Source organism: Bos indicus, chromosome 21 (genome assembly GCF_029378745.1).
Source record: "Bos indicus isolate NIAB-ARS_2022 breed Sahiwal x Tharparkar chromosome 21, NIAB-ARS_B.indTharparkar_mat_pri_1.0, whole genome shotgun sequence".
NCBI classification, from domain to species: domain Eukaryota; kingdom Metazoa; phylum Chordata; class Mammalia; order Artiodactyla; family Bovidae; genus Bos; species Bos indicus.
Genome location: NC_091780.1, coordinates 59504892 through 59576980, shown reverse-complemented (window position 1 = coordinate 59576980; position 72089 = coordinate 59504892). Strand labels below are relative to the sequence as shown.

The window sequence follows — 72089 nt, the reverse complement described above, 5'->3', positions numbered from 1 at the left end:
ATCCTAACAACATTGGCTGAAAAATGCATCTTTCCCCCCACTTTAGTGTCACGCTTACCATGGGTTACACTGGGGAGGAGTTTTTAGCCTACATGTGTGCCATATAAAGTTGAATAGTTTTACATTTTCCAAATATATAGCTTTTACAATAAAAAGTTACAAATCAAGGAGCATCTTGGAGGCATATGTAGATTGTACTTTTGCTGAATTAGTGCTGAGAATGGGTTTCACAGGTTAGAAGCAACTGGAATTGGGGAAGAGTGTTGGGACAAGATCATTAAGGAGCTAAAGAAACAAATGGGCTTTTGTTTTTCCTCGGATGGATCTGTAATCACACCAGTACACATTTTTTTAATTAATGTAGATAGATAATACTTTTTAATAACTGGGAGCTTAATGAATGTGTTTCCCTTTTGTTTGAATGAATTCTATCTGCTACTCTAACTTTTTAAAAGAGTCATTTTATGTCTACTACTGTCAAATTATGAAAAGTTCCTGTTGATTTGACTATTATGGCATTAAATCTTTATTTAATTTGGGATAAATTGGCATCTTTTCCCCATCTTGTCTTCTTATTCAGAGACATGTTCTCTTGATTTTCTTAAGTCTTCTTTTATGGCCCTCAGCAAAGCTTCATATTTTTTTTCATGGAGATTCTTCCATTATCTTTTTAGAGTCGTTCTTAGAGATTTTATGTTTTTTATTATTACTGTAGAGGGAGTCTCTTTTTCTCTTTATGTCCCCTCATCTGTTATTGCTGGTATATTAAAAAAGTTATTAACTTTGGCATTTTTATCATAGATTTGGCTATATTATTGAACTCTCACTTCTTTGTAATAGCTTTTCAGATGATTCCCTTGGGTTTTCTTGATATATCAGACGATCTAAAAATAACTTGATTTCATCTCTTCCTCCAGAAATTATATCTCTTTATTTCTACTTCATTCAGAATTGCATTGGGTGGAAATTAAAGAACAATGTGAACTAATAAAAATACCCCTGACCTTCTTTTCTTGTCCCAATTTAATGGCAACATCTGGGATACTTGACCATCAAATGTGAGATGAAGTTAGATGTTCGACTCTTCCTAGTTTTCCCAAATGTTGCAGAAACTGAAATTGAGAATAAATATTAAATTTTATCAACTGCCTTCATAGTATCTGTTAGGACTGCTTGGTTTCATAAATGTGTTACATTAAATTAGTAGTTTATGAATTATTAAACCACTTTGCCTTGCAAGTTTCTCTACAAAGTCACAGAGAACATTGTTACAACTAATTTCAATTTTGGCTTGCTAATGTTCATTTGTTCTTTTATTCACAACTTTTATAATATAAACTGGGCTACCCTCCTGGCTCAGCTGGTAAAGAATCCACCTGCATTGTGGGAGACCTGGGTTCGATCCTTGGGTTGGGAAGATCCCCTGGAGAAGGGAAGGGCAACCCACTCCAGTATTCTGGCCTAGAAAATTCCATGGACTATACCCACAGGATCGCCAAGTCAGACACAACTGAGCGACTATCAGTTCACTTTATATAAATGAGATAAGTGCATGTGTGTCAAGGTCTGTGTGTAAAGGTCTGTCATGACATACACAGAACCTAGAGTGAGACTATAAATAAAGGCCCTGGGATCAGAGTATAACTAGAAGTCCACACAGCATGTGCCTAAGCATTAAAAAGTTGTAAACCAAACTGTAAAGAAGATCGCTCAGTTGTGTCCGTCTCTTTGTGACCCCATAGACTGTAGCCTACCAGGCTCCTCTGTCCATGGGATTTTCCAGGCAATAGTACTGGAATGGATTGCCATTTCCTTCTCCAGGGAACTTCCTGACCCAGGGATCGAATCTGGATCTCCCACATTGTAGACAGACGCTTAACCGTCTGAACCAGCAACCATTAAATCATACATGGGTTAAGAAAAGGCAGAGGAACCAGAGACCAATTTGCCAACATCCGATGGATCACGGAAAAAGCCAGAGAGTTCCAGAAAAACATCTATTTCTGCTTTATTGACTATGCCAAAGCCTTTGATTGTGTGGATCACAATAAACTGTGGAAAATTCTGAAAGAGATGGGAATCCCAGACCACCTGACCTGCCTCTTGAGAAACCTATATGCAGGTCAGGAAGCAACAGTTAGAACTGGACATGGAACAACAGACTGGTTCCAAATCAGGAAAGGAGTACATCAAGGCTGTATATTCTCACCCTGCTTATTTAACTTAGATGCAGAGTACATCATGAGAAATGCTGGGCTGGAAGAAGCACAAGCTGGAATCAAGATTGCTGGGAGAAATATCAATAACCTCAGATATGCAGATGACACCACCCTGATGGCAGAAAGTGAAGAGGAACTAAAAAGCCTCTTGATGAAGGTGAAAGAGGAGAGTGAAAAAGTTGGCTTAAAACTCAACATTCAGAAAATGAAGATCATGGCATCTAACCCCATCACTTCATGGGAAATAGATGGGGAAACAGTGTCAGACTTTATTTTTTTGGGCTCCAAAATCACTGCAGATGGTGACTGCAGCCATGAAATTAAAAGACGCTTACTCCTTGGAAGGAAAGTTATGACCAACCTAGATAGCATATTAAAAAGCAGAGATATTACTTGGCCAACAAAGGTCCGTCTAGTCAAGGCTATGGTTTTCCCTGTGGTCATGTATGGATGTGAGAGTTGGACTGTGAAGAAGGCTGAGAGCCCAAGAATTGATGCTTTTGAACTGTGGTGTTGGAGAAGACTCTTGAGAGTCTCTTGGACTGCAAGGAGATCCAACTAGTCCATTCTGAAGGAGATCAGCCCTGGGATTTCTTTGGAAGGAATGATGCTAAAACTGAAACTCCAGTACTTTGGCCACCTCATGCAAAGAGCTGACTCATTGGAAAAGACTCTGATGCTGGGAGGGATTGGGGGCAAAAGGAGAAGGGGACGACAGAGGATGAGATGGCTGGATGGCATCACTGACTCGATGGACGTGAGTCTGAGTGAACTCTGGGAGTTGGTGATGGACAGGGAGGCCTGGCGTGCTGAGATTCATGGGGTCGCAGAGTCAGACATGACTGAGCGACTGAACTGAACTGAACTGAACTGATATTAAAATTATAACAATACATTATATTATAATATAATAATATATTATACTATATTATATTACATTATATTATATAATTATAATATATTTATTATAATTTTAACTGTATACTATATTATAATATAACATATAATATATATATTATATTATATATTAATATAACATAATATAATATATATAATAAATATATTATTTTATAAATATATATAATATATATCATATGTAAATAATATATATTATAGATATAATGTATAAAATATATATAACACATTATAATATATTATATATAATATTAATAATTATATAATAAAATAATATATAATGTATAATGTATATAATATATGTAATATGTAATATATAAATATATATTATATAATTATGTAATATAATATATTATAATATTATATATAATATATCATATTTAACATCATACATTACATATAATATCTTTATATATTTGTTAATAATATAATTAATTATAATATAATATATTCATAATATAATATATAACATTTGATAATATATATTATATATTATATATTAACATAATATATAATATATAATATATAATTATTAATAATATAATATGATAATATATTTATATATAATATATTCTCTATATTATACATTATATATTATACATTATATATTATAATATAATATATCATATTTAACATCATATATCATACAATATATTTCTCTATAATATAATATGTTAATATAATATTAATATAATATATAATAAAATATTATATATGATATAGATAATGTAGGATATGTTATAATCATATGTACATTATATTCTATATGTCAATATATATAGTATATCATTATATTATAAATATATATGTATATGTATAATTTTATATATATTATATATATAAATTCAGCTTTCTCTTAATTATTTTGCCAACTTTTAATCATAAAATTATAATATATAATATATATTAATATATATTTTATATTATTATAATGTATAATATAAGGTATATATTTATAATATATATAATTTATATATAACTTATTATATCACATGTCAGGATGTTTTGATAATGGACCATCAGTATTTAACTGTTGTAATACAATATATAAACACAAAATCTTTAAATTGCTATATATATATATATATATTTCTTTTTTAAAATCAGTTCATCTAATTCCATTTTATTGAGTCGTTGACAAACAGCCACGTGCCAGACATGGCAGAATCAAAGAAGAATAAGATGTGGACTCAGTTCTTAAGAAACTGTGGTCTCACCTGGTGGAGGAGCAGGTGCAGGTATAAACCAGGCCAAGGAACCCAGCTTCCCGCGGTTGGACATGACTCTGCACACCCCATTCCTGGCAGCAGTAGTAGTGGGAAAATCGCATATTGCCCATTCACCCCAAATTGCTATATATTTATTTTAAAAATAGTTTTATTCCTTCATTTATTCTTTTACTTCAGCAAAATCACTAATTATATTGCTATAACCAGGATTATTACACATTTCTATTGGCCATAATGAGCTAAAGCATTAAACAATAGAAATGTCATGAATTCAAAGTTTACAAACTGTGAACATACTTTCATTAAAGTGTAAATGACAAATGTAGTGCCCAGAAAAATAAAAACCATGTTTTCAAATCATAATTTTGTCTTCTAGCATATTTAAAATTGCCTTTCATTAGGTGGCAAAATACAATTTAAATTAATATAAACTTTAAATAAGAATTTCAAAAATAAAGAATAATTATTTATTTTTAAATCTAGTTATAGCTTATTATGGAGAAGGCAATGGCACCCCAGTCCAGTACTCTTGCCTGGAAAATCCCATGGATGGAGGAGCCTGGTAGGCTGCAGTCCGTGGGGTCGCTAAGAGTCGGACACGACTGAGTGACCGCATTTTCACTTTTCACTTTCATGAATTGGAGAAGGAAAGGGAAACCCACTCCAGTGTTCTTGCCTGGAGAATCCCAGGGTCGGAGGAGCCTGGTGGGCTGTTGTCTATGGGGTCGCACAGAGTCAGACACAACTGAAGCGACTTAGCAGCAGCAGCAGCATAGCTTATTAAATATTTAAATCAATATACAGCCACTTGCGATTTTGGTATAAATAGCAAAGCGAAAAATCCATCTCCTGCTCTGTGTGTGTTTTGTCTAGACTTATATTACAAAAATGTAGAGTATATAATTAATATTGAAAAATGTTCCTCACCTTTCATTAGCAACTATTTGGGAATTCTGTGCCAATTTGTGAGTACCTCCAGAAACACATTTGGTAACATAAATAAGGCAGGAAAATGGAGAGTTGTACTTCTAAAAAAAATGATACATCGCATGCAAGAATATTGCATTTTTGCTATCTGAGTCAGTATATCTGTCTGTCTTCTTCCTTAAGGACTCAAACCCTCCCCACAGGCAGAAACCGGGTCTGTCTCCAAAATCAACAGGGACACAACCCACAAGCCTTCCCAGCATCTGGACACTCTTACCCTTTGTTTTGATGACAGGGGACAAGAGACAGGAAGACACATTTCTGTTTTCCTGGGGCCAGAATGGTGTTAGTCATGAAAGTGGGCGTTGAGGATTGTGCTGAGCACCAGCTCTGAGAGTCAGAGATGCTGCCTGGTATTCTTTAATACATTCATGTGTGTGTGCACGCACTTGCTGCTGCTGCTAAGTCACTTCAGTCGTGTCCAACTCTGTGCGACCCCATAGGCGGCAGCCCACCAGGCTCCCCCGTCCCTGGGATTCTCCATGCAAGAACACTGGAGTGGGTTGCCATTTCCTTCTCCAACGCGTGAAAGTGAAAGTCATGTCTGACTCTTCGGGACCCCATGGGCTGCAGCCCACCAGGCTCCTTCGCCCATGGGATTTTCCAGGCAAGAGTACTGGAGTGGGGTGCCATCACCGCACTTAGGAGTGTGTATAAGCATAGACATGTATGTCTGCGTGTATGTGTGTCAATGTCTGCAACTTACTTTCAAATGGATTGGCAAAAAGTATGTGTCTCATCACTTCATGGGAAATAGATGGGGAAACAGTGGAAACAGTGTCAGACTTTATTTTTCTGGGCTCCAAAATCACTGCAGATGGGGACTGCAGCCATGAAATTAAAAGACGCTTCCTCCTTGGAAGGAAAGTTATGACCAACCTAGATAGCATATTCAAAAGCAGAGACATTACTTTGCCAACAAAGGCTCGTCTAGTCAAGGCTATGGTTTTTCCTGTGGTCATGTATGGATGTGAGAGTTGGACTGTGAAGAAGGCTGAGTGCCCAAGAATTGATGCTTTTGAACTGTGGTGTTGGAGAAGACTCTTGAGAGTCCCTTGGACTGCAAGGAGATCCAACTAGTCCATTCTGAAGGAGATCAGCCCTGGGATTTCTTTGGAAGGAATGATGCTAAAGGTGAAACTCCAGTACTCTGGCCACCTCATGTGAAGAGTTGACTCATTGGAAAAGACTCTGATGCTGGGAGGGATTGGGGGCAGGAGGAGAAGGGGACGACAGAGGATGAGATGGCCGGATGGCATCACTGACTCGATGGATGTGAGTCTGGGTGAACTCCGGGAGTTGGTGATGGACAGGGAGGCCTTGCGTGCTGCGATTCATGGGATCGCAAAGAGTCGGACACGACTGAGTGACTGAACTGAACTGAACTGAACACACACATGGGGGTGTGCAAATGTGGCAAAGTTAAGGACTAATAAAACTAGGAGCAGTGAATCTGGTTCTTTTCTTTTTCTTCCAGTTTTATTGAGATACAATTAACATACAGCACTGGTTAAGTTCAAGATGTATAGCATAATGATTTGAGTTGCATACATTGTAAAATGATGATCACAATGAATTTAATAACATCTATTTGTGGCTCAGTTGGTAAAGAGTCCACCTGCAATGCAGGAGACCTGGGTTCAATCCCTGGGTTGGGAAGATCCCCTGGAGAAGGGAAAGTCTACCCACTCCAGTATTCTGACCTGGAGAATTCCATGGACTGTATAGTCCATTGGGTCACAAAGAGTCAGACACGACTGAGTGACTTTCACTTTCTTTCATTATATCATATATATACAAAAGTAAAGCAACAGAAAAAATACTTTTCCGTTGTGATGAGAACTCTCTTAACTTTCATATATAATGTATATCATAGAATGCTAATTATCTTTCCCATGCTGTACATTATGACCCTAGTACTTGACTGATCTTAAAACTGGAAGTTTATATCTTTTGACCACCTTCCTCCAATTCTGCGCCACACCACCCCGCCCTGGCCCGCCCCATGTAACCACAAATCTGCTCTCTTTTTCTATGAGTGATTGTTTTTGAGTATAATTGACCTACACCATGGTTAATTCCTATTTCCCAACATGGTGATTCGATATTTCTATACATTTCAAAATGAGGGTATATTGTTTTTAATTGTTCTACCTGGAAAATCCCATGGACAGAGAAGCCTGGTAGGCTGCTCCATGGAGTCACAAAGAGTCAGACACGACTGAGCAACTTCACTTTCTTTCTTTCATTCTTTTAACTTTTCTACACCTTTGATCTTTTTCAGAATAAGATGGAAGAAATATTTCATTAGTTTCTTCTCTGTTTTCTTTGTAGAATACTAGAAACTTCTGATTTGATTTCAGTGCTTGTGTGGCAATCTCTCCAGAATGTCTGAGCTGTCTCTCTTGGAGCCTGGCAACAGAACTAAATCTCTTGCTTGTTGATTGGATCTGTGGCACTGGGGATCCTCAGAATCAGCATCTCCTCTGAAAAGTGATGCAGGTATCAGCATATTTGGAGGTTTGCATACTTGAGGGGTGAAGGGGGAAAGAATTAGCGAGAAATGCTAGTGAATAGTTGAAAATGGATACAGACTCTCAGCTGGTTGAAGAGGGAAATGAACACAAGAGAGAGTCTGAAGAAGGGGGGAAATTGGTAGTCAGGGATTGGATAATTTAATAGTCTGAAAAGGTATTGGAATGGAATGCTTAGAGTGAGTGTGCTCTAAACACAGAAGCTAGTGGTCCAGGGCGAGAGGCAGATGTTCTGAGAGCATCATGTGAACTGCAGTCAGTTATTGGTCATGACCAAAGCTAGGGGGCAGCTGTGGGAACAGAACTATTCTCAAAGGGTAGAGGAGGACTTCCCTCGTGGTCCAGTGGTTGAGAATCAGCCAATGCAGGCTCCATGGGTTTGATCCCTGGTCTGGGAAGATTCCACAGGCCCAGGAGGTCCACATGCCACAACTGCTGAGCCCACCCTCTAGAGCCCAAGAACCAAAACTACTGAGGCCCGCCCACCCTAGAGCCCTTACTGCTCAAGAGAAGTCATTGCAACAAGAAGCGCTTGAACCACAGTGAAGAGTAGCCCCACTTGCCACAACTAGAGAAGCCCTTGTGCAGCAACAAAGATCCAGTGCAACCAAATAAATAAATGAAATTGTATTTATGAAAAACAGGGTAGAGGAAAAGATGCCTGGAAATGTAGGCATTCACTGAGAAGCAGAATTCAGCGTATTGTCTAAACCCAACAGAACACATTACCAGCTGCCTGATTTTGGACTAGTTACTTTACCTCCCTGAGACCCAGTTTCCTCATCTGTAAAACAAAGACAATGAGGTAGGACACAGTGGCCCCTGGGCTGGACACCTGGTATTTGTCAAGTGGAGTAAAATTCAAGCTTTGTTCTCACCCAGACACTCCAAGGATAGACAAAGCTAGTGGTAGAGGCTGAGCTCTGCTAAAGCAAAGAGATAAGGTACCCACTCCTGAGGTTAGGGAAGACTTCTCTGTCTGCAAATGTGCAGGAAGGCTTTTGGGGGGTCGAAAAGGGAGGGAGCCCCAAAGGGAGGAGGCCCCACCACATAATAAGTGTGTACATTCACCGACTGACCTCTGTGGTGGGACCCATCTTAGCAAACAGCTGGATATGCATCTTGGGGAGGATCCATGGACCAGTCAGGTGTGAAGAAAGATACAAGATAATTGGCCAAAGATAAACAAAGACCCGGAAGGACTGTCCTTTACAAGTGACTGCACTCTTCCTCACTCAGGACGCCCACATTCTTCTCCAGGTGTGTGCTTCTGCCTAGTTTCTGAGTTCAATTAGAGAAGGAAATGGCAACCCACTCCAGTATTCTTGCCTAGAGAATTCCATGGACAGAGGAGCCTGGCAGGCTACAGTCCATGGGATCACAAAGAGTCAGACACGACTGAGCAACAACACACGCTTCATTCGCATACATTATGCTGTGTCTTTAATAATAAACTTTGCACCTGCTCTTACAGATTTTTGCCTCCTTGAAACATTCTTGCTTTCAAACAGGGGCAAGGGCCAGGGCCACTTTGCTTCTAGCCTCGAGTCCCTGGTGGCCTAGTGACTAGGTCTCTTGGTTTCCATCCAGGTTGCTATTATTATTGTTCAGTTGCCCAGCTATGTCCGACTCTGCGACCCCGTGGACTACAGCATGCCAGGCCTCCCTGGCCCATGCTATCTCCTGGAATTTGCTCAAGTTCACGTTCATTATCTAGCACACAAGAGCTGCCTCTGCAAATGTGTTTCAGTGATTTCCAAGAAAAGACCCCCAGTGTATTACCATCTCCTTCCGCTCCTCTAAAGTAGAGTAAAAAGTGTCAAATGACTTCCAAAAGCAAATGATGTGACATTTTTTATCCTAAAAAGTTATGGAAAACTGCCTTCTTTGTTGAGGTAGTACCTTGGTGTGCACACAAAGTTTAAACCTGGTGTGCCCAGGTTTAGTTCCTGGGCAGTGAACTAAGATCACTGCTCTCCCTCTGAGATCAACAACAGCCCTCACTCACAGGATGTGCACTTGTTAAGCACAGAGGACGATGTGCAGTGTGTGATGCATGCTCAGTGAATATTATCTACAGTTATTGGATTGAACCATTTGAAATTGCTAATATTCAATTGTTTTTATCCACCCAAGATGGCTGTTTCATAGGCTTTAATCTAATCTTATAACATTTTATTCTTTTCAATAAATGTCATGTATTGTATTTCCAACACAATATGGTTTAATACTTACAAGCTATTTTGCAATTTCCTGATTTGAGGGTGGAAAAAACATGGTTTACTCAGGCTTTGGGGATTCTGAACCTGCTTGGAAAAAATGCATGTACCATCCACTAGGGACCCCCCCTCACCTGTGGCCTTGGATCAGCATAGCTTAGGCTCAGGGAATTGATTTGTGTCAATCCATGAATCTCCTTGAAGGAGATCCAACCAGTCAATCCTAAAGGAAATCAGTCCTGAGTATTCACTGGAAGGACTGATGCTGAAGCTGAAACTCCAATACTTTGGCCACCTGATGCAAAGAACAGGCTCATTGGAAAAGTCCGTGATGCTGGGAAAGATTGAAGGCAGGAGGAGAAGGGGACGACAGAGGATGAGATGGTTGGATGGCATGCGATGGACATGAGTCTGAGTAGCCTCCAGAAGTTGGTGATGGACAGGGAGGCCTGGCATGCTGCAGTCCATGGGGTCACAACTGAGTGACTGAACTGAACTGAATCCATAAATGGATTTCTCTGTCTGGATGTTAGCCAGCCTCAGGGATGACCTCTAAAGACCTGGGTGTGGGTGAGGAGCTATATCATGGTGGTGAGGGAACTGGGATTCAAAGGGCAGGACGAGGTCATGGGTCCTGAAGCACAGGAGGAGGTGAGCCATAGTGGATGCCTTGAGAATAGGGCTACCCAGAGAGTCTCCACGATCAAGGCTTCTTGGGCAGACGGTTCTGAGTCCCAGAGGACCTCTGAGTCAGGTTGCTTCCCCACTGGGCTCGAGAATTCCATTAACAATCTGATTACCATCAGCACAGAATGTTTTCTCCTTGGCTCTGCAAGTTTTTATTTATTGTTCCACTTCCTGTGGCGTTTCTCTGCTGGCTGAATGTCAAGACCCAGCAACAAAGAAGAACTTGAAAATAGACTTTGCGTGCACACCAAGGTACTGCCTCAACAAAGTAGGCAGCTTTCCATAACTGTTTAGGATAAAAATGTCACATCATTTGTTTTCAGAAGTCATTCGAAATTTTTACTCTACTTTAGAGGAGCAGAAGGAGATGGTAATAAACTGGGGGTCCTTTCTTGGAAATCACTGAAGTTTATTGGCAGAGGCAACTCTTGTATGCTAGGTCATGAAGAGTGGCATAAACATGAGACAACAATAATAATAATTATAGCTATAGTTTATGGCAGCTATTATGTGCCAGGCAGTATGTGAGACACGGTCATTATGTGGTCTCATTTAGCACTCACTGAAACCCTTTAAGCCATGGTCCAAAAGATGGAAAGAAATTGAGACCATCTGTCCAAACCAGATATGAGTCAAAGAAACCAACAAGCAGACAAAGTCATCTCCAGAGTTTAAAAAGAGGCAAGAAAAAGGTGCCCAGTGTAATGTATGTGTTGAGTGGCATCAACACAATTACAGCATCAACCAGAATTTTAAGACCCATGAGAGAGAGATGGAGCTTCTGGTAACATTCTACTTGAAAGGAATTTGAGAATCTCCAAGTGCAGTTGGTGAGAACTTGGTAATAGGAGATCCCGTTGAGATGGCATCTAAGGGCAAATGGACAAGGATGAGAAATCAAGCCACACAGCAGATGTGCAGTTCAGGGTCCAGAGGAAAGAGAAAAAGGATGCATGTCAGCCATAACGGAGATTGTTCTCCGCCCTCATGGTTAAAAGTTCTCATTGCTTCCTTGATGCTGAGGAGCTAGAAGCACCATGAGAAACCCCAGACAATATCCACAATGCTTATACTTGTCTTAAATTAACTTAGTACACTTCTTATTCCAAGACATGGAATCAATGACTCTCAGTGAACTTTTCTTTTTCTTATATACAAGAGTTCTAGGCTTCCCTGGTGGCTCAGCAGTGAAGAATCCATCTGCAGTGCAAAAGATGCAGGAGACCTCAGTTTGATCCCTGGCTCAGGAAGATCCCCTGGAGGAGGGCTTGCAACCCACTCCAGTATTCTTGCTGGGAAAATCTTGTTGAGTCCTGCACCAGGTCACAGGTTCAAGGCCTGACACCACAGCCACAGAAGCAGAGCTCTGAACCAACATCACCTCCAAAGCTTACTGAGACCCTTTGTAACTGTTGCCAAAAGCCCCTGATCATCACTAACAAGTTTCCTGACCCCAAATTAGGCAAAGATGTCTGCTCCAGTAAACACCGTATAGAGCCCTAACCAATCACTTAACACCAACCTTCCAGCAGGAATTGCTTTTTGTCTTGTGGCTATAAAAATTGGCTCTTAATTCACAACACTTCCTATAAAAGTTGGGAGACCTCCTGGTCTACCATGAGGCCCTTTATCAGTGCCTTCATTGTCTCTGCTCTTTGTTCTTAATCAACTCACTCCTGTCTGAAATGCTCTGTGTCTGGAAATTCTTTTCCAACATTTCGAACTGCCTCAACAAATCCCACGGACAGAGGAGCCTGGAGGGCTACAGTCCATGGGGTCTCCAAGAGTCGGACACAACTGAAGTGACTGAGCATGCGTGCACACAGAATTCCAGTTAAAGAAGCTTTCAAAATGTACAGAACTCACCTAATGTGATTAATTTAGTCGAGATTTGGGTGTTCAGAGTGGGCAAGTTAGATGATTCCTCTGGACAGTCTTGGTCATCTATGGCTGCTAAAACTTCCAGATACCAGCGTGGGTGGGACTAACCTAGATGGGAGCAGAGTGTGGAGCTAAAGGGACAGTGTCTGGGAGCCAATAGGGGACCTGTAACTGAGCACAAGTGTCATTTTGATCCAAAGGATCTGGGCAGAAAACAGAAGGCAGAGTCTGAGCAGAGGAGCTGCAGACAGAGACAGCTGCTCTTGAACAAGTAGGTTCAGGTTGAGGGAGTGAGACAATGCCTGAGAAAGCTCCCCTGCCCGTGGACACATACTTACATGAGCCAACAGGTTGGGACACAAGAAAAGCAGCATCTCCTGCAAAATATTAACTTAATGCATTCAGTCGCACAGCTGTGTCCAGCTCTTGGGACCCTGTGGACTGTAGCTGCCAGGCTCTTCTGTCCATGGGGATTCTCCAGGCAAGAACACTGGAGTGGCTTGCCATGCCCTCCTCCAGGGGATTTTCCCAACTCAGGGATCAAACCCAGGTCTCCCACATTGCAGGTGATTCGTTATCATCTGAGCCACCAGGAAGCCCCCACTAACCTAATAGTGATAACAAAAATAATAGTAGATAATTATCTTATCCCACCAGTTTAGGCATATGAGAAATGTTGTAGCCTTTCTTTAAAAAAAAAAAAAGTAAATTCCTGTAGCTCTGAGTCTCCATCCAATTGATTGGAAATTCATTTCTAATGTGTGTTGCCATTCCCTTCTCCAGGGGATCTTCCCATCCAGGGATTGAACCCAGGTCTCCTCCATTGCAGGCAGATATACCATCTGAGCCAATAGGCAAGCCCTATTAAATTGTAGGCAGCCCTCAGTTCTTCTGCCCTAGTGGTGCTTTGGGGATGCTCATTGTCAGGATCCTTATTGTCATGGTCATGCTGCTTGATTCTCCAATATCCATTCAAATATGAATCAGTTGTTGTCATCTGAGCCTCTTGCCACATTCAGATGGTTTCCTAATGTGAGGGATTCTGTGTAAAACTCTCAATGAAAGTGAAATTCGCTGTGTTGTCCGACTCTTTTCAACTCAGGGACTGTATAGTCCATGGAATTCTCCAGGCCAGAATACTGGAGTGGGTAGCCTATCCCTTCTCCAGCAGATCTTCCTGACCCAGGAATTGAACCGGGGTCTCCTGCACTGCAGGCGGATTCTTCACCATCTGAGCTATGAGGGAAGCCCAATGAAGCATGGATTCAAATCTAGGTCTTTCTGATCTAACACTTCTTCTCAGGCTAACTCTATGTACAATGTCCTTAGAGTGGGCAATGTAGAGTTGGGGTGGAACACTGGGTAGGAGGCCCCATTTTGTCCTCCTATTGAAGCATCAGAGATCTCTGATGTATCCTCACCCCTCTGCCCAGGTAATCCAGGTCGGTATCTCACCTGAAGTTAGTGGTTTGGATGGATAGGAAATACTCTATTTGGGCAAAGGCCTTTCGTGGCCTCTGTTGATAAGGAAGCTGTGAGTACAATCTCCATGGGAGCTTTCTTCTAAGATAAGAAGATAAAAATACATCTGGTACTCTGGAGCAATTTGATGGCTTTAGTTAAGGAAGAAAATCTCTCAGCTGAAGTGGAATTAGAGTCGACCTTTTAAAAAAGATTTGGCTTTAGCTTTTCTGAAGACATGGCTTCCAGTTCTGAAATATAGAAAACCCCGTGCAGTGGGAAATTATGGTCAATTGCCTTGAACCTTCCTGGTGTGAAATTTCAAACCCATCTAGGGTTACATAATTGTTTCCAATACTTGGAAACATATAAACACTTAATTTCATTGTTTGATGGGTCCTAGTTGTGGTCTCATGCTGGCCAATTCCAGTTACACTGTAACTAGTTACACTCAGAGAGCTTTTGTTCTCCACATTATTTAAAGTTGTTTTTTGAAGAGATAATTTTGACATCACTCAAAATTCAAAATGAATTAAAGGAATACAGTTAAATCTGCCTCCAAACCTTCCCCAGACACCAATGTCCCCTTCCCAGAGGCAAGAATGTTTTTAACAAATTGAATGTTTTTTATCCAGAAATGTTTTGCTCATATACAAACGGCAGTGTAGTTTACTGTCATGTACCTTGCTTTTTTAATGTACTTAGCAGTATTTTTCACTTTTTACTTTCATGCATTGGAGAAGGAAATGGCAACCCACTCCAGTGTACTTGCCTGGAGAATCCCAGGGACGGGGGAGCCTGGTGGGCTGCCGTCTATAGGGTCGCACAGAGTCGGACACGACTGAAGCGACATAGCAGCAGCAGCAGTATTTTGGTGATCTTTCCCTATCAGTTCAGAGTCACGACGAGTGTGTTCGTTCTTTTGTCTGCATTAGATTCCATTATATGCACGGAATTCCATGCATTATATGCATGGACTGTTACTTACGCAAACTGTTGCTTATTGATGGTGTTCTTAGGTTGCTTCCTTTTCTTTTTCTTTCCTTTTTGCAATTTCAATGAAGCTGCAACGAAATTCGTTTTATATATTTATCATCATTGTAAGTATGCCTATAGAATAAATTCCGAAAAATGGATTGCTGGGTTAAAAGGTATGTATAAATTCACTCAGTCATGTCTGATTCTCTGTGACCCTGTGAACTGTAGCTCTCCAGGTTCCTGTGTTCGTGGAATTCTCCAGGCAAAAATACTGGAGTGGGTTGTCGTGCCCTCCTCCAGAGGATCTTCCCAGCCCAGGAGTCAAACCTGGGTCTCCCGGATTGCAGGCATATGTACTCAATAATTTTCAGAGTTATCATCAGATATCTATCCAGAGAGGCTGTTTAAATTTAAATTTGCTATAAGAATATATGAGTCCCTATCACTATTTCACAATTTCCTACACTGTCATCAGTACCGCATCAACTATTTTTTCCCTTTCTTGACTGTGCCAGGTCTTAGTTGCAGCATGCGGGATCTTAGTTCCCTGATCGGGGATTGAACCCAGGCCCCCTGCATTGGGAGCCACGCATCTTAGCCACTGGACCACAAGGGAAGTCTCAGCATCCACTTTGGTCTTTGCCCAGTCTAACAGATGAAGCAGAGTTTCTCATTTGTAGTTTTAATTTGCATTTCTCTTAATCTGAAGACTATTTTTATAAGTTTAAGAGTCAAGTTCATTTGTTTTATTATGAACAATTATAATTTTTTTGTCAACTGTTACATTGGGTCATTAGTCTTTTTCATACTGATTTATAAGACCTCTTTAGATAAAAATGAAATTAGTCTTCTTTCCATGATATAAATTGTGTGTGTTTCCCCTAGTTTTTTTCCTTTTTATTTTGACTCTGATTATGGTAGTTTTTGTCATGCAGAGACTTTAAAAATTTTATATGTATCTAAAATTATTAATCTTTTAAAAACAGTTTTGAGGTTTTATTGCTTAGTTACAAAGCCATTCCCTTCTCCAAGGTTTTAAGTTCTTTCATGATTTCTTCTAGTACTTTTTGGGTTTCACTTTTTACATTTAAATCTTTCATTTCTATGAAATTCATCCTGGTATATGCTGTGAATGCAACAGTTAGGATAATCTCGTGTATGCTGCAGTAACAACCAGAAGCCTCATCACTGAAAACAACAAAGGTCAATTTCCTACTCCTATTACATGTTCACTTGGGTTAGCTGGGGTCTCTGGGATCCAGGCTGACAGGGAACATTGTTGGTCTCTGTGCTAGGAACATAGAGGTGTGGTGGCTCATGCCCTGGCTCCTTGGAAGGAACACATTATGCTCACATTTCATTGGTCAAAGCAAATCACATGGTCAGAGAAAGAACTGGAATATTTGTGAACAGATTCAATGATTACGGCCAGAATTATGATCCAACTTGTATTTCCAGATAACAACTTTGTTGTCTCAGTTCTACTGACTAATCCACATTTTTCCTACTGATTTGAAATGCCTTCTTCATTGTGGTCTGAATTCCATTATGGGTTTGGAATTATTCTATTTAGCTCCAATGATCAGTCTATTCTTGCAGGATTTGGTTTTATTTGTGTTTATAATTAATAAATTACAATTTCATAATTTATTAATGAGTTATATAATATGTTTTAATATGTTAGTCCTCTCCCAATATTTTCTTTTTTCTTAATATATTCTATTGTTTCAGAATCTTACTGACTGTTCTTGCTTGCTTATTTCTTTCAAATGAATTATAGAATCAGCTTGTTCAGTTACAATATCCTACTGATGATTGTATTGAATTCCCATTAAATTTCTAATTTAACATGGAAAGAACTGACATTTTTATGATGCTGAGTCTTCCTCCCCAAGATCATGTTGTACCTCTCCTTTTGTTTGGAACTTCTTTTTGTTCTTCAGCAGCATTTAACACTTTGCCTCCATTACCATGACATTTCCTAAGCTTGTTCCTGGCTGTTTTGTCATTGGTATTGCTGTTGTATAAGAAGAGTCTCTCCCTCCTTCCCTTCCTTCTTTCCCTTCTTCCATCTTTCCTTCTATCCTTCTTCTTCTCTTTCTTTCTCATTCTTTGTATGTGTGAAAGTTTCTGATTGCTCCAAACTTTTAAAAAATTACTAGAGGTGAAGGTAGAGTGGATAGGCATGACTCAGTGTTGACTCAGGGTAAGCTAGAGTTGCTCACAAATATTTCAATCCTGCTTTTAACCTGCAGAGATCATTGTACAGTGAACTCGAGCATTATGGTTGTTATTCATAAGGTTTGTTTATTTGAAAAATTGGCAAGAGGGAAGTAGGTTAATATCAAGGGGGAAAAGAACCTTATCTGAAAACTCCCAGCTTAAGCCACTCAGGCATTTCCTAAGCAGTGAAATAAATGAAAGTAAGTGGACCAAAGTCCTGACACAGTGCTTGAAACCTATTAGATGATTTATCAGATATTTCTGGAGTACAGCTGAGTCCAGGGACAGAATTTTAGAGCTTGAAGGGGCTTGAGTATGGCTAGAATAATGACTTCTCAACTCTGGTTGAGTGTGAGAATCACTGAGAAAAAAAGCACTGATATCTGATCCCACTCCAGACCAGTGACATCAGAAACTATAGGAGTGAGGCTGGGGGAGGATGGGGAAGAAGAACTTTTATAACTTCCCAGCTGATTTTATTTTACTGCCAAAGTGGAGAACCAGGGCTTTAGACCAGTGTTCTTGCTGAGCAGGTGAGGAGAGAGTGGGGAAGTCGGAGGAGGTGTCTGTGGTTGAATTGAGACCAGAACTAGGTCTCAGGGTGCCCAGCCCAGGTGAGAGCAGCTGTGCTCCCCGAGATTGCCCCTGGCAAGCTCCTGAGGGCAGTGGGGTAAGCAACTCATTTCCCCACTGCAATGACCCCATGAAGGAGGGACTACATGGTCCCCATTTTACCAGGGAGGGATATGAAGCCAGTTCTGCAACTCACCCATGGTGACACAGCTAAAAATAATCAGAATTCGGCAGAGCACCCAGGGCTGCCTGATTCAGAGGTCCCTGTGCCCCAGGCTGGCCGCTTGTCTGCTCCAGCCAGAGGCTTAGAGATGTTACCAACCACTTTCCCTTCCCTGGGGTAGCAATCTGTTATATCTTACAGTGTCATCAGGAATTGCTTAGCCTTTAATAGTTTAAGCAGTGTGACCTCTTTCTCAGTTGAGATTTTACTTCAAGAACAAGGAGCATGGGACTTCCCTGGAGGCCCAGTGGTTAGGATTCCCAGCTGTCACTGCTGTGACCTGGGTTCAATCCCTGCTTGGGGAACCGAGATTCTGCAAGCTGCATGAGCCACCAAAAAATAAAAAGGAAAAAACAGGGGAAGGAATGGCCAAGCTTGGAGCAGAGAAGGGCCACCGAGTGTCCCTTCTCTGCTCCATCGTCCTGTCATCCTCACCTCGGAGGAACAGTGTTTGAAAAGCACAGGGGTTTATGCTTGTGGGATCTTTTTCTGCTCTGATATCAGAGGGTGAAGGCTGAAGACAGAAAGAAGGAAAGAATGAGAGGAATTTGTTATCCGTTCAGCCGACAATGGACATTGAAGGTGGCCTCCACTTCTGTTCGTTGTCAGTACGGCTGTGGTCAGTGTGGGGTTGCAGATATCTCTTGCAGATCTTGATTTCAATTCTTTGGGGGTAAATATCCAGAAGTAGGATTACCGGATCATGTGGAAATTCCTTTTGAAATTTGTGGCGTATCCTCCATAGCAACTGTACCATTTACATTCCCACCAACAGTGCGCAAGTGTTCAGGTTTCTCAATGTCATCGCCAACATTTTAACTTTCTGATAACAGCCAGTCTAAAAAGTGTGGTGATTTTTTGTGGCTTTGATTTGCATTTCCCTGATGATTAGTGACCTTGAACATCTCCTCTCCCTGTTGACCATTTGTATGTCTTCTTTGGAGAAATGTCTATTCAAACCCTATGTCCATTTTTTAGTAGGCTTATTTCCTTTTTTTTTTGCTACTGAGTCATAAAAGTTCCTTATATATTTTGGATACTAACCTCTGATGAGATAATAGGGTTTACAAATATTCTCTCCCATTTCATAGGTTTTCTTCACTGTATACCTATGGTGAGATATTATTCAACCTTAAAAATGAAGGGGATTGTGTAATAGGCGACAACACGGATGAAACTGGAGGACGTTGTGCTGAGTGAAATAGGCAGTCAGAGAAGCACAAGCCCGTAAGAGTCCACTAACGTGAGGTCTCCAAAACAGCCACACTCATTTAAGAGCCAAGAGTAGGATGGTGGTTACCAGGGGCTGTGGGAAGGTGAGGTGGGAAATTGTTGTCCAATGGATAAAACGTTGAAGTTATGCCAGATGAAAATGTTCTAGAGATCTGCTGTGCCTGTCGTTAACCATGCTGAGTTGCACACTCAAACATTTGTTAAAAGGGAGGTCTCATGTGACGTGTTCTCACTACAACAAAAGGCGGGGAAAAAAGGGAGGAATTCGGCTGACCCCCTTCACTTCACACTGCATTTCCTCTCCAGCCGCACCTGAGATTTCTGTGCTTCACTTTTGCCAACCCCAGATCCTGCAGACCGAGCCCCCTGCTTATCGAGGGCCTGGTTTTAAGGGCCACACCTTCGGGGCTCTCAGGTTACGCACCCACCTCTCCTAATGAGCAGACGGGCATCTGGGAGGCGTGTGGGGACCAGCCAGATTGGACCACTTTTCTCTGCCACTCCTCCCCGCCGGCTCAGGGCAATCAGAGGCCCGGATGCCAAGCCTGGTTTGGGGAGATTTTCTCCAGCAGGCTCCCTCCACCCCTGCCCGCCCCCCTACCTCCTCCTGGCCCTGGCAGCTGCAAGGGGACCTTTAGACCCGCTAAGTGACAGGGCTACAGGGGCCAGAGCGGGCAGCTTCAAGCTACTTCTGGAAACAATTTCTTCTGCTCTGCTTTGGGAGTCTGCAATTTTCTCTCCTGTCTCCCTGCTGCCTTTTGCTGGAGCTATCCCTGGGGTTCTGCTTTCCCTGTTGCCCTATCCTGGGCCATGTGTATGTATGTGTATGCATGTGTAAGACAGAGGATGGCTCTGTGTTAACACATCTCCCCTCACTCCTAGATTCCATCTCTCTTTCTCCTCTGCTCCTCACGTGGGAACAGCCCAAATCTGCTGGAATTCCAGCCAGCCAGGGTCCCCTGATTGCCCACTCTGGCCTAGGCATGCTTTGCAGCCCTGAAAGATCCAGATGTGGCCCAGACATGGTCCAGTTTGTGGTCCACATCAGAGGTGGACATAGGCAAAATGCCCAGGGTGTGACTCAAGGCTCGGGAGAGATGTAGAGGGCTCCGAGGGACCGGGGGTAACATCGCTTCCATTTGGGGGGCTCAGAAGTGGGGCTTACTCAAGCTTTTCCATCCCTAGGCTTCCACTACTGTCAAATGCAAGGGACTCATCTCTCATGGGATTGGGGTGAGGGTGGATGAGAGGTGTCAAGTATCGCTGTGGCCGTCATGTTACATACAGATGGACTTGCTCCTGGTCACACAACCACTGGCTGGTGTCAAGCTGTCACCTGGGACCCCCGGTTCCCGAGGTCTGTCTGAAAGGCCATCCTGCCTCGCTTGTCAAGTTAAATGCATCCTCAGTTTACCCTCTGTTGTAACTGTGGCTGACATCCTGCCAGCTCCATTGGGAACTCCTGGAAGGCAGGGCTGGGCTCCCCTGTGTATGGAAGGATGATCTTTGCCAATGTTACCTATACTGCCCATTTGCTTGCCTGTTCCAGAAGGCTCACCAGTGTTTGAGCTTCGCTGTCACAGGATTTTTGGGTCCTGGGACTGAGAATCAGATAGGAGAGGGTCCCCTCGCCTGTGGTATCATGGATGCCTGAACTCATGCACAGACTTGGACCAGATTGTCCTTCAGGGTGTGGATGGGGGGTGGGCAGATCAGAGGGATGAACAGGAAGGAGGCCTTTAAACCCAGAAGAGAGGAGACAGGGCACATGAACAGGGACTCCAGCACTTCCATCCCTAGCAAAGGCCTGGGGGGTGACCAGACCTTGTACAGGGCCCCTCGGGATGGGTGAGAATGGTCAGAAAGTGGACATATGAATGCTGATGCTGCTAAGTCACTTCAGTCGTGTCTGACCCTTTGTGACACTATGGACCGTAGCCCATCAGGCTTCTCTGTCCATGGGATTTGCCAGGCAAGAATACTGGAGGGGGTTACCATGCCCTCCTCCAGGGGATTGTCCCGACCCAGGGATCGAACCTGCATCTCTTACATCTCCTGCATTGACAGGTGGGCTCTTCACCACTAGCACCACCCGGATGCTGGCTGGCTTCACAGCCCCTGCAGGCCTGGACAAGGAGTGACTCAGCAGGGCCTCTGAGAGTGGAGTAGCATGCGACAGGACCAGGAATCTCCCAGCCAAAGAAGGGCCTGGAAATGAGCCTCAAATGGCCAGAAGAGACTCTCTGCCAGCTCCCAGGATGGAACCCAGAATAGATCTGACTCTTCCGGGAAACTCAAGGGACACGGCATTGTTGACCCAGAGGTGGGGATTAAAGCCACACCCGCCACAAGTACAGCCCCACCTGGTATTCATTCAGCAAGCGTGCTCCCCACTACAGCACCACTGCAGACCGTAAGCTGGTGCCAGCCAGTCTCGATGGGCACCATGTTGATGCTTCTAGGGCTGCTGAAACCAGTGACCTCAAACTGGGTGACTTAAAACAAAAATCCAGTATCATATGGTATCGCTTATATGTAGAATCTAAAAAAACACTAAGGTACAAATGAACTTATCTACAAAACAGAAATGAGTTAAATGAGTTACAGATGTAGAAAATAAACTGATGGTTGCCAGGGTGTAAGAAGGGGAGGAAAAAATTGAGGGATTGGGATGGACATACACAGACTGCTATATATATATAGAATGGGCTTGCCGTTGGCTCAGACGGTAAAGAATCTACTGAAATGCAGGAGACCCGGGTTTGATCCCTGGCTTGGGAAGATCTCCTGGAGAAGGAAATGGCTACCCACTCCAATATTCTTGCCTGGAGAATCCCCCTGGATAAAGGAGCCTGGCAGGCTACAGTTCAGGGGTCACAAAGAGATGGACACACTGAGCAGCTAACACTTCACTTTCATATATATGAAATAGAAAATCAACCAGGTCCTACTGTCAAGCACAGAGAACTCTACTCAATACTCTGTGATGACCTATATGAGAAAGAATAAAAACAAAAATGAAGAGTGGACATCTGTGTGTGTTAACTGAATCATTTGCTGTGCATCTGAAACTAACACAACATTGTAAATCGACTGTACTCCAATAAAACCTTTAACAAAAAAGCATAGTCTCTCAAAGTTCTGGAGTCTGGAAGATCCAAGTCAAAGTGTCAGCAGGGCTGTGCTCCCTCAGGAAACTCTAGGGAAGGGCCTTAACTTTTCCAGCTTCCATGGCTATCAGCCTTCCTTGTGGCTCCATCACTCCATCAGTCTCTCTGCTTGTGTCTTCTCCTCTCCTGTCTCTTATAAAGACATTTGTCATTGGATTTAATCCAGGATGATCATCTCCATATCCTTAACTTGATGACATCTGGAAAGACAAATACTCACGGGGCTTAGGACATAGGCATGCCTTCCAGGGGCCTGCACTCAGTTCACTCCAGAAATGATGATATAGGGATACCTTCTAGGGGCCAGCACTCAGCTCATTCCAGGGATGATGACATAGACATGCCTTCTGGGGGCCACCATTCAGCTCATTCCAGGGATGATGACATAGACATGCCTTCTGGGGGCCAGCACTCAGCGTACTCCAGGGATGATGACATAGACATGCCTTCTAGGGGCCACCATTCAGCTCACTCCAGGGATGATGACTTAGGCAAGCCTTCCAGGGGCCAGCACTCAGCTCACTCCACGAATTATGACATAGACACGCCTTCCAGGGGCCACCATTCAGCTCACTCCAGAGATGATGACTTAGGCAAGCCTTTTAAGGGCCCACCACTCAGCTCATTCTGGGAATGACAGCAGACACTTCCTTGGCAACTTCCTGGCCTGGTGACTCTGCCATGCATGTCCCATAGATTAACTCATTTCACCTTCACAACCCTGTGTGGTAGGACTATCAAAACCACATTTGCAGGTGAGAGAACTTCCAGCTTATAAAAGCAAGCCAAGGGACAAACACTGCTTGCCACAAAGTACAAGTTTTAATCAGGCAGTATGTGAATCCAGCTCCTAACCACTGGGATACCCTACCCTGGGGCTCAAGTGGGCCACTGGGAGGACATCCAGATAGCCCCTCATTGTAGGCTCCCAGTGCCCCTGTCTCTTTAGGGACTACTGGGTCGAGCCCAACTGAGTCCACACGGCAGAGGGACTCAGGTGGGGCTGTTGAGTAGAGGCTGTTTTCTTCCTGGTTACTCTTCTCTGGAAAGCTGGGCTGTCCAGTGGGTTGAGATCAATGTTGTAGCCCCAGGCTTTGGTCATCCCTCCCAACATCCCATGTTGGTAATTCCCTTCCTCCTGAAACAGAAAAGCAGCCCCATCCCACAACATTCCTCATTGTAAGCCCAGAATCTCTGCCCCAGGAACTCTGGCCACCCTCAAAGGCCATCCAAGCAGGGAGTGCTGATTCTGGGGGCCCTTCCCACTAATACGTCTGTTGTTAAGGACCCTGTCTTCCCCATGGGGTGTCCTGCAGGAAGGGTTCTCGCTCCCTCCGCACACCAACCATGTCCATGTGAGTCATGCCCAGTGTTCGGTATGCAGTGGGTGCTCAACAGATGCTTGCAGAGTGAATGATGGATGAACCATTCAGCTGGGCAGGCCCATCCCTGCTCCGTGACCTCTCCCTCCTCCAGGCCTCCCCCTCTGTCTGGCCTCAGGAGTCCCGGCTTTGCCCTTCCCCCTTCCTGCTGTCACACCTCCAGCGCTGTACCCTCCCAGAGGGCACCAACAGGAGATTCCAGCCATCTCCTGGGCAGGCCCTCCAAGGGCAAAGTACAAAAGAAAGCCAATTCCCATGAATCTAGAGATGGACAAGCTGTCAATCAAGCTAAAACAAACTACTGAATAAAATCCATCCCTTGAAAACTTAAACCTTCGAAACCATAGAATTGAAAATTCTGCATCCAGCTACCATTTTACAAGACTTGGAAAATCAGCAAAATATCCACAATGACTGAACTAAATACTTACTGTATATATCTTGGGTGTCTTTTGATGGGCTCATAAGGTTTGGATGAGAAATAAAGTTATAGATAATTCACAAATCTTCATATCATTTTCATAACATTTATTATTTTTGCCTTCATTTCAGCAAAATCACCAGTCATGGTGTTACAATAATAATCTCCATATAAACTAGCTACACTGACAGAAATAGTCTAAAAATGAATGTGGATCGTCTTTTGTAAAATGTGGTCAAATATTTCTGAATCGTTGTCCTGTGATTTAAGCTGCTTTATAGTTGCCGCCTTCTCTCTCTGGAGAAAGTCTCACGTTTGCCTGGGAAATTCAAGGCGGGTCACACCCCAGGACTGGGTTCTAACTGAGCTCCTGACACCAGTGCCTTGTAGTCCAGCCTTCGGCATCCTGCCGACTGCCTTTCAGCCTGTGTAGCTCCCTTCCAGACCCACTCTGTGCTTCAGTCGCCTGACACACTGTTGGGTGGCTCAGAAGTCTTTAAATTGAATTAGTGGTTAGCACCAAAAATGGAAACGTTCTCATAGAAAAACCTGGCTTTTTAGTTTCTCTTAAAATATTGAAAAACCAGCAACCCTGAGACAGCTTTCTGCAAGGTAATATACAACTGAGGCTGACAAGAACTTAGACAGAGGCTGTGTATATGTGGATGAAAGTGTTAGTCGCTCTGTCATGTCTGATTCTTTGCAACCCCCATGGACTGTAGCTCACCAGGCTCCACTGTCCATGGAATGCTCCATGCAAGAATACTGGAGTGGGTAGCCATTCCCTTCTCTAGTGGATCTTCCCTACCCAGGGAATGAACCTGTGTCTCCTGCACTGCAGGCAGATTCTTTACTGTCTGAGCCACCAGGGAAGCACCATATGTATGTGTAAGTTTCCAGCAGTTCCCAGTTTCTCTTCTAAAATGAGACCCCTCAGTCTGTGGCTAGACACATGGTCACCCAAGACAGAAATGATACATCTCTGCCTCTATTGCAACTAGATACACCATGTGACTAAGTTCCGGCCAATTGGAGATGAGCTAATGATACACGTGTAACTCATGGGTTGTAACTTTTCCCTTGTTCCTTTCCAGTGGGCTGAAGATGGAGGCACTAGTCTGTGGTCTTTAAGCTTGCAGGTGAGGACAACACCCTAGGCACGGCAGACCCACAATTTATAAGAAGCCTGGATCAAGCAGAACTACATGCCAGCTCACTTTTATGTAAGATCAAAACTGAAACTTGTCTTATCTAAGTCACTATCATAGGTAGGCCAACTTTGAATGTCCCCTTTAGATGAGATGCAGTTTACCACAGTCCCCACTCAATCTTATGCATTCCCAACGTCACCTCAGTTGACATCCAGTAATGAACTTGTGCTTTTATTTTTTCCCCCCTAATCCCCCCTTGGCCCATCTAGCCCCATAGCCATTTGAGATTGTCGTCCCCGCTGTCAACCCTCAAAAAACAAGAGACACTCTTTCCCCCATACTTTTTACGCCTCTGTTTTGACTCCAGGGCGCCCCCTTCTGGTAGGCTAACAATATTGATTCATTGGTGCTTGCTGAGCACGTTCTCACTGGAGATAAGAAAAAAATCAGTAAGTTTTTTTTTTTTTTTAAGCATTTGACAATCTCTTCTTGATTGCAAGGAACAAAGGCCAAAGGCTAAATTCTCTAATAAATTGCAAAAATACTTGGGGAAGTAACAATGTCACGAATTACCCATATAGTGGTTCAGACAGTAAAGAATCTGCCTGCAATGCAAGAGACCTGGGTTCTATTCCTGGATCAGGAGGATCCCTTGGAGAAGGGAATGGAAACCCACTCCAGTATTCTTGCCTGGAAAATCCCATGGACAGAGGAGCCTGGCAGGCTACAGTCCATGGGGTCACAAAGAGTCAGACATGACTATAACTTTCACCACACCTCACAGGAAATCAACTAGGTGACTGAAATGCATTTCTGGAACTAGAACAAGTAGTAGGGGGGAAAAATCACAGTCCTTCCCACAAGGATTTTTTATTTCACATTTTTATAATGGAACAATTCAGGCATAAACTAAGCCTAAACAAGAATCAACAAAGTTACCTTGTGCTCCTCTCAGCTATTATTGCCTACACTGTGGCCATGATGTGTTTTAAGAAAATAAAAACCAATTCATCTCTGACAGTAAATGTAAAATGTTAAGTGAGAGTGAGATGGGATCGCATGTCACAGCCCCTTGACCAGCACTCAGCCTGGTCTTAGGGTTGTCTGACGGCCGCATCACTGCTCCAGGAGGGCATCTGGTGAGGCAAGGGCAGGATTCGATCCCAGCTGTGTCTGTTCCCAGATCCTGTGTGGCACCCTTGTGTGCAGTTAGAGAACAGGGATTTGAGCCAGCTGGCAGCCCAAGTCGCTGTTGCTGTAACTGACATGAAACAGAGCCCACAGCCAGTGACAAGCACCCACCATAGCTTAGAATGGGGAAAAAGCCTTTATTTAAAACACAATTTTCCCGCAAAACTCGCGTTACTACAACAATCTTTGTCTGCAGGCTTCAATGGAGAAGGCAATGGCAACCCACTCCAGTTTTCTTGCCTGGAGAATCCTGTGGACAGAGGAGCCTAGTGGGCAGCTTGCTGTCCATGGGGTTGCACAGAGTTGGACATGACCGAAGCGACTTAGCATGTGTACATGTATTGGAGAAGGAAATGGCAACCTACTCCAGTATTCTTGCCTGGAGAATCCCAGGGACAGAGGAGCCTGGTGGGCTGCCTGTCTACGGGTTCGCACAGGGTTGGACATGACTGAAGCGACTGAGCAGCAGCTCCAGCAGGCTTCAAAAAGGTATTGCTATGATTTTGTTCAGCCTCACACAAGCACTGAAGGGTCAGTGCCACACTAGGGCCCTGGTGACCACACCCACGTGACCCCTCCTGCGCTCACAGGGGCGGGAGCTTTTAGCACCAGCTACTTGGAGCAGGGTCACCTGGCCAGAAGCCTGGGCGTCCTTGACCTCATGAGGAATGCCCGACCTCAGTCCCCAGCTCACACTTACTGAATCAAAATCAGCTTTTTAACAAGATCCTCAGAAAGGCTGTGCACACAAACAAGTTTGAAAATCACTGATCTAGAAAATGAGTGAGAGAGGAAAGTCTAGCTTTGAAATAAAACACACCTGAATCCCTTCTCAGCTATTTTCTAGCTGAGTGAGCTGGGGCATGCATGTGTCTTTCAAGCTCTGAACCTCAGTTCAGAGAAGAGAGAAATAGTGGAACTGTATGAAATTGCCTTTTCTGCAGGTTAAAAAAAAAGGCCAAATACAATCAGTTTCATATGGTTCAACTTAATAGTTGTTCAGATGTTGTGGAAATTAATTTTAACTAATTAATTATTTTTTGGCTGTGCTGGTTCTTTGTTGCTGCTCATGGGCTTTCTCTAGCTGTGGTGAATGGCAGCTATTCTTTATTTGTGGTGCACGGTCTTCTCATTGCAGTGGTTTCTCTTGTTGGGGAGATGGGCTTCAGGCCTGAGGGCTTCAGTGGTTGCAACATGCAGGCTTAGTTACCCTGGGGCATGTGGAACTTTCCGGACCAGGGATCGAATCTGTGTCCCCTGCACTGGCAGGCAGAGTTCCATCCACTGTGCCACCAGGGAAGTCCTGGGAATTAATTTTAAAACAAGATGAAGTGTATAACGCACCTGGCTCACAGGTGTGTTCTTAGCGGCACAGCCTTGACCTCCCTTGTTACCCTCACCCCACAGGTTCCCATAGAAACCAGGCAAGGGAGCCGGGGTTCATGGGATATCTCATTAAACCCAATTCTGCAACAGAATCTCCCAGCATGTGGGCCAGTGATCATTTTCATGGTTGCATCAAGCTTGTACAAGATTACCTGCCTTCATCCCTGCTTCAGAATATTTCCCATTTCACATCTAGATGAAGAGGTGGAATCCCAGATGCCAGGTGATGTATCCACGGCCACATGGAGACTTGGAAGCTGACTGGGTCCCCAGAGTGGTCTCTTACTGCCTTCCTTCAGAGTCATCCAGTGCACCCACAGGGGGCATGATCCCAGTGGGTTGACAATCTTCCTCCCTAAAATCAGGGAAAATTTCTGTGTGCAAAGTCATCGCCAGGAAAGGTCGACTGAACTCAGCACCTGGGTGGGGGGTCTGGGGTCAACATGGGGGTGAGGTCTGAGAGTGAGCTAGGGGCAGCAGCAGCCTCTGAGCTCTGCTTATCCAGAGTCATCACAGTCTGGTGAGTGGCCAGTAAGAAAAATTCTGGAATCATCACTTGACCCCACAGGAGGAATTCACCAGGGTTTATTTCTAGGGAGTCCCTGAAAGGCATCTTGAGGAAGCGAGGACTGAAAGATGGAGCAGCAGAGAGCCAGGAAAGGGATTTTCAGGCAAGAGAAGAGTGTGATCGAGGTCACGAGGGAGGGCAAGCCAGCACCACACAGGCTGTGCCCACATGTGTGGCTCTTGGGGCATGTGGGGTCATGGAACACGTGTGTGTCATGTGAGGAGGTGGCCGGCTCACCAAGTTGGCTGGGGCCGGGACTCCAGCCCCACCTGCGGCCCCACACTCACCTGAAATAGAAATGTTCGCCTGAACCTTAGAGAAGCTGGGGACAGACAGAAGGTCTGCAGGTACTTTGACACAGAAGCTTGTCCCTGCGGGGGAATAGTGAGAGGCTGGCCTCCTGGAATAAGGCTCCCTTGGCACATTACCCACCTTTCAGCATCACCAACAGTGAGGAGAACAACCCTGAGTGCAGGATATGTGGGAATCCGTGCGTGGAGGAGACAGAGCAGTGAGCATGGGAGGTGCTGGGACCTGAGCTGAGTCTCAGGTGTTTGCAGCCTGACCCCCTGAATTTCAGTTTCTTCCTTTGCACCCCCCTGACCGCTTAGGGTTGCCATAGAGATGAAACCAGAGATGCAGATGGCCATTCTTTATCCCTGGTGGCTCAGATGGTGAAGGATCTGCCTGCAGTGCTGGGGACCTGGGTATGATCCCTGGGAAGGGAAGATCCCCTGGAGGAGGAAATGGCAACCCACTCCAGTATTCTTGCCTGGGAAATTCAATGGACAGAAGAGTCTGGCGGGCTACAGTCCATGGGGTCGCCAAGAGTCAGACACGTCTGAGCAACTAACACTTAAACGAGGGAAGGCAGAGCTCATGGAGCCATGCTCCAGCGTCTCCTGGGACATTTTCTCCTGCACCTCCTGCTGTGATGCTGTGCCCATCACCAGAGTGCAGGCCGGTTTGTCAACCTTGCCTCCTAGGAGCCTCTTTTATGACTCTTTCAAATGTCAAGGTGGCTCATTCATTTGGCTGGAGTGGTTTTTAAATGGTAAATATGAATCAATAGGACTTTCTACTTTAATGCAGCATTAACAGAAAAGTTAATATGTACTCAGCAGAAAGAGTATTTGCAAAACTTTTGCAACTCAAAAGCTTTGTCCTTCCTGAACTGGCTTGGCAGCAGGGGTAGCACACGGGTGGCCTCCAGCCTGAGTGCTGAAGCAGGGTGAACATGGGTTAGTGGGTGCCAGCCAGACTTCATTATCCTCCACATTTATTTATTATGACTGTATTTTTTAATCTGCTCATCCACTGTCTGGACATAAACACGCACAGGCTCACTTTTTTCCTTGACTTCTTGAGACTGTCAATTCTTTCTCTTGATGTTTACTAAAGGGAGGCACAGCAGGTGGTTATTCATGGATTCATTCATTCATTCTGTTTATTTTATTTTTTAACTTTACAGTATTGTATTGGTTTTGCCATATATCAACATGAATCCGCCACAGGTATACGCCTACTTCACACTGACGATGCATTAAGTACTGGGGAATAAAGCGCCATCCTGATTTCAAGGACTTTTTTTTTGTTTGTTTCATATTATTATTATGGAAGAATTCAAACATAGACAAAAATAGAGAGGATGACTTTATGAACCCCACATAGATACAATCTACTGCAGTCACTATCAACACGGGACCAATGTAATTCTCTCCTACCTCCAATCCCTTTACTCCTTGGGTTGTTCGAAGGAAAACCTACACAGAATTTTATTTTTTATTTTATTTTATTTTGGCTGCATTGGGTCTTTGATATGGTGGGTGGACTTTCCTAGTTGTGGTATGTAGGCTCTAGAGAGCAAGGGTTCAGTAGTGGTGTGTGGTCTTGGCTGCCCCGTGGCGTGTGGGATCTTAGCTTCCTGACCAGGGATGGAACCCACGTCCCCTGCATTAGAGTGTGGATTCTTAACCACTGGACCATCAGGAATGTCCCTTTGACAGTGTCTTTGGACTTGAAAAGCTCTAATTTGGATGAAGTCCAATTTGCTTCCTTTCATTGTCGTTGCTCATGCTTTTTGTGTCAAATCTAAGAATCCATTGTCAAACCTAAGGTTGTAAAGATTTACTCCTTTGTTCTAGGAGTTTTTATATGTTACAGTTAGCTCTTCGATCCATTTTGAGTTAATTTTTATACATGGTATGAGGTAGGAGTTCAACCTGACCCACTCTTATCAAAGAATATATCACAATATATTTTCACTGAAGGTACTTATCTAAAGCTCCTTAAGAGCTGGGACTCTGACACTTCTGTACACCATTGTATTCCAATAAGACTGTAGTGATTAACAGATACTAGGTACTCAATAAATATTCAGTAAATAAATGAATGAATGAGTGAATACATTGCTATAGCTTTTGCTACAGAATGTGAACACTGATATGTTTAGGGCAGACTTCTAACTTTCTGTTTGTTTTCTTTTTGATTCCTCTATATTTTTTACTTTTTCTCTTGCCATATTTTTGGATTATTTGAAGAGTTTTTATGTTTTTGTTTTACTCAACTGTTGGCTTATCAGCTATATTTCTTTGTCTTACATTTTTTCAGTAGATTAGAAATTGACAATAAATCTTTAACTTATCAGTGTGTACCTTCAAATAACATTATACTTCTTTGAGTAAAATGTAAGTAACTTACATCAATATTTTTTATTTTTTTCTTTTGTACTTGGTGCTATTGTTGTCTTTAATTTATATACATTATAAACTCCACAACATATTGCAATTTGTTGTTGCTATGAACAATTGACATCCATCAAAGAGTTCCAAAATGAGAAAAAAAGTCTACTTTTCCTATTTTTGGTATTCTTCATTCCTGGGTTTAAGTACCAGTTTCTGTCTGTGTATTTTCCTTCTGTCCCAAGAACTTTCTTTTCCATTTCATGTAATGCAGGTCTGCTGGCAATAAGTTGTCCAGTCTCTTGTTTGTCTAAAAAAAAAAAAATCCGTACTTTGCCTTCAATTTTGAAGAATATTATTTTTGTGTATAGAATGTTGGTAATAAGACAACAACCATTTTCTGTTACTAATTCTTGCATTTCTGGCATTCAAGTCTGACTAGGCAGTTAGACTCACTCTGGGTGTCTCCTGTGGTTACTCGTGGACAATGGCCGGCTGAAACCATCAAAGGCTTCCTCACCCACATGTCTGGTGGTTGATGCTGGCTGTGAGCAAAGACCTCGGCCAAGCTGTGGTCAGGACACCTACATGAGTTCCTTGCATGTGGCGTGGCCCTCCTCACAGCGCTGTGCGAGACCACAGGTCCCACAGTCACTTGCACACCACCCACCATATTGGTCAAGGTCATTATAAACTACCACCCAGGGAGTGCCAAGGTCACACTGTGGGACAGAAAGTATGGTTTTGGTGCTCTCTGGAAAATTTATTCCTCCATGTGTTGTGGCTGTTCAGTCACTCAGTCGTGTCTGACTCTTTGCGATCCCATGAACTGCAGCACACCAGGCTTCCCTGTCCTTCACTATCTCCCAGAGTTTGCTCAGACTTATGTCCATTGAGTCAGTGATGCCATCCAACCATCTCATCCTCTGTTGCCCCCTTCTCCTCCTGCCCTCAATCTTTCCCAGCATCAGGGTCTTTTCCAGTGAGTCAGCTCTTCACATCAGGTGGCCAAAGTATTGGAGCTTTAGCATCAGTCCTTCTGATGAGTATTCAGGATTGATTTCCTTTAGGATGGACTGGTTTGATCTCCTTGCAGTCTATGGGACTCTCAAGAGTCTTCTCCAGCACCAGAGATTGAAATCACAATTTAGACTTATGATATACTGCTTTCTTGTTAGTCCTTTTTCTTTTCTATATATTTCCTACTTTGACTAAAATTCTATTCTTTTATCTTTTTTTTTTTTACCAATGACCATTTGGAGAATAAAATATACTTATATATATTTTTAATATTTATGTTCTTTTTCTCAATGGTCATAATTGGATGTATGTCTCAATTATCTGGAAATTGCCGGGAGCCAGCACGGGAGATCCCACCCATGACAAGGTCATGTGGAAGAGCCATGACGAGCAAGGCAGATCATGACTCGAGGGACCCCCTGGATCTGCTTGAGCCTCTACCCCAAAACCAGAATCTGTCTGTCTTACTATTTTGTGCCTTTCACCAACTCTTCTGACATTAACAGGGGGCTATTCCCAACCACCTTTCTCTGGAAAAAGTCAACTTAGGGCTTTAGTTAATAAGTCTCCTGGACATGATAGGAATGTTTCAATGCAAACCCCTCTGATGGCTTTCTGGCTTGCCTGACGGGTATATCCAGACTCTTGCAGCTAAGCATGTGATTGTTCACAGCCTCCCAACCATGAGAGACATGGGAAGCCTAAAACAGTCTAAAAATATAGAGCCTTTTGAAGAGAGTTAAAAACGATTAAAGCAGTGCTAGTGTAAGATTTCATTGTTGAGCTAATGCTTGCTGCCAAGGGCCCATATCCCTTATCCATTGTGAACCTGGGAGTGCATTGGTTAACATAGTTGGAATGTAAGAAAAACAAGCAGTAGCCTTGGAATTAACCACATCAGACCTTTGAGCTAATTGGCTCTTTCTTTGTTGTAACTCACTGCACCTTTGCTCCGTGAGAATGTAACTCTGTTTAGCACTTTCTGAGGCTAACATAGATTAGAAATATAAAGAAAAAACACTTCAAGGGAAAATAAGTCTTCTGGTTGAGCAGCCTTTATCAAAAAAGGGTCATAAAATGTCCACAGGCCTCCAAGGCCAGAAGATAATGTACACAACATTGTTTATGGGAAAGGTATGCAGAAAAAATCCTGGTTTCGATAAAGACAAAACAGATGTAATGTTTGGGCTGACTCTGCATGACTTTGCATCTTTCATTTCCCTCTATGTACAAGTCAAGGTATAAAAGTTCCTTTTGAAAATAAAGTTATGAGCCTCGCTCACCGAAGCTTGGTCTCCCCGTGTCATTCTTTCCTTTCTTTTCTTTCTTTCTCTCTCTGTTCTTCTTTCAGGATGACTCGTTGGGGCACAGGAACTCTCTGAGTTCCCTTTTTTGCCTGGGCTTCTAAGACCCGATTGGGAAGGTGCCCTGCGTCTTCACCGGGGAGAGGGCGTCCTGCATCCTCACCCCACCGAGAGGGCACCTGTGGCCTCCGTGAACAGAGTAAGTTCTGTGTCAGGAGTTTTATTGGCTTTCTGTGTAAACCAAGGAAGATCAAGCCTCTCTCTCTCCCCTTTTACTTTCCTTATTGCCAACACCGTCATCCTGAGGGATTCCCTGGATCCTGCCGGGGCTGGACCCTGGCAGGAAATTAGATACCAACTCTTTATTCCAATCAAAATATACTGTTTTTTTCCCCACCAATTTATATTAACCTCCACCTGTCCCAAATCCCATGGCTTTTTCTCACCCTAATAAGATGAGACCATCAACAATACTTAACCCTATTTTTCTTTCTCAGTCTCTCTCTCTTTCTGTGTCTCTCTCATTCTTCTTGCTCCTGCCTTTATGAAACATTTGAGAGTTCCTTATTTCAATTGTTTTTCTTTGCTGTCCCTTGTGGTAGACTGAAAACTGGCTCACCAAAATATATCCAGATTTGAATCCTTTGAAATTTGTGAATGTTACCTCTAGGGCAGAAGAAAATAAAAGATGTAAGGGTGGCAGGATTATGGCAGATTTGATTAACTGAAGGATCTTGAGATGGAAGATAGGGAGTTTATACTGGATTTTCCATGTGAAACTTCAGAGTCATCACAAGAGTCCTTGTAAGAGATTGGTTCAAAAGAGAATCAACCCAGAGAGAAGGAAAATCGGTGTGACTATGGAGGAAGAGATGGGAGGGCTGTACCCACAAGTCAAGGGGTGTTGGCAGCCAGCAGCATGTGCAAGAAGCAAGGAGTGGAGGCTGCCCTAGAGGCTGTGTTTCAAGTCACCCAGTATGTGGCAGTTTGTATAAGCAGCCATAGGAGCTTACACACCACTCAGGCCCTGGGTTTTCTTAGGTATAAAGATGAAAGGAACAGCATTCTCTCTCGCTACACTGTTGTGTTGAGTGCCACCTCTTGGAGATTTCTGGGAAGTTCTTTGTTCTCTGGCTTCCATGTTCTTGCTCAGCCCCAGGGACAACAGACTTAGCCTAACTATGTGTGTTCATTTTCTCAGTTGGGTCCAGCTCTTTCCGATCCCGTGGACTGCAGGACTCCAGGCTTCCCTGTCCTTTACCATCTCCCAGAGTTGGCTCACATTCATGTCCACTGAGTCAGTGATACTATCCAGCCATCTTGTCCTCTGCCTAGCTGCTGCTGCTTCTACTGCTAAGTCGCTTCAGTTGTGTCCGACTCTGTGCGACCCCATAGATGGCAGCCCACCAGGCTCCCCCGTCCCTGGGATTCTCCAGGCAAGAACACTGGAGTGGGTTGCCATTTCCTTCTCCAACGCATGAAAGTGAAAAGTGAAAGTGAAGTTGCTCAGTCGTGTCTGACTCTTCACGATCCCACAGACTGCAGCCCACCAGGCTCCTCCATCCATGGGATTTTCCAGGCAAGAGTACTGGAGTGGGGTGCCATGCCCTCCTCCAGAGATCTTCCAGACCCTGGAAACCGACATCTCCTGCATTTCCTGCATTGGCAGGTAGACTCTTTACCATGGCACCACCTGGGAAAGATTGAAATTTTTCCTTCCTCTCAAGTCCCTTCCCTGGAGATTGACACAGACAAGATGTAATAATCAAAATCATCAACATAAATAAGAATCATACCTAAACAAAGAGGCAGTCATTTGTGGCCCACGGGGGGTTATCTAGTAGATTTTCTGCCTGTGGAATAAGCAGCAGCCACCTGGCCCCACCCAGGGAATCCCATCTGAGGCCTTGTGGGACTGAACAGATGATTGGCAATCTGACTACCTGCTCAGGAGCTAGGAGAAGGGGGCTGGGGAAAAAGAAGGAAGCAGAGGATTTTTCAGGACCAAGAGGCCATAGAAGAAGAGCAAGAAGGAGGCAAGAAGGCAGAGAATGAGAAGATTCCACTGGGGAAGGGTTCCCTGCAGTTGCAACGAGGGTGGAATGGAATGGGGAACTGGGAGAGGGGCAAAGAAATACACCAAAACCCCATACCACGCATGGCTGAAAGCCTTGATGTGAGCCTGAACTACCGCAGGGAAAAGCTTCTTCACATCCAGAGTCCAGAGTTTGTGGACTCTGGGGCTCTGACCACCTCCCAGTAAAACCAGGTCCCTGGCCAAACCTCCCCACAGATTGTTTCTGTGTATCTCACAAGCTAAGAATTATATTTTACTAGAAATCAGCGAACTGAAATGGACTGGAATGGGTGAATTTAACTCAGATGACCATTATATCTACTACTGTGGGCAGGAATCCCTCAGAAGAAATGGAGTAGCCATCATGGTCAACAAAAGAGTCTGAAATGCAGTACTTGGATGCAATCTCAAAAACGACAGAATGATCTCTGTTTGTTTCCAAGGCAAACCATTCAATATCACAGTAATCCAAGTCTATGCCCCAACCAGTAACGCTGAAGAAGCTGAAGTTGAACGGTTCTATGAAGACCTACAAGACCTTTTAGAACTAACACCCAAAAAAGATGTCCTTTTCATTATAGGGGACTGGAATGCAGAAGTAGGAAGTCAAGAAACACCTGGAGTAACAGGCAAATTTGGCCTTGGAATACAGAATGAAGCAGGGCAAAGACTAATAGAGTTTTGCCAAGAAAATGCACTGGTCATAACAAACACCCTCTTCCAACAACACAAGAGAAGACTCTACACATGGACATCACCAGATGGTCAACACTGAAATCAGATTGATTGTATTCTTTGCAGCCAAAGATAGAGAAGCTCTATACAGTCAGCAAAAACAAGACCAGGAGCTGACTGTGGCTCAGACCATGAACTCCTTATTGCCAAATTCAGACTTAAATTGAAGAAAGTAGGGAAAACCACTAGACCATTCAGGTATGACCTAAATCAAATCCCTTATGATTATACAGTGGAAGTGAGAAATAGATTTAAGGGCCTAGATCTGATAGATAGAATGCCTGATGAACTATGGAATGAGGTTTATGACATTGTACAGGAGACAGGGATCAAGACCATCCTCATGGAAAAGAAATGCAAAAAAGCAAAATGGCTGTCTGGGGAGGCCTTACAAATAGCTGTGAAAAGAAGAGAAGAGAAAAGCAAAGGATAAAAGGAAAGATATAAACATCTGAATGCAGAGTTCCAAAGAATAGCAAGAAGAGATAAGAAAGCCTTCCTTAGCGATCAATGCAAAGAAGTAGAGGAAAACAACAGAATGGAAAAGACTAGAGATCTCTTCAAGAAAATCAGAGATACCAAAGGAACATTTCATGCAAAGATGGTCTCGATAAAGGACAGAAATGGTATGGACCTAACAGAAGCAGAAGATATTAAGAAGAGATGGCAAGAATACACAGAGGAACTGTACAAAGAAGACCTTCACAACCCAGATAATCACGATGGTGTGATCACTGACCTAGAGCCAGACATCCTGGAATGTGAAGTCAAGTGGGCCTTAGAAAGCATCACTATGAACAAAGCTAGTGGAGGTGATAGAATTCCAATTGAGTTATTCCAAATCCTGAAAGATGATGCTGTGAAAGTGCTGCACTCAATATGCCAGCAAATTTGGAAAACTCAGCAGTGGCCACAGGACTGGAAAAGGGCAGTTTTCATTCCAATCCCAAAGAAAGTCAATGCCAAAGAATGCTCAAACTACCGCACAATTGCACTCATCTCACATGCTAGTGAAGTAATGCTCAAAATTCTCCAAGCCAGGCTTCAGCAATATGTGAACTGTGAAATTCCTGAAGTTCAAGCTGGTTTTAGAAAAGGCAGAGGAACCAGAGATCAAATTGCCAACATCCGCTGGATCATCGAAAAAGCAAGAGAGTTCCAGAAAAACATCTATTTCTGCTTTATTGACTATGCCAAAGCCTTTGACTGTGTGGATCACAATAAACTGTGGAAAATTCTGAAAGAGATGGGAATACCAGACCACCTGATCTGCCTCTTGAGAAATTTGTATGCAGGTCAGGAAGCAACAGTTAGAACTGGACATGGAACAACAGACTGGTTCCAAATAGGACAAGGAGTTCGTCAAGGCTGTATATTGTCACCCTGTTTATTTAACTTATATGCAGAGTACATCATGAGAAACGCTGGACTGGAAGAAACACAAGCTGGAATCAAGATTGCTGGGAGAAATATCAATAACCTCAGATATGCAGATGACCCCACCCTTATGGCAGAAAGTGAAGAGGAACTCAAAAGCCTCTTGATGAAAGTGAAAGTGGGGAGTGAAAAAGTTGGCTTATAGCTCAACATTCAGAAAACAAAGATCATGGCATCTGGTCCCATCACTTCATGGGAAATAGATGGCAAAACAGTGGAAACAGTGTCTGACTTTATTTTGGGGGACTCCAAAATCACTGCAGATGGTGACTGCAGCCATGAAATTAAAAGACACTTACTCCTTGGAAGGAAAATTATGACCAACTTAGATAGCATATTCAAAAGCAGAGACATTACTTTGCCAACAAAGGTCCATCTAGTCAAGGCTATGGTTTTTCCTGTGGTCATGTATGGATGTGAGAGCTGGACTGTGAAGAAGGCTGAGCGCTGAAGAACTGGTGCTTTTGAACTGTGGTGTTGGAGAAGACTCTTGAGAGTCCCTTGGACCGCAAGGAGATCCAACCAGTCCATTCTGAAGGAGATCAGCCCTGGGATTTCTTTGGAAGGAATGATGCTAAAGTTGAAACTCCAGTACTTTGGCCACCTCATGCGAAGAGTTGACTCATTGGAAAAGACTCTGATGCTGGGAGGGATTGGTGGCAGGAGGAGAAGGGGACGACAGAGGATGAGATGGCTGGATGGCATCACTGACTCGATGGACGTGAGTCTGAGTGAACTCCAGGAGTTGGTGATGGACAGGGAGGCCTGGCATGCTGCGATTCATGGGGTCGCAAAGAGTCTGACACGACTGAGTGACTGATCTGATCTGATCTGATATTATAAATTATATTATGAAAATATTTTAAAGTTACATTTAACTTTGATTTGAAAAGTTTGCTAAAACAAAAAGGAGAAGGAAGAGGAAGCGGGGGAAGAGAGAAGGTGACTGAATGTGGCCTTAAAACGTAAAATAGTTGCTATCTGGCTTTTTACAGAACACATCTGGATTATGGACCCCAACTCCATTAAGGGTGACATTCCAGAACTAGAGAGACGACTCACCTTGAGCCCTGTTTTGTTCCCTCCTGGATGCCCAGTTTCTAGGTGAAAGCCTGGCTCATGAAACCACCTTTTGTAAATATTTGTCAGATAAAAGAAGTGGGGTAGGAGATGATGGGTCCTGGGCTACATAGCTGGGGTTTGTCAAGTTGAGTAAAATTCAAGCTTTGTTCTCTCCCAGACACTCCAAGGACAAAGCTACCAGCAGAAGCTGAGCTCTGCTGAAGTAAAGAGATGAGGCGTCCACTCAGAGGTCCAGGAAGACTTCCCTGTCTGCATATGCACAGAAAGGCTTCTTGGGGGTCAAAAAGGAGGGACCCCTACCCCACAATAAGTGTGGACATGCACCCAGAGGCCTTTTCAGTGGAATCCGTCTTAGCAAAACGTTGAGCACGCATCTTGGGGAGGGACCAAGGACCCAGTCCGGTGTGAAAAAAGAAACAACATAACTGGCTAAGTGTAAACAAAGACCCAGAAGGACTGTCCTGTATAAGTGATTTAAATCACCTTTTCACTTCGCTTCTCATTCAGGATGCTGCCGCTCCTTTCCGGGTGTGTATTTCTGTCCTGCTTCTGACTTAAAGAAACGGCTTCTCTGTGCTTCCCCATACACTGCACTATCTCTTTAGTAACAAACTTTGTACCTGTTTGGCACGTTTTGCCTCATTGAAACAGTTTTGCTTTCAAACAGGGTACAAAATCAGAGAACTTTGCTTCTAGCCTCTAACCCTTGATGGATTGGCAGTTAGGTTCAATGCCTGGACAGGGAAATAAGATCTGTCCCTCCCAGAATAGATGGAATAAAGGAATGAGCAATATTACAAATGTGCTTGTAACCTATACCGTCCATGGGTAACAAGGACAAAAATGAATATTAAAAATAAAAATCTGTGGAGCCTTCTTTCTATGGAGCAGAAGTTGGTCTCTGTCTTGGACAAGACCCTCCATGCATTCTGGGAGAAATGCTTCCATTCACTTCACACAGAGGAAGAACCAATCTCAAATCTCTTCTGTATCATAATTTCCTTATATTCTCATCAGTACCTAGAAAACAGGGTTCCATGACCATCCTTGCAAAAACAGTGCATGTGGAATTGAAGAAAAAGTCAGTATCAAAAACCCTGCAAGTTGCAACTAAGACCCTCTGCAGCAAAGTAAATAAATATATATTTTTAAATAAAAAAAAATTTTTTTTAAACAAAGCAGACCAGTAAGCTGGAGTCAAGATTGCTGGGAGAAACATCAACAACCTCAGATACGCAGATGACACCACCCTTAAGGCAGAAAGCAAAGAAGAACTAAAGAGCCTCTTGGTGAAAATGAATGAGGAGAGTGAAAATGTTGGCTTAAAATTCAACAGTCAGAAAACGAAGGTCATGATATACAGTCCCATCACTTCATGGCAAATAGATGGGGTAACTGTGACAGACTTTAATTTTTTGGCTCCAAAATCACTGCAAATGGTGACTGCAGCCATTAAATTAAAAGACACTTGCTCCTTGCAAGAAAAGCTATGACAAACCTAGACAGAATATTAAAAAGCAGACACATTACTTTGCCAACAAAGGTCCATCTAGTCAACGCTATGGTTTTTCCAGTAGTCATGTATGGATGTGAGAATTGGTCTATAAAGAAAGCAGAGTTCCAAAGAGTTGATGCTTTTGAACTGTGGTGTTGGAGAAGACTCTTGAGAGTCCCTTGGACTTCCAATCGATCCTCAAGGAAATCAGTCCTGACTATTCTTTGGAAGGACTGATGTTGAAGTTGAAACTCCAATACTTTGGCCACCTGATGTGAAGAACTGCTGCTGCTAAGTCACTTCAGTCGTGTCCGACTCTGTGCAACCCCATAGACGGCAGCCCACCAGGCTCCCCCGTCCCTGGGATTCTCCAGGCAAGAACATTGGAGTGGGTTGCCATTTCCTTCTCCAATGCGTGAAAGTGAAAAGTGAAAGTGAAGTCGCTCAGTCGTGTCCGACCTTCGAGACCCCATGGACAGCAGCCTACTAGGCTCCTCTGCCTATGGGATTCTCCAGGCAAGAGTACTGGAGTGGGATGCCATTGCCTTCTCCAGTGAAGAACCGACTCATTGGAAAAGACCCTGACGCTGGGAAAGATTGAAGGCAGGAGGAGAAAGGGATGACAGAGGATGAGATGGTTGGATGCCATCACTGATGGATATGAGTCTGAGTAAGCTCCAGGAGTTGGTGATGGACAGGGAAGCCTGGCATGCTGCAGTCCATGGGGTTGCAAAGAGTAGCACACAACTGAGCGACTGAACTGAGCTGAGACTAATGAGGACTATAGGAGCTCAGGGAGAGGCTGAGAGATGGCCCTGGAGCATTAGTGTGGAACTCCAGGGGACAGAGGACATCCAGGACAAATCAGCCCCCCACAGACATTCTCAGCGGCACTCAGAAAAACAGAAAATTCTTTAGCTTTACATCAACTGGAGTTCAGACTAAGTCAGTTCAGTCTTAAGGAAATGGGAACACTTGGGGAAAATATTGGGGCAACAATTAGCACTGATGTGTAATGTCCATTCTCATGATGTGCTCAGCATATAGATTAAACAAACAGAGCAGACAGCTCTGTCCTACTCCTTCATGAGACGTGCTGGGCTGGATGAGTTACAAGCTGGAATCAAGACAGATAGGAGAAACATCAACAACCTCAGATATGTGGATGATACCACCCTAACGGCAGACAGCAAAGAGGAACTACAGAGCCTCTTGATGAGGGTGAAGGAGGAGGGTGAAAGAGCTGGTTTAAAACTAAATATTAAAAAAAACTAAGATCATGGCATCTGGCCCCATTACTTCATGGCAAATAGAGGGGGAAAAAGTGAAAGTAGTGTCAGATTTCCTCTTCTTGGGCTAGAAAATCACTGCGGACCGTGACTGCAGCCATGAAATCAGAAGCTGTTTGCTTCTTGGCAGGAAAGCTATGCCAAACCAGACAGTATGTTGAAAAGCAGAGACATACTCTGCCGCCAAAGGTTCGCACAGTCAAAGCAGTGGTCTTCCCAGTGGTCATGTACGGTTGTGAGAGCTGGATAGTTAAGAAAGCAGAACACTGAAGAATTGATGCCTTCAAACTGTGGTGCTGGAGGAGACTTCTGAGAGTCCCTTGAACAGCAAGGAGATCAAACCAGTCAATCTTAAGGGAAATCAAGCCTGAATACTCATTGGAAGGACTGATGCTGAAGCTGAAACTCCAGTATTTTGGTCATCTGATGCGAACAGCTGACTCACTGGAAAAGTCCCTGATGCTGGGAAAAACTGAGGGCAGAAGGAGAAGAGGGCATCAGAGGATGAGATGCCTGGATGGCATCATCAATGCAATGGGCATGAACTTGGGTAAACTTCAGGAGATGGCGAGGGACAGGGAGGCCTGGTGTGCTGCAGTCCATGGGCTTACAGAGTCAGACAGGTCTGGCCAACTGAAAAACAACAACAAAAATGTCCGTTCTCATTTTCTCTCAAAGTAATGCATGTTTATTTGGGACATGGCTACACAGTTTAGAATGTTGGCTGCACTGAACAGCCTCCCCTGCAGCTAGGTCTGGCCCGGTGACCAAGCAATGGCCGATGGAACAGAAGTGGAAATAACATAGGCAACATTTAGGACATTTCTTTCAAAGGGAAGGTTGTGCTTTTCCCTTCCTCACTTCCCATTAACTGGAAGGTTGACACAGCAATGAGCCTCCTGGCAAACAAACCTTAGCAATGGAGAGCAACAAGCTGGAAGGAACCTGGGTCCCTGCCAAAGTGAAATCCCCATGTCTGCCTGCAGACGCTGCCTGCATCTGGACCTACATGAGAGGGAAGTAAACTGCAACCTTGTTTCAGCCACTGTTTCTTAGGGATTGTGTGTAACTTAATATATATTATCAATTCTGCCATATATGGAGCCTGAAAGGACGCATCATTTCAGAAAGATGCGATCAAACTCTCCTTGGTCACCTCAGTGTCTTACAGTCAAATGAATGTTTATTGCGTCCTCTAAGGATGCAGCACAGCACAAAACAAGTCAAAAATCCTGTCTTAACAGAGTTTACATTTAGAATTATTTCACTTAACCTTTTAAGACACCCCTCCTTTCCCAGGGAAATGCATCTGCCTTTAGAGATGAGAAGATGAAGGTGGAAGGGTTTCCATAAAGGTTTTGAGGTCACACAGCTGGTGAGTAGACTTTCAGGATTCAGGTTTATCTTCTGCCAAAGCCACATTCTCACCACTAACACAGTGATCTCCAAACAGAGTTTGGTGGAGTCCCTAAGGGTAACAGAGGTTTGTCGTGGTCTTTCATGGATGGATGGTTGTGAGTGTAAGAGATGAAGGGGTAGGTGTTCCCCCACAAGCACAAGAAAGGCCTGAGATTAGTTCAGAGAGTGTCCTAGGAGACCCCAGGGGCAAGAATGAGGGACAGCCGGCTCTTGAAGTGAACCAATAGTGAACGGCAACAGGACAAACCAAAGCACAGCAGGCCCCCAAAGACAGATGGCACCAGATATCAGAGGTCTCAGACACTTGTGCTTTTGACACTCTCAGGGACCCTCGGGCGGAACAGCCCTGTCTGGGAATGGGAGCGCATCTCAACATACAAATCGAGTCATATTCACATAAAGGGTCCTGCATTTCAATTTTGTCTGAGTTTGTGTTTGGGGATCCTGATCACACACCCACACTTGCACACACACATCAAGACAAGTGAGTCATAGAAGAAACGCAGCGTTAGCCAAAGGTGTCCTGGAGTGACACAGCTCTGGGGAATATTTTCAAATATTCTTTCCATTTTCTGGGTTTTTACATGGTCTTTAATGAGGATATGACAAACGGGGAGGAAAAAACTAAGAAGAGTCAATATATATATTTTTTAAAAGAAAAAGAGTCAGAGGTATTTTTCAATGTCCCTTTTTATATATTCTGAGCTTTCACACACCCCTCAATGGATTTTCTTAAATGGGAGAAATCACTCTCAAGGGAAATTTCTGTTTATTTTTAGTTTAGGTTTTCTGGTGGGGAGGGACAAAAAGTGAGTGGTTCCTGTAACTAGATTGTTCAAATAGATCTAATAAACTCTGTTACTGGAAATGGGAGGCTGTGAATTTCCAGTCAGAGGACATACATTTCACAAGCCTGGGAGGAGGGCTTTGCAGGATAAATAGGCAGCAGCACCCAGGAAACTCCAGCATCCGGGCAAGCGGCGGCTCTGGATCCACTGCCCACACCCCGCTCTCGCAGGCAGGTAATCCGTGATGCTCCTACACTGGGAGCCAAGGGACCCCTTTCCCAGGGTGGTTCTGGCCTTGATCAGGGGTCAGTAGAGCCTGAGGCAGGAGGGAGGCGGGAGGACGTGCGTCTGATGCTGGGAGGACCAGTCCTCTCTCTGGGTCTCTGTTTTCATCCTGCAAAGGGAGGGATGTGCCACCATGGCTTCTGGGGGCATTTTTGCTTTTGAGTCTTTGGGTTTGTGATTCGAGCCAGCTGTGCCCCATCCAGCTGTGCATCCAGCGTCAGGTCAGAGGTCCTCCGAGAGCCCTGAGGTGCGTCTCCTTGCCTGGCACAGGGCGCTGCTCTCAGAGAGTCCTGGGGACAGAATTAGTGCACCAGGTCCCTCTGGGCAGAGGCTGCGGGGTCTCCAGGGGGGTTTTCTGGGTTCCATTGTCTCTCCAGGGACCCTGGCAAGCAGACAGGACCTGAATCTGCCTAGCACTGAAAAGACAGACGGCTCAGAAACAAAGCCAGCCCTCCAACCTGGCCAAATGCTTCTTTGGTTGCTTAGTTGCCAAGTCGTGACCGACACTTTTGGAACCCCATGGACTCTAGCGTACCAGGCTCCTCTGTCCATGGGATTCTCCAGGCAAGAATACTGGAATGGCTTGTCGTTTCTTCCTCCAGGGGATCTTCTTGACCCAGGGATCAAACCCATGTTCCCCATGTCTCCTGCATCGGCAGGCAGGCTCTTTACCATCTGACCCACCAGGAGAGCATCTGGCTAGCTATTTTTCCAGGAAGAATTTTGGGGGAAAACGTTTAATTCTTTGTGAAAGAAACCGTTGCATCAGCTCTGCATAAACAAACTTTTGGGAAGATTGATCGCCCCTGTCCTCAGGCTTGCCCCTAGGCTTTTCCCCTGGGCTTGAGTCTCAGCTCAGGCTCCTCCCTCCCACCTCCTCCTTGCCTTCCCTCCCTGCTCAACACCCCTGCAGTGCTCTCTCCTCTGAACCCTGAGATGAGGGGCAGAGACCGAAGGGAAACAGTCCTGTTTGCTGAGGTCACAGCTTTGACCTCAGTCTCCCCTGAGGCATCTGGGCAGTAGCTCGGTCCTCTGTTGCCAGGGATCACAGTCTGGCTTGTAGAGTCCTAGAGAGGGTGGCCAGTGGAGGGGGTGACACGTCTGGAACTCCTCTTAGGAGCCCAGCACCTTCATCCTGTATGTCACCTGAGCCGTTCCACATGTTGGATGGAGGTGGGAACTTAGGATCAGAGAGGTTCAGTCACTGCTCGTCAACACACAGCACTCACAAGTAGCCAAAATGAAATCCTCGACAAGGTCCCTGAGACTCTGAGCTCACCCTGCTTCTCCCCACTAGGAGGCCTTTCCAGGTTCTTGTTGGAAACACCCTTCACATGTCCACGTGGCAGGGGCTGAGCAGAATGCTCTGCCCTCCTTGTTCTTTACACCAACCCTCCTCAGGGCAGCCAGGCTCCAGCACGGCTCCCGCTGCCTGTGACAGCCTCTCTCCTGAACCCTCACTGGGACCAGGCACCTCGACGGAAGAGCCTCCCTGAGGTCACACCCTTATCCTCAGAGGCGGGGAGAGGTGCTGTGTCCTCTGATCAGTGCAGGGCTCCTTCCTGGGGGGACAGAGAGGGGACATCGTGGGAAAGGAGCGCTGCTTCCTAGGCCCCTCTGACAGTGTCAGCTCCCAGGAAGAGGGAGATGGGTTCTTGCTGGACAGCACCTCACACCCATCACCAGCTTCCCCACCCTGGAGCCAGGCACCCCAGGCTCCTCACCCTTAGTACTCCACTGCTTGCTGTGTGACCTTGGAAAAGCCCCTTCCCCTCTCTGTGCCCAGTCTCTCCACTGGGGAAATTGCTAACGATCACAGCACTTGATCAAAGGGTGAGAGAGAGCCCAGAGCCTCCTTGTGTGTTGGGAGCCCAGCAGGGTGCCTACCCCTGAGAGGTCCCAGAGCAGCAGGGCAAGAGAACAGAGACCACGGGGGATAGAGGGTAGGGGTTGGGACATCATCTGACATGTGGACTGAAAGGAGCTTTGCTTTTCAGACATGAGGGCAGAGAGAATGTCCCCCCTCCTGGCTCTGGGGCTCCTGGTGGCTGGACTGTGCTCCAGGGTCCACTGCCTCCCGGAGAATGTGACCCCAGAAGAACAGCACAAAGGGACATCTGTGGATGGCCACTCATTAGCCTCAAGCAACACTGACTTCGCCTTCAGCCTCTACAAGCAGTTGGCTTTGGAAAACCTCACTTCTCCCCTCTGAGTGTCTCCATAGCTTTGGGCTTCCTGTCCTTGGGGGCCCGTGGCTCCACCCTGACGGAGATAATGGAGGGTCTCAAGTCCAACCTCACAGAGACCCCCAAGACAGAAATCCACCAGGGCTTCCAGCATCTCCTGCAGACGCTCAATCGACCCAGCAATGAGCTGCAGCTGAGTGTGGGCAACGCCATGTTTGTGCAGGAGCAGCTGATGCTTCTGGACAGGGAAGTTCAGGGAAGACGCCTGGGTGCTGTACTCCTCCGAGGCCTTCCCCACTGAGTTCAACGATTCCAATGCTGCCATGAAGCTCATCAACGACTATGTGAAGAATAAAACCCAGGGGAAAATTGAAGACTTGTTCAAGAACCTTGACTCCCTCACGAAGATCATCCTGCTGAATTACATCTACTTTAAAGGTGACTACCTGGATTGGGGTTGAGGGAGACGCACCTATAGTTCTCAGGCTTCAGAATCATTTCTAACCCAGCTCAGCCAACTATGTTACCAGCAACCCACTATCGAGAAATCTCCTCGTGGTTTGGGGGACTTAAACACCAAGGCCCACTCTGACTATAGTCTTTGTCTATTTTAGCTTTTTCCAAATTGCTTTTCTCATTGTAGGGCAGTGATTCCCTTAAGTGAGGCAGAGGGATGCTTTTTTTTTTTTAATTTATTTGTTTGACTGCATTGGTTCTTAGTCACAGCACGTGGGATCTCTCGTGGCAGCAGGCAGATTCTACAGTTGTGGCAGGCACGCTCAGCAGTTGTGGCAGGCTGGCTTTGCCTGGAGGCGTGAGTTATCTTATTTCCCGACCAGAGGTTGAGCCCGTGTCCTTTGCATTGCAACAGGGATTCTTATCCACTGGACCACCAGGGAAGTCCCAGAGGGAGACTTTATTCTGAGTTAAACTTGCCTGCCTGCCAAAAGAAGGAGAGCTTTCCTTTCAGATCTATCCCGTGGGGGATGGCAACTCCAGCTTCCTCCCTGATGAGAACTTTAGGACACGCTCAGGAAGGCCTTGGCTCTGCACACTGCGGGCTTTGTCAGACATGGGGTCCCTCTAAACAGACCTTGTCTCTGGGGGTTGAGGTGGGGCTGGTGGCCATCTTCCCAGTGCGACAGCCTCTGAGCAGCCTGGCCATCTCAAGATTCTTCAGTGGTGGGCTTCTGCTATCCTGAGGCAAGACCACATCTGGGGAAAGTCTTGGGGTTGGACAATATCTGGGCCACAATATCTTCTTTTTTTTAATTCATTTATTTTTTAATTGAAGGATAATTGCTTTACAGAATTGGGTTGGTTTCTGCCAAACATCAATATGAATCAGCCATGGGTATACACATGTTCCCTCCCTCTTGAAACTCCCTCCAGGACACAATATCTCTCCAGATTCTAGCTGGTCCCGTGCCCAGTCCCATGGATAGCAAGTTGCTATGACAAACCTCAGCCAGGAGACTCATAAGAGGCAGAGTGAAGGCAGAAAGATTTCACCCGGGGAGCCAGCAGTGCAAAAGGGACTCAAAATAGATAAGGCACAAAAGATTATCATTGAATCATGAAATGGTCAGGTGTCTAAGAGACCCTAGCTGTGGGGGACAAGTTAGCCCTGAGTTAGGGGCTCCTGGATGAGTCCAGGGATGCCCTTCCTTCATCTGTGTTTTCATCTGTAAATAAAGGGACGGGATGGCATTTCCTTGGAAAAGGAATCCAGGCATGATGTGCCGTGTTTGTTACCCGTATCTCGCATGCTTTCTTCTCCTAACAACCCACCCCATCTTGAGAATTTCTCCTCTAAAATCTCCTCCCCAGGGGCACCCTCTCTGTCTGCTCCTGCCTCTCCCCATGGGGACACAGGCAGGGATGGAATCAAAGAAGGAGGTGGGGATGGATACACACCCCAGAGCCCTAATCTCCCATAGAAGTCCCTGCCTCAGCAAGAGACTCATTCTCCTGGGTGGAGACGTCTATTGACCCCACCCTGCCCTCTGGGTCACCGTGTGGCTCCTGCTCCAGTTGGGCTCACAAGGACATGGGGACGTGTGTCCTCCCTACAAGGCCAACAACTAACCCCTGGTCACTTGTTCCCTTGAAGGACCAGGAGGTCCCATATCTCCCCAGGCCCAGCCTCATCCCCATCTCTCCCTTGCCCTCCACATTCCTGTTGACTTTGCATGTAGCACAACTAACCAGCTTTGTTTCATGCCCCCCTTCTCAATCCTGACCTGCGGGGACCCCATCCCCAAGGGCTTACCCATTTTCCCAGGTGTACATGCATAGCTGGCAGGCCCACCCCCAGAGGCACGTGGTGTGGGGCGCTGCTGGCGCAGGCAGGGCCGAGGAGGGAGAGACTTGCACTCACAGACTCCTCACCTGTCCGCCCGCCTCCAGCCAGGTGGAAGATCCCCTTTGACCCCAAGCGCACTGAGCAGGCAGAGTTCCACGTGAGCGAGAACAAGACGGTGGAGGCGCCCATGATGACCCTTGACCTGGAAACCCCTTACTTCCGGGGCGAGGAGCTGGGCTGCACGCTGGTGGAGCTCACGTACACCAGCAACGACAGCGCCCTCTTCATCCTCCCCAATGAGGGCAAAATGCACTGTCCCCAGGACCCGGAGCTGTGGGTTCACCTGCCTTCTCAGTCCTTCCCCCTCTTCCTGGACTCCTGACCCCCAGCAACAGGGCCTCAGGAATGTGTGGGACTGGGGGCAGACGTGGGAGAGCCTGTACTGAGATATCCTTGCCCTTTGCTGCCTGGGTGGCTCTGAGCCTGATTCTTTCCTTCTGGAAGATGATGGCGTCAGAGGGGACAGGGCCTTCCTCTCACACTAACACGTGCTGTGTCGTGAGGATCCTCAACAAAGCCCCCAACATGCGTGCTGTTGTCTCATGTCCCCACCTCTTGGGTGGGGGAGCAGATGGAATTGTATCAGCTGAGGGCTGATTGATTGATTGAAAAGCTATTGTGTGCCAGGGACTAATTATGCTCTGAGGGTAGGTCAGCAGATAGAACAGTAAATTCTCTGCCCTCGTGAGCTTACTCTGTGATTGAGATAAACCTACAGGAAATAAATGTAATGAATAATTTGGTGTGTTGAATGGTTAGAAAGGGAGAGACAGGGATAGTAAAGCAAAAATAAATAAATAAATAAATAAATAAAATTGGACCCAGAGGTATTTTGTGATTGTAACTAGGGGCGCCCTTAGGTGGTGTTTGAGGTGAGGGACTGAGCCATGCAGATGTGCTGGGAAAAGCCCTGTTGGCCGAGAGAACAGCCAGTGCAAAGCCTCTGAGGCAGGAGCGAGCCTGGTGTGGTTGAGGATTAGTGAGGCCAGAGCAGGAGAGCAGAGGGAGTGAGGGGGGAAGCTGGGAGAGGTCGGGGTCCTCAGGGAGGACTAAGGTCACCTAAGGCCTTGCAGACACTTTGACTCCCCCACTGTCTAAGGGAAATGGAAACTCATCACAAGGTTTTGGGTCAAAGAGTGAAAGATCTGAGCGATGCTTTAAAAGGATCACCGAGGGTGCCGAGTGGAGAGCAGATGGCGGAGGACATGCATGGAGGCAGGGAGGCCACCAGGAGCCCAGGGGGGTCACCCAGGGGAGGGCGCTGGGGGCTGGACCAGGAGGAGAAGGAAGCATGGGGAGGGGTCGAGTTCTGGGTAAATGGAGGGTAGACACACAGGCCAGGAGGTGGGATTCAGGAGACCTATCTCAGGGGGACAAGGGGAGAGGCAGTGCTGGGCCAGGGTCTGCAGGGGCGGGTAGGGAGGGGGTGAGGGCAGCATGAGGGGGGCGGGGGTACCCCAGACCCAGAGTCCCACTCCCAAGCTCACACTCCCCCGGGCACTCCCTATGCTTCTCTGGGGCTCAGCTCCCTGCTGTGAGGGGAGGGGTGTCCTTGACCCTCTGTTCTGAGTGCGGGATCTGCAGACCCAGTGGGGATGGATGTGGGAGGCACTTCATAAAGCACGGGGGACTGGAGACCTGCCTGCATGTGAAGTAGAGGCTGTAGCCCCTTCTCGACTCCTGTCCGGGGGACCTGAGGCTTTGGGGCTCCTGACTCCCAGCCTCCCCTTCCTGCAGATTCCAGGAGACTCAGGACAGGGGACCCCCTCGCCCTGCCTGTGCTCCTTTCCCAGCCCTTCCTTCTCCAACCCCAAGAGCTACCACAGGGCAGCGGCCCAGTCAGTAGCTGTAAATGGAGAAAATATGCATCAGACATCTTGATTTACAATCACTGAGGAGACATGTATCTATACATTCCTGGCCCATAAAGGATGCTCAGTAGGAATTTATTGACTCGTGTATAAAGGGGGGAGGAAGAATGAATGTAAGGAAGAAAGAAAGTAGGTCAATGAGGAGGAACAACTACCTCCCTGTTACAAGGGACCCAAGGTTTAAGAGAAGCCTCAGTCTCCTCGCATTTAGCATCTGTCAGACCAGTCACCATGGTAAGAGTCTTAAGGGAAGTACAGACAGAGAGATGGGGAGGGAACCTGGGGGTGGGAGACAGCATCTCTTACCCCAAGAAACTGCTGGCGGCTCTGCTCAGATGCAGCAGCCCTGCCCGCAAGGAGCTCACTGGGAAGGCAAGACAGAGACTCTGAATTGGATGATTCAGGCCCCCCAAACCCTTGAATGCAGCCCCAAGCCCTTCATGTCCCACTGTTGTCCCTGCCAAGCCCCTCACCACCTTGCAGCAGCCCCTCTTTCCTGCAAGTGCCTCCACCTGCCTCATGGCCTCCTCTTCAACCAGCCCACTCCTTCCCCTCCCCAGGGACTCAAACTGGATGCCACCTCCTGCAAGAAGCCTTCCTGGTGACCCTGGTACATCCCTCCTGGTGCTCCCTCCTCCCCCTCCCCCCAGCACGGTCTCCCAGCAGCTGTGGAATCCGTGTTGGAGAAGGGTGATTCCTGAGCCCTGCAGGCTTGCAGGGGAGAAGCAGGGCCAGGCGGGGGCAAGCCCACAGCCCCTGCCTTGGCACACTGCCCTGAAGGTGAGAAAGCTGCACACAGGAATGTATAATGAAGGAATTAAAGAGAGTTAGCCTGAGGAATCTGGAAACTGAGGAAAGGAGTGCTTATTCCAGGGAGAATGGGGTGGATGGAGACGAAACCCAGGAAGACCTAGCTGAGATGTGGGAGAACGGTGAGCACCAAGTTGAGTAAACCATCAAGTTTATTTTTCTCACCTCCTAGATTGATAGATACCATCTACCTGCCAAAGTTTTCCATCTCCAGTGACTATAATCTGCAACACTTCCTTTCTGAGCTGGGCATCCAGAAAGTCTTCACCTCTGAGGCTGACCTGTCAGGAATCACAGATGTCATGGACTTAGAAGTTTCCCAGGTGAGTTTTTAAACTTTGAACATTTCATCTTCCACACGGGAGCTTGAAAGGTGACAGCAAGGCAGACCTTTGGGTAATCTTGAATTTGCAGAACAACTACATTGCTTATTACTCAGATCAGTTCAGTTCAGTTTAGTCACTCAGTCGTGTCCATCTCTTTGAGACCCCCATGGACTGCAGCATGCCAGGCCTCCCTGTCCATCACCAACTCCCAGAGTTTACTCAAACTCATGTCCATTGAGTCGGTAATGTCATCCAACCATCTCATCCTCTGTCGTCCCCTTATCCTCCCACCTTCAATCTTTCCCAGCATCAGGGTCTTTTCCAATGAGTCAGTTCTTCGCATCAGGTGGCCAAAATATAAGAGCTTCAGCTTCAGCATCAGTCCTTCCAATGAATATTCAGGACTGATTACCTTTAGGATTGATGAGTTTGATCTCCTTGCAATCCAGGGGACTCTCAAGAGTCTTCTCTAATACCACAGTTCAAAAGCATAAATTCTTCAGCACTCAGCCTTCTTTATGGTTCAACGACACCTGTACATGACTACTGGAAAAATCATAGCTTTGGCTACACAGACCTTTGTCGGTAAAATGATGTCTTTGCTTTTTAATATGCTGGGCATTACTCAGTTACCCTGCCTGCAACCCTCAAGCCCAGGGGAGCTGGGTTATAACCATCTTGGGGGCTAGTTCTACCTTCTTTGTAATGAATTTTGGGATAGACATCAGTCTTGGGAATGTGCCTGAGGTGGAATCAGCTGTAAACCCTCATCCCTTGCAGCACCTTTTACTGCCTATGGGATAAATTATTAAAGCCCTTAGTCCTGAATCTTGTCATTTTTAAAAGACATGATAGTTCTTCGCTCCTGTGCAGTGCTCAGCAGAGCAGGTAAGAGGTAATAGGTACTAACAGTGGCTCAGGGCCATCATGATCAGTATACACTAAGAGCAGGAGAGAAGAACACCAGAGGTCCTGGTACTGCGATCCGAGAAGCAGAGGAATCAGAGTGAATGAGGGGGGCGGGTGCTGGACAGCCCTGCAGTCTCCCCTGCACCCACCTGCCAGGGGACCTGATAAAGCAGACACAGATGCTATGGGGCTTTGTGGTCCAGGGATGGGAAGCCAATCCTAGGCAAGGTGGCTGAGGGACATGTCAGCTGGGGCAGGAGAGAAGCAGAAAGCAGTGCTTGCCCATCTGCTGCTTTGACATAGAGGGATTGTGGACAGTTCCCGGAAAGAAAAATGCCTCTATCTGCCCCTCCCCTTACACTAGGGAGTGTTTGGGGACAGCAGAGTCTCTGGACTCAGACGGAGGGGATTCAGATCAGGGAGCCCCTGCTCTTTGCTTCTCTGACCCTGGGCGCAGGACTTACAGCCTTCGACTGCACTCTGCACAGCCGTGGGTCGTGTATATGTGAACCAGCTGACAGGTTTGTTGGGAAAAACAAAGTTGAAAAGGTAGACAGCATAGTGACAGGCCAGTGGCAGAAGGTGGATGAATAGCAGTCCCCTTAGAGGCGCTCAGGCGACTGCTCACCTCCGCCCACCCCGTCTCCAATCCGTAATACTCTGCTGTCCCCACAGATGGTCCACAGCGCTGTGCTGGACGTGGACGAGGTGGGCATGGAAGAGCTGCTGCCACGGGAGTAGAACTTTCCTTCAAGTCTGCATTTAGAACTACTGTGCATTTCAACAGGCCCTTCCTGATTGCCGTAGTTCTCAAAGACACACAGAGCATCACCTTCTTGGGGAAAGTCACCAACCCCAATCAAGCCTAGAGCTCCGCTCTGAGCTGTGGGTGCCCTCCCTAAGGAGCAGGATGCCCAGGTCCCTGGGTGCAGCCTGGTCCCTGGGCACTGAGGATCCACCCTGCCTGTCCCCACCTGCTCACCTCTGGGAAGGTGACAGTGATGATGCTGGGGCTCTACATGCACAGGGAGTCTGCGTCCTAGTCACGAGGAGGCTCCTTCGACAGCAGTAAACCACCTTCCTTGGACTGCACTTCTTCCTGTGTGTCTCTGCCCTGATCCATCTGACTCCATGCCCTGCTGCTGCCTGGGCCCCGAGGTCAAGCGCCCAGACCTCCCCACCCCTGGGCCCCTCTGCTTTAGACTCGTCAAAAGGCCCAGGAGCGGGCTCTGTGCCTGTGACCGAGCCCACTGGACCTCAGGCCCAGGACAGGGAGGGGCCCCTGCTGCCCACTTCCAGGGGTTCTGGTTCCAGGTCAAGGTCCACTTCTTCCTCCCCAGGGCCTGGGATGTGTCCTTGCGCTCACCTGCAGGGGCTCCAGCCCTGACGTCTTCTGGCACAGCCCCTGGACCCTGCCATCCTGCAGCTGAGCTGGGCCTTTCTCCCTCCAGGATCACCCCTCCGCCCCCCAGCACCCCAACCTGGGAGACTAGCTACTTGCAGGTTTCCAGCTGGGCTCCTCCACCACCTGATGTGTTCTACATCCTCCCCTGACGGAGGCAGGGCTGGCCCAGGCTTAGGGGTCCTGGTGACTAGAGTGGATGAGATCAACGTGCCTTGGTTAATCAGGGTCAGACTGTGAGCCACAGCCACGAGCACAGTGGCCAGCAGCCATTCCCGAGGGGCCTCCATCCTCTGGGGTCCTTGGTATGGAAGCTGGGGCAGGAAAGGATGGTGACAATGACTGCAGTCACCGTGATCAGTGAGCCACGGAGCATGTGCTCTGTGCCAATCCCTGTGCAAATGCCTCAAGATCCCGCCCCCCTTTCAGCACCACGCAGTCCCACCTGGGGGGAGGGGCAGTTTACAGGTTCCCACTCGACCGAGATGGAAACAGAGGCTCAGGAAGCTCAGGGAGCTGCCCGAGGCCCAGCAGCTGGTAGTGCTGGAGTCAGTACTGAGCCCAGAGTCTTGCGGGGGGAGGCGAGTCCTGACCAGATGAGAGGATCATGGAGCAGACGGCTGTCTGACAGAGGCCAGGTACCTTGTGCACCTGCTGGAGTGCCCTGACCTCCCCGTGCGTGCATGTTCTCTTTCCCCAACCCGGCGTGGGGATCCGGCTTCCTGCACACCAGTCCCTGGAATCCAGAGACGTCACAGGTCTCAAGGCATCTGGGTCTTCTTTAGCTTGTCCCCTCTGCCGTCTCTAGGTGGCACTCAAGCCCCCATCCTCCTCTTCCCTGCCGCTCCTCCCTGCCCCCGCCCCTCCGCTGCCTCCTAGGCTCACACACAGAGCTTCAGTCTCATCAGACACCCTCAGAGCCCTTCCTCCTCAGATACCCTTATCCCAGAGCCTGACTTAGCCCATCTGAGCCCCGTTTCTCATCCCTGGTCTTGAACTTGCAGGGAGTTCCCAACGGGGAGCAGGTGCAGGAAGAACCTCCTGTGCAGGGGGGTCCTGGAGACCTGGGCTCAGCTTCAGGCTCCACTGCTGCATTGGGGCCCCGCCACCTTCCTCAGGTCACCCAACCTCTCTGGGCCGCTCCCTCCTCTCTGTGGGGTTGTGTGAGAATCCCTCGTCCCAGAGCGTGTGTGCTAAGTCGCTTCAGTCATGTCCAGCTCTGCAAGGCTTCTCTCTCCTTGGGATTCTCCAGGCAAGAATATTGGAGTGGATTGCTATGCCCTTCTGCAGGGGATCTTCTTGACCCAGGGATAGAACCCGTGTCTCTAACGTCTCCTGCATTGGCAGGTGGGTTCTTTAACACATCCCAGGGTTGTAGGAAATCACAGTGATCATGAGACTGCCCAAGACCTGGCTCAGGGCAGACCCCCGGAAGGCAGCTGGTTTTATCCCCCTGGTGGACCTGAGGCTGTATCCTGCCTAGTGATTCTGACTTGGCAGGGCTTGGGGGACACAGAATCTGTGTTAGTAAGCTGACCCTTGGATCCACTGAGTCAGCCACTGTCACCCTTTTAAAGGGAAACTCAGGTTCTTTCACTTCCTACTGGAGACCCCTGATGGCCCCCAGCTCTTGGAGAAAAATATTCATCAGTGCCCCATATGATCTGTTCTTGCCAACTTTCTGACCTCTCCTATGACCATCCTTGCCCACCCTCTGCTGCAACAACTCTGGTTTTCCTGCTGTTCTAGATTTTAGAAAGCTATTTTCTGCCTCAGGACATTTGCACTTGCAGTCAGCTGCTTGAATGGGCTTTTTGCAGCCCCTTCGCTGGCACACTCCCTCACTTCACTCATTCTCTGCTCTAAGGTCACCACCTTAGAGAGGCCCCACCTCTGTCCTCACCACCTCAGTCTCACCACTCTCTACCCTGCCCATCTGAAAGGATATAATACATTGGCTTGGTGTCCTCTCTAGAGCGTAAGCTCTGGTTTTCCAGATGACCGTGGGCAGTCCTGGACTTTTCTATACTTGAGGTCTCTGGTCTATGAATGGGAGAATCAACTGAAATTCAGCCTCCAAGAAATCTTCATCTGTAATGTTTGATCCTTATCAATCACAGGCAGAGAACAGACAGCTCTCTATCTGTCCATTTGCTTAGTAATTTGCTTTTTGAACATCTCAACTTGGTTAAAATATTTATCAATTTCTAACTTTTTAACATTCATTCATTTGTTCATTCACTCATACACCAAGACATCAACCAAAAATCTACCATCTCTTGGCACTTGAGCTACCTGCTGGGGATGCAAGAAAGAGGATACACAGCTGTTTCCTGGGGGATCTTGGGGCCAGTGGGGACTGACACAGAGAATTCACACAAAACAGTATGTCCTGGACAGCCAGGGCCCTACAACCACAGACTTCTGAGTTGACAGGACATTGAAGACTTGAGAGTCCCTTGGACTGCAAGGAGATCAGACCAGTCCATCCTAAAGGAAATCAGTCCTGAATATTCATTGGAAGGACTGATGATGAAGCTGAAGCTCCAATACCTTGGCCACTTGATGCGAAGATCCGACTCACTGGAAAAGGACCTGATGCTGGGAAAGAGTGAGGGCAGGAGGAGAAGCAGGCAACAGAGGATGAGATGGCTGGATGGCATTAATCACTCAATGGACATGAATGTGAGCAAAATCTGGGAGATAGTGAAGGACAGGGAGGTCTGGTGTGTTGCAGTCCATGGGGTCACAAACAGTCAACGTGACTGAGTGATTGAACAACATGATGCAATATGAAGGTTGTTCAGTTCAGTTCAGTTCAGTTCAGTCACTCAGTTGTGTCTGACTCTTTGCAACCCCATGAATTGCAGCATGCCAGGCCTCCCTGTCCATCACCAACTCCCGGAGTTCACCCAGACTCACATCCATCGAGTCAGTGATGCCATCCAGCCATCTCATCCTCTGTTGTCCCCTTCTCCTCCTGCCCCCAATCCCTCCCAGCATCAGAGTCTTTTCCAATGAGTCAACTCTTCACATGAGGTGGCCAAAGTACTGGAGTTTCACCTTTAGCATCATTCCTTCCAAAGAATCCCAGGGCTAATCTTCAGAATGGACTGGTTGGATCTCCTTGCAGTCCAAGGGACTCTCAAGAGTCTTCTCCAACACCACAGTTCAAAAGCATCAATTCTTCGGCGCTCAGCCTTCTTCACAGTCCAACTCTCACATCCATACATGACCACAGGAAAAACCATAGCCTTGACTAGATGGACCTTTGTTGGCAAAGTAATGTCTCTGCTTTTGAATATGCTATCTAGGTTGGTCATAACTTTCCTTCCAACAAGTAAGAGTCTTTTAATTTCATGGCTGCAGTCCCCATCTGCAGTGATTTTGGAGCCCAGAAAAATAAAGTCTGACACTGTTTCCACTGTTTCGCCATCTATTTCCCATGAAGTGATGGGACTGGATGCCATGATCTTTGTTTTCTGAATGTTGAGCTTTAAGCCAACTTTTTCACTCTCCTCTTTCACTTTCATCAAGAGGCTTTTTAGTTCCTCTTCACTTTCTGCCATAAGGGTGGTGTCATCTGCATATCTGAGGTTATTGATATTTCTCCTGGCAATCTTGATTCCAGCTTGTGTTTCGTCCAGTCCAGTGTTTCTCATGATGTACTCTACATATAAGTTAAATAAGCAGGGGGATAATATACAGCCTTGACGTACTCCTTTTCCTATTTGGAACCAGTCTGTTGTTTCATGTCCAGTTCTAACTGTTGCTTCCTGACCTGCATACAGGTTTCTCAAGAGGCAGGTCAGGTGTTCTGGTATTCCCATCTCTTTCAGAATTTTCCACAGTTTCTTGTGATCCACACAGTCAAAGGCTTTGGCATAGTCAATAAAGCAGAAATAGATGTTTTTCTGGAACTCTCTTGCTTTTTCGATGATCCAGCAGATGTTGGCGATTTGATCTCTGGTTCCTCTGCCTTTTCTAAAACCAGCTTGAACATCAGGAAGTTCAGAAAGGAAAAATCAGCCCCGGAGATAAGCTCCTTTATTCTCTATAGACTTCATCTTTGAACAAATATTCAGTCAACACCATATGAAGGACGGGCAGCCTGGGCCCCATTTGGGAGGAAGTGGCCCCATTTTTCGAGAGATGGAAATGCAGAGCCCTGATTACAGCCATGAGCAATGGCAGCAAGATGAGGCCTAGACAGGGGAGACTGAAAGAGGCATGGAGGGCAGTTAGTTCTTGGAAGGCTTCCTGGAAGAGGTGGCCCCTGAGCTGAGATGGGATGATGGATCAGGAGAGAGCCAAAAAGGGATTTCAGCAGAGAGAGGAACATGATCAAGCTCATGGAGGTAGGGTGAGCTGGTGAAAGGTTGTTGTTGAATCACGCGAATACACCAGGATTCTTGGCCCCCGGAGGAGAAGAATTCAATCCGGGGCCAGAGACGAGGCTTGATCGCTCAGAGCTTTTGTGTAATAAAGTTTTATTGAAGTATAAAGGAGATAGAGAAAGCTTCTGACATAGGCATCAGAAGGGGGCAGAAAGAGTACCCCCCTGCTAGTCTTTAGCTGGATGTTATATAGTCACTAGCAGTCTGTTAATGAAAGAAAGGAATGTCTTAAAATTCAGAATGGCACCAGGCCCCTCACCCATAAGATGCATTTTGGGATAATCTTGGCACCAAATGGTTTATCCTGGGCCATAAAATGATTAACTTGAATCTTGAAGAAGGGCAGACCACCATACAAATAGTTTCATTTACATAGATTAGGGGAACAATATCCATACTGCTTTGTCAAGTAGGTTCTGGGCCAAGAGGCTGAACCGACTTGGAGACAGAGTTTGGGGTAAAAGCATAGTACATTAGCATAGCTTAAGACAAACATTTCCATCAGAAAAAGGCATTGGTTATTTCTAGACTCGAGAATAGCTAACTTCAGGCGAAGCCCGGGTGTCATTATGGCAACACAATATTTTAAGAGAAACCTCCCTTTAAATTTGTATAGAGAAGGAAAAAATATTGCTAGTTTGTTTCCTCCTGCCGCTTAAGAGAGATAAAAATGTCTGACACTTGCAGGCTATTTCCTCTATTTGGAGACCCCTGGCCTTCCTGCCTGTTACCCTCTCACTGGTATCCCACAGCTTGTTGCCCACAGGTGTAGCTCTTGGACCCTGAGGGGCAGAAGTGTGTTTTGGGAGGAGGTGACCCTGTGGCCGGCTCACCAAGCTGGCTGGTGGCCGAGAGTCCAGCCCCACCCCTGGCCCCACTCTCAACTGAAATTGAAATCTTCACCTGAACCTTAGAGGAGCTGGGGACAGACAGCAGGTCTGCATTGCCCTTGACACAGAAGCTCATCCCTGCAGGGGGATTGTGACAGTCTGGTCTCCTGGGATGACCAGGACTGTTCTGAGGCTCCCTTGGCCCATCACCCACCCTCAGCACCACCAACAGTGAGAACAACCAGCACCTCAATGTAGGGTGTGTGGGAATCCATAGGTGGAGGATAAAGAGCTGTGAGACTGGGAGGTGCTGGGCTTGAGGCTGAGGTCCTGCGCTGAGGCTCAGGGATTTGCAGTCCTACTCCTTGAGTCTCAGTTTCCTCCTTTGCCCCCCTGACCACTCAGGGTGGCCATGGAGCTGAAACCAGAGATGCAGATGGACCTTCTTTACACCAGGGAAGGCTGAGCTCATGGGAGCCACACTCCAGCCTCTCCTGGGTCATTCTCTCCTCTGGGACACCTCCTGCTGTGATACTGTGCCTGTCACAGGAGTGTAGCCCAGGTCATTGAACTTGCCTCCTAGGAGCTTCTCTTATGACTTTTTCAAATGTCATGATGGCCTGATTACTTTCCTGGAGTGGTTTTTAAAATAGCAAGTACAAGTCAACAGAACTTTCCACTTTTATGCAGCATGAACAGAAAAGTTAATATGTAGTCAACAGAAAGAGTGTTTGCAAAACTTTTGCAATTCAAAAACCTTGTCCTTCTTGAGCTGGCTTGGTGGCAGGCATGGCACAGAGTGACCTGCAGACTGAGAGCAGAGACAGGATGCACAGGGGTTAATAGGTCGATGCCAGACTTCATTATCTCTGAATTTAATGTCTGGGCATTTTATGTAAATGGAGCCATACAACATGAGATCTTGTGTGTCTGCCTTCTTTCACTTAGCATGATGTCTTCAAGGTTCATCCACGTTGTGTACATGTCAGTGGATGTGTATATGTGTCACTTCATTCCTTTATACGGCTGGATAATGGTCCATTGAGTATACCATACTCTGCTTATTCATTCGTTAGCTGATGGACAGTTGCCTGTTTCATTTTGGGGGGTATTATGAATATGCTACTCTAGCCATTCTTGTTCAGGTATTTTTGCGGACATATGTTTTCATTTTGCTGGGGTGTACACCTAGGGATGGAATTGCTGGGTCATATGGTAACTCTACCTTTAGCTCTTTGAGGAAACAACAAGCTGATTTCCACAGCAGCTGCGCCATTTTACATTTCATCAGCAATTTATAAGGGTTCAAATATCTCCATATTCTTGACAACACTGGTTATTTCTATTATTGCTAGTTATTTTTACCATTATGGTAGATGCAAGGTGGTATCTCATTGTGGTTTTGATTTACATTTCCCTGAGGATGAATGATGGTTCAGTGCTTCTTGGACTTTTGTGTATCTTCCTTGGAAAAATGTCTATTTGAGTCCTTTGTCCAGTTTTTCATTGGATTGTTTATCTTTTTATTATTGAGTTGTAAGTAACCTTTAAATATTCTAGATATACTTCCCTCATCAGATATGTGATTTGCAAATATTTTCTCTCATTCTGTAGGTTGTCTTTTTGCTCTCTTGATAGTGTCTTTTGATTCACGAAAGGTTCTAACTTGGGTGACTTCTAGCTTCTCTCTCTTTGTTGACAGTCATCATGCTTCTGGTGTTGGATCTAAGAATCCATTGCCAAATCCAATGGCATGAATATTTTCTTCTACATTTTCTCCTATGAATTTTATAGGTTTAGCTGTTATACTTAGGTTTTTGATCCATTTGGAGATCATTTTTGTACATGGTTTGAAGGAAAGGTCCAAAATGACCCACTCTATTTTCAAAGAATATATTATGATGTATTTTAATTGAAATTGAATTGAATATTTTTGCTACACTCAAAGTTTCTTGAGAGTTGGGATTCTGACTCTTTTTATTGTGTTCTCAATAAGACTATAGCAATTAACAGGTAATAGGTACTCAATAAATATTTGGTGAATAAATGAATGAATAACTTACTGTAGTTTGTTACTGAATATGATCATTGACATAGTTAGGGTAAACCTTCTAACTTTCTATTTGTTTTCTATTTGATTCAGCTGTGTTTTGTGTTTTTTCCTCTTGCTCTATTTTTGGATTCTTTGAGGAATTTTTTTTTTTTTTGAGGAATTTTTATGTGCTTTTGTTTTACTCAACTGTTGGCTTATAAGCTATACTTCTTTGTTGTAAATTTATTTTTCAGTTGATTGAGAATTTATAATAAATCTCCTGGGGCAGACCTTAGTTCTCTAACTTTCCTGCTCTTGCTCTGGCCTGTTAGCCACTCAGTCATGTCTGACTCTTTGCGACCCCATGGACTATAGCCCCCCAGGCTCCTCTGTTCATGGGATTCTCCAGGCAAGGATACTGGAGTGGGTTGCCGTTTTGTTCTCCAGGGGATCTTCTTGACCAGGGATCAATCCCAGGTCTCCCTCATTGCAGGCATGTTCTTTACCGTCTGAGCCACCTGGGAAGCCCAGAGACAGGCACGCTCAGCTTGCCTAGTCGAGTCAGGGTCAACCCTCCCTCCAGGGGTTGCTGTGGGCCTAGATCTTCCCAGGATCCTCTGTTTCCCAGCATCTCCCAGGACACTAGGGCCAGGGTCTCTCAGTGATTGTCCACCCATGAGACAGGAAACCTCACACTAGTTGTCTCAGCAGGTCCCCTGCCGTTCAAGGCCCCATTAATGCCGAAACCAGTTTGATTGATATCTGTGGATTAATACATTCCTTCTGTGACTTGTCAATCATTTTTTCTCCCTAGGCTTCTTATCATCGGCATTCAAACATGCTCACTTTTCACTTAACTTTCAATTTTTAAAAAATATATGTGTTCTACTGCTTTTTTTTCCCACTTCCCTAGTGGCTCAAACAGTAGAGAACCTGCTTGCAGTGTGGGAGACCTGGGTTTGATCTCTGGGTTGGGAAGATGCCCTGGAAAAGGAAATGGCAACTCACTCCAGTACTCTTGCCTGGGAAATCCGCTGGACAGAGGAGTCTGGTGGACTAGAGTCCATGGGGTTGCAAAGAGTCAGACGCAACTGAGTGACTAACACTTTACTTACAGCTTTTTTAAGGAAAAAATCTTTCTCCTATGTAGATTTTTTAACATTGAAGTATATCTGATGTATATGCATAGTTTTTATATCATCATTTTGACGGAATAAAGGTCAGCGAGGAGTAAATATACACCTTATTTTATTTTATTTAAATAACTTTATTTTGGCTGTGCTGTGAGACTTGTGGATCTTGGTTCCCTGACCAAGGATTGAACCTGGGCCCCAGAAATGAAAGCTCTGAGTCCTAACCACTGGACCACCAGGGAATTCCCTACACCTTATTTTAAGCATGTTCATTTCCCTGAATGTTTATAATCCAAATGATTTGATTTTAGAAGAGAAAGTCTTCAGGAAGACAAATAATCATTTAAAAACCTTTGAATCTCAAAAAAAAAAAAAAAAAATGTCTTCCTTTATACCTCCTCTAGCTCCCCCTTGTCTGTCATTTTTTTTTGATGCAAAATTGCTAGAGAGAAATGTCTCCCCTTGCGTTGCCCCTTGGCATCGCTCATTCTCTCTGAAATTCTACCCCCTACTCTCTCCTCCCACACCTCAACTGTCACTGCTCCTGCAAGTCACCACAGACCCCCACTTGGTAGGTCCAGCCTGTCCTGTGAACCCTCTCTGTCCTTTTTCTCTCTCCCACCGTGTCCCTGTGACCCTCCTCCTCGTCTTTTTCTGTCTCTTTGGGTGCCCTCTCCTCCTTTTTCTTGTCCCTGAAGTGTGGTCATTCCTGATCACGGGGCCCCAGGCTCCCTTCTCTTCACACTGTCACTAGGAAGTCTCGTCTCGCCCACGCATTAGCAGATTTCCGGGTCCTGCCCAGAGTTCCTTACTCATCGGCAGATCCCTAGAAGCAAATGCTGACGGTTCTTATCGTCGTGGCTGCGGGCCACGATGCCAGGCATCGAAGGTCTATGCAGGAGCTCATCCTCTTCCTCCCATATCCTCCTCCTCCTGTGTTACCATCTCTCCAAATGGCTCTCTCCAGTTTCCTAAGCTCCCAAGCTGGCAACCTGAGTGTCATCTTTACTGCAGACTGTCCTTACTTCTTCATGAATAATTGATGCCTCAGTCCAATCTGTGGTATCTCCTAGCTGTGTCTCAAGAGGTCCCTTTCCCTCTATTTACAGGTCTATATACGCTGATCTATAATCCCTTGACCAACTACCCTCTTCACCCTAATTCCTTCGATTGTCTCCTAACTGTGGGCCATTCCGCCTAGGCAGAGCAGTGTTGAACTGTGTGAAGAAAGCACTGGGTCTGAGGACGTGGGGGAATTGCATCCAAGCAGACTCAAGGTTAACCACTTTACTAGTTAGCATGATTTTACACGCACAGATCACAGAGGTTCAGGGAGCGCAAGGCAGCTCCACAGGATCACTCGGTATTCCAGAACTCAGCTGGGTTTAGAGTCCAGACATCCTGATTCTCTTATTTACCGCACGTTTGCTGGGAACCACCAGCCTCAGCCGTGAATTCTACCTTCTTGGCGTTGCAGTACCTCACTCAGACCACCAGAGGACCCCATGGATCACACAAATCTGGTCTTAAAACGCTGAGTGGAAGGGACGATCGTTTTGACAGCATCTCAGTAATGTCTCAAACGGGGAAGTTAGTAGAAATGCAGGATTTCATTTGCTGAAGTTAGTTCATAGTGCCTTTAGGGTGATAGAAAGCATGATCAGAGTTTACAAACAGCATGAGAAGTCAGTGGTCTTAGCTTTGCAGCCCACGAGTCTCTGCTGTTACTCTTAAATCAGTTTGCTGTGGCCTTATCTGGGTACACAGGGGGCTTAACAAGCTGCTGTAAATCCATTCTGGACTAAGTGAGTACCTCTTTGGTATGGCATGTCTTTCTGGGAAGTCCTGGTACAATTTTCTTTGCAAATTGTGATTTTACTTCCATTGCTTATTGGGATTGACAACTTTGCCCAGAAAGAGGATGCTCTGGCTGTCCTGGAAACTGATGACCATCAGGAAGAGACTGTTGAAATGCACAGTGATGGATTAGGTGCTCCTAGCAGAGAAATGAATCTTGATGCCCATGGTGGTAGCTGCTTCAGTGTGCTCCTCAGTCATCTAAACCACAGCCGTTATACAGCACCCTGGGGCCAATAGGACTTCATATACTTAGATGTCAGAGCAGGTGTCTGGTTTGGCTGTGAGGGCAGGCAGTGGGGTGGGTCTGTGGAATCCAGCCTTTGAAATGTGTGGCCTGTGGGTTACAGTCCATGAGGTCGGAGAGGGTCAAACATGACTTAGCAACTGAACAACTATAACAATAAAAGCACTGGTAGTGACAGCAATAGTTGTTAACTGTTGGTCTTTTGGGGAAGATGCTCTCTGGTCATTTAAGGGCAGTGGTAGTTCACAGAGTCAGGTAACTTGGCCAAGGCTGTGTTACTATTAAATGTCAAACCAAGATTTCAGCTGAAGCCTGCTGACTCCAAAGTCACCATGGATAACTGCTGGCAGGGGGAAATATAGCTATATACAAGTCATCCTGTGTATTCAAGCTCAAGGTACCATTGCCTATTCAAACTCAAAGTACTGTCTTGTTTCCAGATTACTCTATCTTTCCCCATTAGACTCTCCTATCATCCCTCCTGATCTCCCCAGTCTGAAACATAAAATCCCATCATTTGAAAAACTCTCTGGTCATTATTTTCAATAGAATTATTTCTCCTTTGTGCCAGCCACTCATGTTTCCTCCATGCCTGTAACCAGGAGAAGCTGTGACTTCCAGAGCATCCTCTGCCCTCTTTATGTCCGGGTCTGCACTGCTGAGATACTGGAAATCACACCCCTACAGAGGTCAATGACCTGACCTCTAGCTCCCGAGGGATCCCACTCCGGCCTGCTAGAACTTTGAGGTTTCCTGATGTCTCCTTGTCTCCCCTGTCTCAGACTTCTGGTCCATTTGCATCTCCAAGAAGGACTCAGTAAGTAGATAACATCTCTCTGTAGCACAGGGAAAGCAGGAGTCATTTGAGGGGAGCGCTCTCACCTTCTGGTCACATGATTGGAGCCACACTCTCACCCTCTTGTCCTCGCTCTAGGATGGAAGGCGTCCATGCCTCTGGTCAGAGGGCTCCCCTCTTATGCTCGGCATCCCATCCATCCCCACCTCATCATCTCTGATTAACGTCTTCCGTCTTCTATGGGATCACTCACCTAGAGCCAAATATCCTAGAGTGTGAAGTCAAGTGAGACTGAGGAAGCATTACTACAAACAAAGTTAGAAGGGGTGACAGAATTCCAGCTGAGCTATTTAAAATCCTAAAAGTCGATGCTGTTAAAGTGCTGCACTCAATATGTCAGCAAATTTGGAAAACTCAGCAGTGGCCACAATACTGGAAAAAGTCTGTTTTCTTTCCAACCCCAAAGAAGGGCAATGCCAAAGAATGTTCAAACTGTTGTACAGTTTTGGTCATTTCACATGTTAGTAATGCTATGCTATGCTAAGTCACTTCAGTCGTGTCCGACTCTGTGCAACCCCATAGATGGCAGCCCACCAGGCTCCCCCGTCCCTGGGACTGTTAGTAAGGTTATGCTAAAAAACCTTCAAGCTAGGCTTCAGCTGTAAGTGAACCGAGAACTTACAGATATACAAGCTGGTTTTAGTAAGAACAGAGGAACCAGAGATCAAACTGCCAATATTCGTTGGATTGTGGAGAAAGCAGGTGAATTCCAGGAAATCATCTACTTCTGCTTCATTGACTACGCAAAAGCCTTTGACTGTGTTGCTGTTGTTGTTCAGTCGCTCAGTCATGTTTGCCTCTTTGCGAGCCTATGGACTGCAGCACGCTAGGCTTCCCTGTCCTTCACCATCTCCCAGAGCTTGCTCAAACTCATGTCCATTGAGTCGATGATGCCATTTAACCATCTCATCCTCTGTCATCCCCTTCTCCTCCCACCTTCAATCTTTCCCATCATCAGGATCTTTTCCAATGAGTCAGTTCTTCACATCAGGTGGACAAAGTATTGGAGCTTCAGAATCAGCCCTTCCAGTGAATATTCAGGGTTGATTTCCTTTAGGATTGACTGATTTGATCTCCTTGCGGTCCAAAGGACTCTCAAGAGTTTTCTCCAGCCCCACAGTTCAAAAGCATCAATTCTTCAGTATTTCTCCTTCTTTATGTCCAACTCTCACATACATACATGACTACTGGAAAAACCGTAGCTTTGACTACATAGACCTTTGTTAGTAAAGTGATGTCTCTGCCTATTAATATGCCATCTAGGTTTGTCAGAGCTTTTCTTCCAAGGAGTAAGCATCTTTTAATTTCATGGCTGCAATCACTTTCCAGTGATTTTGGAGCCCAAGAAAATAAAGTCTGTCACTTTCCATTTTTTCCACATCTATTTGCCAGGAAGTAATGGAACTGAATGCCATCATCTTAGTTTTCTGAATGTTGAGTTTTAAGCAAGGTTTTTTGCTTGCCTCTTTCACTCTTATGAAAGTAGCTGGTCTCCCATGATGGGGTGCTGGGGGGCAGAGGGGTGGTCTTGGGGGGAGGAAGGCCCAGTTCAGCTGCAGGATGGGGACGCCCAGGGGCTGTGCCAGCAGAAGTCAGGGTCAGAGCCCCTGCAGGTGAGCATGAGGGCACATCCCAGGCCCTGAAGGGAGGAGTGAACCCAGGCATGGAACCAGAGTCCCCGGAAGTGGGCAGCAGGCAGCAGGGCCCCTCCCTGTCCTGGGCCTGTGGTCCAGTGGATTCGGTCACAGGGACAAAGCCTGCTCCTAGGCTGGCTGGGGAGGCTGAGGCAGAGGGGCCCAGAGTCTGGGGTGAGCTGAGCATGTGTGGGAGGTCAGGGGCTTATCCTCGGGGCCCAGGCAGCAGCAGGGCGTGGAGTCAGGCAGATCAAGGTGGAGACACACAGGAAGGAGTGCAGTCCAAGGAAGGTGGTTTATCGCTGTCAGAGGTCTCGGAGCCTCCTCGTGACCAGGACGCAGACTCCCTGTGCATGTAGAGCCCCCAGAAGAGTCACTGTCACCTTCCCAGGGGTGAGCAGGTGGGGACAGGCTGTCCTGAGGGACCTGGGCACCCAGTTCCTTACCACTCAGAGTGGAGCTCTAGGCTTCACTGGGGTTGATGACTTTGTCCCAAAAGATGATGCTCTGAGAATCTTTGCTGAGTATGGAAAATAGAAATGGCCTGTTGAAACGCACCATGGTCATTGGGCATATGAATCCAGAGAACAGGTTAACTTTACTTCTTGCAGCAGCAGCTGCTTCTGCGCCCAGCTTCCCCACGTCCACCTGTCGGGACACCAGAGCAGTACCCACCGGAGACAGGCTGGGCAGAGGTGAGCAGTCACCTAGCGCCTCTAAGGGGACAGACCTTCATCCACCTTCTGTCGCTGGCCTGTCACTCTGCTGTTAACCTGTTCAGTGTGTCCACCCAACAACCTCTCAGTCGGTTCACATAGACGTGACCCACGGCTGTGTAAAGTGCAGTCAAAGGCTGTAAATCCTGGGACCAGGGTCAGAGAAGCAAAGAGCAGGGGCTCCCTGATCTGGATTCCCCTCTGTCTGAGTCCAGAGACTCTGCTGTTCCCCAAACACCCCCTAGTGCAGGGGGAGGGGCCGTGTCAGTAACTGTCCACAGTCCCTCCATGTCAAAGCAGCAGATGGGCGAGCACTGCTTTCTGCTCCTCTCCTGCCCCAGCTGACGTGTCCCTGAGCCCTCAGCTCCCTTGCCTAGGACTGGCTTCCCAGCCCTGGACCACGAGGCCGCATAGCTCCTGTTTCTCCTTTACCAGGTCCTATGGCAGGTGGGTGCAGGGGAGCCTGCAGGGCTGCCCAGCCACCCCCACCCACCATTCTCTCTGGCTTCTCTGCCTCTAGGGTCACAGCACCAGGACCCTGGGTGTTCTTCTCTAGTTGCTCATTGTGCATTTTCATCACAGTAGCCCTGAGCCACTGTTAGTCATGATTATCTCTTACCTTCTCTGCTGGGCTCCGCACATGAGCCAAGAAGTATCACGTTCCTTTTAAAAATGACAGGATTCAGGGGTAGAGGACTGTAGTTATTTGCTGCCGTGGGCAATATAACTGGAGCATGAAAGTTGAAATAAAGTGTTAGTCGCTCAGTTGTGTCTGACTCTCTGGGGCCCCACGGACTATAGCTCCCCAGACTCCTCTGTCCATGGGATTTCCCAAGCAAGAATAGTGGAGTGGGTGGCCATTCCCTTCTCCAGGGGGTCTTCCCAACTCAGAGATCCAACCCGGGTCTCTCTTATTGCAGATAGTTTCTTTACCCTCTGAGCCACCAGGGAAACGTCACTGTGGAGGGTGGGGATTCACGGCTGACCCCACAGCAGGGTCTTTCCGGTGACTGGTTTCTGGGTCACATTTCATTTAGGGAAAATGGGGACCGGTCCCCAACGCTGTTGGACCACAGCTGTCCTTGGCTCGAGGATTTGAGAGTGAGGGTGATTTTATAATGAGAAATGCAGTTATTTTGCAAATTCAAGATTGTCCAAAATCTGTCTGACCTTCCACCTTTCAAGCTTTGATGCAAAGGATGAATTGTCGGAAGTTTAAAGACCTACCTGGGAAACTGCCCAGTTCTGGGCCCCTGTTACTCCTGACAGGTCAGCCTTGCCGGTGAAGACTTTCATCATATCCAGGTGGGGAAGGATGTTGTCCAGATGATAGTCTCTGGAGATGGAGAATTTTGGCAGATGGAGATCACATATCTGCCTAGGAATTGAGAAAAATAACTTGAACGTTCGCTGGACTCGGGGCCTGCCTAACTTTCTGCCACCTCACAGCAGGTCTGGTTTTCTCTCTGCCATTCGCTTCTTCCTGTGATAAGCGCCCCTTCCCCAGTTTCTAGACCCCTCGGGCTAACCCTCCTTAATTCATTAATTATCCATTCGCGTCTGCAGGTGTCTAACATGCCAGGTAGTGTGCCAGGGCTGGGCTGTGGCGGTTCCTGGGCCTGACCTTGTAAGCCCCTTAAGCCCTTCTTTGCAGCAAGCTGGTGGCTGAAAGCGACCTTTTTGTCTTTCACTGTAGCAAAGCTATGCATATGCATTCTTTTTGGTTGCTCTGGGTCTTCGTTGCTACCCACGGGCCTTCTCTGGTTGCGGCGGGTGGGGGCTACTCTCTGCGGCATGCGGGCTTCTCCGCAGTGGCTTCTGTGGTTGTGGAGCACAGGCTTAGCTGCTCCATGGCATGTGGGATCTTCCCAGACCAGGGATCAAACCCGTGCCCCCTGCATTGACAGGCGGATTCCTAATCACTGTACCACCAGAGAAGCCCAAAGCTATATCTAAGCTTTTCACCAGGTGCCCCCATGCTGAACTAACCTCTGGTCTAAGCACCCCTTTCAAAGCTCTTGATCACACAGTACCTTAACTAATCTGTGGATTCTTTTCTTTGATTAAAGAAGTAGAAATGAAGAATAAGGAATTATCAGGTGACTAGACCCTTTCCCTAGATTCCCCTCCAGTGTCTGGGGAGCAGATGCTGTGAGCAAGATAGCATCTAAAAAGTCACAAGGAGTCCACAGGTGTAAACTCAGTGGGAGACAGGAAGAATCTGACCCATAATCTCGATGGTTAACTGAGATTACATCCCCTTTTTCCCTTTAAAAACTTTCGTGGTCAACCAGAGTCTTAGGAATTGGTTCTAGGAAATGAATCCAACTTCTCCCCATGTTGCCAGACTCTTGAATAAAGCAAGCTTTCCTTCTCCAACCAACACTTGTCTTTCTGGTACTGGATTCTTGGGGGCCAGTAGCCCAAACTTGAATTCCATAAGAGCCCTGCTCCTCAAGTCTGCAGGACACAGAGACACCTTCACTCTGATAGGGATTCATAGCTGCTGGAAGACTATGCTGGTGGGGCTGCTTCACGGGCACCAGGAAGGCTTCCTGCAGGAGGTGGCATCCAGCCTGGATCCCAAGGAGAGGACTAAGCTGGCTGGATGAAGAGGAGGGCAGGAGGCAGGAAGATGTAGGAAAGAAGGAAGCAAGAGGGGCTGCTCCACAGCATAAGGGCAGCCTGAGGGTGGGCTGCAGGGAAGGGCGGGGCCAGGCAGGGACTTACTGAACTTCCTCCATGGGCCAGGTGTGTGTAGATCCATGTCCCCTCAGTGCTTGTAAATCAAGGTGTCTAGTGAATATTCTGTCCATTTACAGCTATTCACTGAGCCCCCCCAAAACAAAATAAAGTCAGCCACTGTTTCCCCATCTATTTGCCATGAAGTGATGGGACCAGATGCCATGAGCTTAGTTTTCTGAATGCTGAGCTTTAAGCCAGCACTTACTCACTCACTAAGTGTTTGTTGAGCGCCCACTGTGTGCTAACCCTGTTGTTGCTGTTCAGTTGCTAAGTCACGTCCAACTGTTTGCGATCCCACAGGCTGTAGCCCCCCAGGCTTCCCTGTCCATCACCAACTCCTGGAGTTTGCTCAGCATCAGTCCTTCCAATGTATATTCAGGCTTAACTCCTGTAATCTTATTGAGAATATAGTCCTGTACAAAAGTGTCAGAGTCCCCACTCTCGAAGAGTTTTGAGTGTAGTAATGGGCACTGATGAGTAAACTTGCAGTTAAAATACATATTGTCTTTATTCTTTGTTAACAGAGTGGATCAGATGGACTTCTATCTCAAACCATGTATAAAACTTGACTCAGGGATTTCCCTGGTGGTTCAGTGGCTAGAACTTCACACCCCAATGCGGGGGGCCGAGGTTCAATCCCTGGTCAGGGAACTAGATCTCACGTGCTGCAGCTAAGACCCTGTGCAACTGGATAAAGAAATGTGTATTTTTAAAAACTTTACTCAAAATAGTTCAAAGACCTAAGTATAACAACTAAACCGATAAATATCAGAGAAAAGCAAAATTAACATCCTTGGATTTGGCAATGGATTCTAAAACCTGACTCCAAAAATCATGAGCAACAACAAAAAAGGAGATAAATTGAACTTTTTCAAAGTTAGAATTTTTGTGCATCAAAAGACACTATCAAGAGAGCAAAAAGACAAATTACAAAATGAGAGAAAATATTTACGAATCAAATATCTGATTAAAAAAATTGTATCTGTAATACTTAAAGAATACTGACAACTCAACAATAAGACAATCCAGTGAAAAACTAAAGACAGGACTTGAGTATCATTTCCAAAAAAGATACACAAATGGCCGGTAAGGACTGAACAAAATCTATGTGTGTGTGTGTGTGTGTGTGTGTGTGTGTGTGTGTGTGTGTGCACGTGTGTGTTTGTGTGCTCAGTTGTGTCCGACCCCAAGGATTCTAGCCCACCAGGCTCCTCTGTCTGTAGAATTTTCCAGGCAAGAATACTGGAGTGGGTTGCCATTTCCTCTTCCAGAGAATCTTCCCAACCCAGGGATCAAACCTGTGTCTCTTGCATCTCCTGCATTGGCAGGAGGATTCTTTTTACTAGAGCCACTAGGGAAGCCATCTGGTCAGAAAAAAATCTGACCATCATTCATACATAGAGAAATGCAAGCAAAAAGCACAATGAGATACCACCTGATATCTACTAGAATAATGATGATAATGATAATAATATATAATACCAATAATAATGATAAATAAACAACCAGTGTGGTCAAGAATACAGAGA

General features: G+C 46.0%; 1 long non-coding RNA gene, 1 other non-coding gene and 1 pseudogene across 2 annotated transcripts; 1 reads left to right on the top strand and 2 right to left on the bottom strand.

The window, feature by feature from the left end:
• Positions 1–44199: 44199 nt before the first annotated feature.
• On the top strand, positions 44200–63711 carry LOC109575616 (serpin A3-6-like; annotated as a pseudogene).
• Positions 62676–62747, bottom strand: TRNAE-UUC (transfer RNA glutamic acid (anticodon UUC)). The gene has a single exon. It is a non-coding gene; the product is annotated as a tRNA-Glu (tRNA).
• Positions 63712–63777: 66 nt separating the features above from the next.
• On the bottom strand, positions 63778–69030 carry LOC139178249 (uncharacterized). The gene is made up of 2 exons (XR_011562695.1): positions 68435–69030; positions 63778–67619 (listed from the first exon to the last, which is right to left on the bottom strand). It is a non-coding gene; the product is annotated as an uncharacterized lncRNA (long non-coding RNA).
• Between the last annotated feature and the right edge of the window lie 3059 nt (positions 69031–72089).